Source organism: Brienomyrus brachyistius, chromosome 3, assembly GCF_023856365.1.
Source record: "Brienomyrus brachyistius isolate T26 chromosome 3, BBRACH_0.4, whole genome shotgun sequence".
NCBI classification, from domain to species: Eukaryota; Metazoa; Chordata; class Actinopteri; order Osteoglossiformes; family Mormyridae; genus Brienomyrus; species Brienomyrus brachyistius.
In genome coordinates this window covers 24,792,919-24,854,442 of record NC_064535.1, presented here as the reverse complement: position 1 = coordinate 24,854,442, position 61,524 = coordinate 24,792,919, and the positions used below count along the sequence as shown (strand labels likewise).

Genomic DNA, 61,524 nt, shown 5'->3' with positions numbered 1-61,524 from the left:
GATATTCTGTACAGCTGAAAGTGGATCTTGGGGTACAAGCAAAGGATTAGCCGTTAACCCCAGCTGCTACAGGGGAATTGGATTAAGAGCTATGATTCAGGACCCAACAGTGATATGACAGTGATCACTTCGCTGGGATTCAAACTGAATTGGGTACATGCAGACGCAGGTTCCGGAACCAATTGGTTGCATACTGTTACTTGGCTCTTAAAAGCGATTCAGTCGTCCTACCATTGCACTCTCGTGTCATCTGCAACTGTAGGATTTTAAGGAATGCGATGGTTTGTTAAACATTCTGCTTTCAGTGACCCCTGCTGTGATACTCATTAATTTTAATTTTGGCCGCCAATGAAAGCCACTGAACATTCTCTGTCAGCACTCCCAGAAGATGTGTGCGCTCAGTGGAATAGTTAATGCATTTTAATGGGGCCCGACTGAGAGAAAGTTCATTAATTCATCTTGTCCACTTATGTTGCAATTAATGATTTGGTTCAGTGAACCATACGGGTCCCCGGTGATTTATTTTTCTCTATTAATTTATACAGTGCTTACCTGCCCTTAAAATCTTTTATCTGCAGGAAGAAAGGCAAGTTATTGCAGGTGACACCGTAGTGAAAGGCACGTTACGGTTAGATCAGTATGCCATAATTCCGTGTTTATGATCCGTTCTACCCAGAGGATTCCAGAAACTATGATGCAAATCATTCTCTTTTATGCCTGAATGTAAGTGTTTTGAATGCCACTAAAAATCCAATTGAGAAACCAGATCCTGTTCCCGATGCTGGTTCTTTGCACAGGCGGGGGGCGCCGCTCAACTCTGCTGATGTAACACGAATAAGTACTTAAACTCAATTTTGCCACTGAAATAACCGCAAGCTTGGCTGCTTAAGCGCTACTGAAGAGGGATGGTCGCTCCGATGAGATATTTTTCTTCATACATGGAATAAAAGTATAAAAGGTTTTGTTCTGTTAGCCCTATTCCATTGAATGGGCTTGCTATAGATTTGTTTAGTAACCGTATTTGGTGTTATTTATTTATTTATTTATTATTTATTTACTCAATTCTAATTGACACGTCTAGTTCACAACCTTGAGCCAAATGGTACGAGTATACTGGGTAATTAATAGCGCTCCGACACATGTCCGACTCCTACGCTGGTTCTCCTTCACAGACAAGCCCGCTGTCCACTGTTCAAATGCCATTTACCTTAAATCACGCCCACCCTGTCACCTAATCATCCAATAATACTGGTGGGGACGGGAATCGCGATCTTGGACTCGGTAAATGGCTGCATGTGCGGATACCACTTTGACGGAGCGCCCGATCCGGAGCGAGTTGGCACGGAACGAAATGGAGGTATGGCACCTGATATCTCATATTAATAACAGCGGCGTCAAACGGAGACGTGCTCACGAAGTCTAAGAAGTGCTCGGCAATCAGCGGAAAGCTTACGAGCGGAGCCCTAGTGATCCGCGTCCAATTAGGGTATTTATGTGTGTACGGAGGCAGAGACGCGCGGCGCTGGAGGAGGTTTGCACCGATCCTTTAGATCTCCTGTAGAAAAACCAGCTCAATCTGACTTGATATTTGGTGACAGTATACAAGCGCTAAAAATACAAGGATGAGACCACCACATGAAATGTAATATCACAGCAGCGCTCGGGACAATTTTACGGTAAATTTATGCCTAGTCTAATTATATAGCAATTTAAAAAACAATTCTGACCAACGACTTTCTAAAGTAATCCCTCGGGCCAAATGTGCAGGGGTAATGTGAAACCTGGGTTCGGCTGTTTCCCCCCCTGTCAATGTTTATCCACGGTACGGGTGGCGAGAATGGGATGAATGAACTGACGCGTAATTTATTATTCATGTCAAAATGTTTTATGTGAACCATCTAAGATTCAGATTTGGCTTATCTGCTCGTGATGACTTATTTCAACACGCGAACCTATTGTGGTAGTATTTGTATATATTTATATACTGGATGTTTATTTCACCGAATGAATCAGAGTTGCACGTCCCCGGTCCGCAATTTTTACATATAGCACATGTATTTAAACGACTTTAAAACCTGACAAATACTATCATTGAAATGCTAAATGACAAATGCACTTTAGTATTCACTCGTCGTTTCCACTGTTTATTCCTAGTCGATTAACTGATGGCTTATTCATTAAAGCATTATTAGGGTAACATGGGTGTTTTATTCCGTTATGGACTGCACAACCTTGAAATACATGTAGTCGGCTATGCACAGTCTGCATCGAAGGACGTTTTCATATATTCGAATTATTTAATTCTTCCTTTAGTGACGAGCACATAAACGGATTATGGAGAATTCGGTTTCAGAATCATTAATTTTCTTGTAAATTAGGGAATCATTTACAGGTATTTGAAAGGCGCTCCATGTAGAAGCACTTGCTCACGCCTGTCAGTGGGGACAGGTTCACCGGCCCCGCGGCTGGGGGAATCGCAATGCGCTTGGGCGGCACAAGCGATTTCCCCGCTTGTGTGTATCCAGGCTGGATGCAGGTCAAACACACTTCATTAGGTGGCTGTAAATGACGCCGTGGGGGCAACGGCGCTTCGATGCACGGTGGTCCTTCTGAGTAAACTGTTGATTTGTAACAGGGAGTTTGATTTTTGGGTGGTGCAACGTAATAATTGAAATTATTTTGGATTTTTTTTTTGGGAGGGGGGGGCATGTCACCCCCGTAAAAAGGGCGCCTTTTTAAACAGTGATAGTTTTAATTGGTTTGTTTGATATAATTATATAATTAGTTGCATTATTCGTGTTGTGCATAAAACACTTTGATATTCACTATTAGCTCAGTTCTGTTCTCATTCAATCGTTCATTCATTCGTTCATTCATTCGTTCATTCATTCGTTTATCTTTATCTATCTATCTATCATCTGTCATTTCATTCATTCCTTTAGCTGCCTATTTGTAAGGAGAAATGTAGGCATCGAACCATGGCAAAGAAACTTGTGACAGATTTTTGGGACTACTGATCCAAAATAAATCACCGTCATGACGGTCACACCCCTTCTGGTGGGGACTGTGGTAGCAGCACACTGATCATGTCAGACCAGAGCTCTCCTTCCAAAGTCACAGACTGTGTGCTGTTCTGGTGGATCCCCAGATGTTCCCAAGCTAACTTGGAGGTATATTCTCTGCAGCATATCCTGGGATTACCTAGAACAACTCGCTTGGGGGCTGAGCAGGTGCCACCCATGTAAGATTCACAAACCGCCTTTCAATCCAAAGGATTACTTGCATCTGTAAGGCGTGAGCCTCATCTGGAGACCTGTGATCACCAGAGGCCTCCTCAGAGCCTGGTTTTTCATCAATTGACCTGATCCACCTGGGAAATCCTCTCTCTGTATTGCCAACAAGATCCTGAGATACTTTTACTCCATTGGTGAGGACAGATTCTCCCTCCTCAGCCAGAATCATACTCATTCCTGACACTTCACACTCAAATCATTCATGCGAGTGCTGGAGGTGCTGGTCGCATGAGAACGGAAGCAAAATCTCACCTGCATGACAGGGATGTCACCTCTAACATGTCACACCAGCCTTCTAGGCTGGGACCCCTTTATCATGTCCATGAAAAAAGCACAATCTGGAGTGAAGACAACACTCTAAATCAGTCCTACCCAATCCGGTCCTCAGGGACCCACAGTCATCCAAATTTTAGCTCCCCCCCCCTCCCCCGCTCACTGCCAGACAGCCCACATTTTTGCTACCAGGAGCTGGGAAGGAACAAAAACATGGATTGTGTGCGGGTCCCTGGGAACCGGATTGGGAAGTCGATCCACTGTTCCACAGCTAGACTGGAATCTAGAGAACTGTGATCCACCTATAATCGAAAAACACCCCCTCACCCCCCATTAAAAAAATAGGAACAACCACTAGTGTTTTCCAATCTAGAAGTGCTTAACCTTCCATGTACTCAAAAGACAAGTGCCAACCATGTTACCCCAGCAGAATCCAGTGCTTTCGACAACTATGGAGGAGTTTGCCTTACCGCTGTAGCCTTTCCATCATGGAGGACTCTGACCACCAAATCAGCATGAGATCCAGCAGAAGTTTTCAACATTGCCTGCTTGTAATGTAATTAGTCCACTGGACTAATGGGATTCCTCAAAGAGTACCCCCCCATAAAATATCCCCAAGGTTGGTGTGAAATATGAGAGTAAGTGTTACAGTATTAAATGATTAAACTTAATGGGTCGCGTCCTCTCAGCCCCCACCCTGCATTTGTGATCATTGAGGACATGGCTAAGCTTTACGGTACCTTTCAGTTCTTTACTGACAGGATAACCAGACTGTGACCACCTGGCACTGCAGTTTCTTTTAAATTTATCAATCTGAGCTGACAAGATGCCCTGTACGTGTTGCTTGGTGTAGGTATGGTCGGTGCAGTGCTTGCAGAAACGAACACCAGGTTGATCTTCGGGCAACGATGTAATTAAAACGATGTGACTAAAAACCACATTTTTTTAATTTCATAAAGATATAGTAATTGGTTCCCACAGAAAAGCATTGCATCAAGGGGGGAAACTGGTCCGACTACAACCATATGAGAGGTTCTGGGTGTGGCAGTAAGGCACTGCGTGGTTTGTGTTACAGGGCTCCGTGGAATCCCCTGCACTGGAGTTTGAGTATGGAGACGCAGACAGTTTCATGACTGAGCTGGCAGGTAAAGGATTCCGGGTTAACATCCACACCACGTTATAACAATAGTTATGCCGTATGTATATGGCACATCTGCCTGGCAGCCTTTCAGTGAACACAGGTTTTTATACATCTTTGCAACTGTGTAATATATCAGAGCAATTTCTTAGCCTCTTGCTCTAAGATATAACATAAGGACTCTATGAAGTGTGCAATAATCGGTCAATAATCAAATTGCTTAGCCATGATGGCCCTTGCAACCCATTTTCTGATACTGTGGGTTGCTATGGTTTTCGACATGGTGAAAAGAAACGATTGGCAGGGTTGTAGTGCATGTTTGAAATTCAAGGTGGGTGGGATTACAGTGGACTGTCAATGGCAGACTTCATACGAGCTAACATTCGGTTCCCGCTGCGTTCAGATATATAATGACTGACAACATATTGTAGTCCCACCAACTATGGGTTGCGAAGCCTTGTCTGTTACATCTTTTGCCTCAGTTACGGGGGTAGTGTTCTGAAAGCAGTTGTCCAGAGGTTGAAAATATACCTTTCTTCCTATCCCTAGAGCTGTACAGTTACACAGAAGTTCCAGAATTCATCCTGAACAGAGACTGCTTTGAGGACTTCAGGACTGAAGGTACCACAAGCACTTTGTTATTCTCTGAAGGCTGTGACTCACCTTCTGACCCTTTTTGAACCTCCTCTGGTTTGCTTCCCCTCTTGTTCTGGGATAGTTTTGAAGACGACTTCAAAGCACTGTTACTGTCCCACCATGCTTGCGTCAGAAGGGGCTTCATTTCCTGCACAATGGCCCCTAACTTCTTGTAAATACATGGCTCCACAGCCACCAGGGCGAGAAAATGTGTCACGTGTCCTCCATCTGTGAGAAAAGCGAGCGCAGTCAGCACAGCCGAAGTGGTCTGTGTCTCTGAAAAAGGTGGATGACCGTCCCTCTGTCCACTAAACAAATTCCACAATTAAACTGAGAAAATGTGCTATTCTATGGGCTATTTTAAAAACAAGAGTCTACTAAGGGCGGAAAAAGGCCTATCCAAGAGAAATTACATTCCATACCTGTGTTTAATCAAAGAATGAAGACACTAAACTCAACTACTGCAGCCATTTGATGAAGTCAATTAAAATGAGTCAGTTAGATAAATGGTTTATCCACCCATTTATCCTGTGTAGGTCATAGGGATCTGGAGCTTATTCCAGAACTATAGGTGCATGGCAGTGAATAACCCATCATGGCCACATGCATTCACTCCTATAGGGAATTCGGCAGGTTTGATTCACCCTACCATGTTTTAGTTGGGACCACACAACAGGGATTCCAACTAGTCCCACTAGTGTGAGGCAACCGCGCAAATCACTGCACCACTGCACTAACCTAGAAAACTTATTTACCCACTGTTGAATATAAAACTGCTGCATTGCGTGGAACCTACAGGGGTTGGACAATAATACTGAACCACTGGTTGATATAGTGTTTGAGGTTTCACACCTATATATATATATATATATATATATATATATATATATATATATATATATATATATATATATATATATATATATATATATATATATAGAGGCAGTTTTCAATGATTGCACATTCCATCAATAAGAGCAGAGTGTGAAGGCTGAATTAGCAGAGCAATAGCAGAGCTGTATATAAAATATTGAAATCCACACAACATATTGGGAGACATATCAGAGATCAAAGAGGACAAATTGTTAGTGCTTGTCTCACTGGTGCATCTGTGACCAGGACAGCAAGTATTTGTGGAGTATTGAGAGCCATGGTATCCAGGGTAACGTCGGCATACCATCATGTAGGACACACCACATCCACAGGAATAACTGTGGATGCCAAGAGGAAGCTGTCTGAAAGGGACGTCCAGGTACCAACCATGATTGTAGACAAAATAAACATATAACCAAAGCTGCCCAACTGCAGAATTAAACTGGCACCCGACTCTCCAGTTTCCACCAAAACTCTTCACTGGCAGATCCACAGGGTCAATTGTCGTGGTCGGGCTGCTTTAGCGAAACCTTTGGTCACTCGTGCCAATGGCAAAAGTCGGTTTCAATGGTGCCAGCAGCGCAAATCTTGGGCTGTAAATAATGTGAAACGTATTGTTCTCTGATGAGTTCACCTTCCCTGTCTTTCCCACATCTGGGAGAGTTTCGGTGTGGAGAAGCTGCAAAGAGACTTACCACCCAGACCGCTGTGTACCCAGAGTGCAGCATGGGGGAGGATCAGTGACGGTTTGGGCTGCAATGTCATGGCATTCCCCAGGCCCACTACTTGCTCTAGATGGGCGCGTCACTGGCAAGGACTGCTGGACTATTGTGAAGGACCATGTTCACCCAGTGGTTCAAACATTGTACTATGAAAGTGGTGCCGTGTATCAGGATGATAATGCACCAATACACACAACAACCGTAGCAATACAATGATTTGATGAACATGAACGTGAACTGAAACGTCTCCCATGACCTGCACAGTCACCAGATCTGAATATTATTGAGCCACTTTGGGGTGTTTTAGAGGAGTGAGTCAGGAAACATTTTCCTTCACCAACATCACATAGTGACCTGGCTACTGCGAGAGGAATGGCTGAAAATCCCTCTGGTTACTGTGCATTCTATTTGTCATTCCTAAGATGAATTAATGCTGTATCTGCCTCAAAAGGAGATCCTACATCATACTAATAAATTATTGTGGTCAAAAATTTAGGTGTTTCAGTTTCATTGTCTAACCTCTGTACATAACCAATCACATAAATAACTTTATTAAAAGTTAATGCACAAAAGTCAAAAATACATGTAAAGAATAACAATGTAAATATTTTCCTGCTGTCAGTAACCAGACTCAAGCACTCTATCCTTGGCTGTGTCTTTAAAGACCTCGAATAAACATGGCCTTGGATCACGGTTGCCTGCCCTTGTCTGTCATGTCTGAGTTGATGTGTAAATCAAGAATTGTCATATGACTTAAATGCAGAGAGCCACCCCGTCCGCCCCATCCCTCCCCCGTTGGGATTCAGTGTCTGCTGCCTGCTTGATGGTGTTGAGGCAGATCTGTACTTTGCAGGTGACCCAGCCAGGTCTGTTGTGACAGAGGAATACATCCAGAAAATCACTCAGTGGTCACTGTTGTGGTTTGACAGGCAGTGGGTCCTGCTTACAGCTCCATGACCGTGGGTTTCAATCTAACCACAGCTGTATCTGAGGAGACATTGTTTACTCTGTGTGTGTGTGTGTGTGTGTGTGTGTGTGTGTGTGTGTGTGTGTTTTTCAGGCCCCCACAAAGATCTGTGAATGCAATCAACTAACTAAAAATGCTAAAAGTCTCGCATTTCGCTTGGTTAATTATGAATAGGGTTAGGGCCAGGTAGAGTTTAAGGCTGTCATGTTAGGGTTAGGAGGTCAGAGATCATGAAGGCCTCATTTCCAGACTGCTGTGTAAGAGAAAGTGAACTTGAGGTCCCACATCTGTTCCCTTGAACGCTTGAGTGTTCCTACTTTTAAAAATGTTTTTCCACTAATGACTTTCAACAGCTCTGGGGAAATCCACCTTCTAGATTTCGGCTCCACGTCTTTAGCTCGGTCTGGCCTCACAGATTAGCACACAACACTGAGTGCCTGTAATGTCCAGTCCTGCTTTGGGCTGCAGTCCTTGGTCAGGGAGCTTTAATGAGTATTGCTGAGCTCAGGAAATCTTTCACACGTGAAGACGAGTTGGAGCGTCACAGTAGCACGGCGCTCTCATTCATATGACCCCTCTGTCTCCCCTCCCCCAAGTGAAGGAGAAGAGGTGGACTGAGCTGGGCATTGTCGAGCAGAGGGCCTATGTGATGCGACTGCTGGATGCCTTGGAGGTCACCAACAAAGACAGGAGGCTGAGAGTGACCCGTGCCATCCTTTACTTAGCCCAGGGTGAGTTTCTCGTGTGTGTGTGTGTGTGTGTGTGTGTGTGTGTGTGTGTGTGTGTGTGTGTGCACGTGCACAAGCTTAAATCTCCCCCTTCTGATTCATCGTGAATCCCCTGCACCCCCCCCCCAGGTGTGTTCAGTGAGTGCAATACAGAAGCGGACATCCTGCACTGGTCCAGGCACAACATCTACCTCCTGCTAAGCATGGGCACTTTCACGGCGATGGTGGAATTGCTGAGCATGGAGATGGAGTGAGTTGCCATGTGGCCCCTACGTGAGCCCTGATCGTGCCCCCCCCCCCCCCCCCCCGTATGCTATTGCCACACTTCCTGATTGGTAATTTTGTCACTATCAACCTTCGCCCCCTCCAAACCCCCTCTTCTTATAAATATCATTATACTAAAAAATCTGTAGAGCTAAGCCGTCTTTTCACGCTGCTCACCCACAGAGGAGCCACATTAAAAACACGCTGGTATAATAGCTTTTCCAAATTCGATTTTTGGAGTCTGCTTGAAAATAGGCTCATTCATACGATATTGTAGTGCTGAGTCGAACATCTTCTGAATAACGCCGGTCGGTGTTGTAGGAGCAGCCTTGTGGCATCCCACAAAGCGCCACACTCACGAATGGCACGTTTACGTCATTTGAGACATTGTCCAAGCTTCAGTTTTCCACTGCAAGCTTCAGGAAGATGAACTCGGTCACTCGCAAGTTTTAACTCCATCCCGGCTGCTTTCTCATTCAGAGCTGAAGGAAGCCAAAGTCAGAGACTCTCCCCATGCCCGATGGTGTGACCTCCTGATAGCCTTTCAATCGCCTCCCCCCCCACCCCCCCCCCCCCCGTATGGAGGCACTGAGGTGGCAAGAAAGCAAGCAAGCAGCTGTGGAGTGGATCCTGTCCTATGCAAGAATATTTTTAGTGTGTGAGGCAGCAGACCAAGAAATATTTATAGTATCATTTTGAGTCAGGTTCTGGAGCAAGTTATGTCACGGCTTAGGAGAGGCAATATGGAAATCTATATCAACTCAACAGGACCATGGAATGGAAATGTATGGTCCAGTCGCATTGAGAGGCTGGTCACAACTTGGGGTTAAACCCCAAGCAGCACTGTGACCAGCCTCTCAATGCAACTGGACCAGACATTTCCATTCCATGGTCCTGTCGAGTTGATATAGATTTCCATATTGCCTCTCCTCATTTTCATCCTCTGCGTGCATTGGATAGCATCAAGGTTAAACAAATGGGTTTGAGACCGAAATATCGCCACTTCAAATCCCATATAGGTGTTTGTGCTGTGTCTTTGAACCTGGAAGAAATTATTCATGGTTTAGAAGCTTTGTAGAGAATTTTTGATTCTCTTGTGCTTTTGGTGGGTTCCTTACTATGTTTGTCCATCATCCTGCAGTAATAACCAGGCATGCAGTAATGCAGTGAGTAAGCCAGCCATCTCCCTGGTGGACAGCACCGAGCTCAGGTGAGACCCGAAACAGGATCTGATTGGCTGGGATCATGATGAGCATTCCCCGGTGACATCTTTCAAAATCGTTCCTGATGGCTGCAGGAACAGCTACCCTGGTTGCTTTCTGGAAATAATTATACACGAATCTGCTAGGATTTCTGCTCTTGATCATTTGCTTTTTGTTATGTAGTTTATTAGTGTGAAGTAGCACATCTTGTTTTTCGCCCACATGAGATGTATTTCCAGCAAACATATGTTAGCAAAGTCAACATCGTCCTCCAATCTTATATAATTACTGGAGAATATGTATTGTAGGAACTTTCATGTTCTGGGATGATGATCATAATAAACCGCTTAGGAACACTCCATCACATATTTTTACACTCTGTGAATATCATGACCATATTCTGAATGTGTGAAAGTAGGCTAGTCTTCCCTAACATGTCTAACACTAGGATAGCTTACAGCTGTACATTGCAGTGAACTGGATTTAAGTTCTGAGGTAGATAATAAATGATGTGATGTATTTTAAGTCCATTGCTGATGAACGCAACATGGACTTATCATCCTGTGGTTTCACCTTGTGACCTTTTAATTTAGAAACCCCGCATTATTTAATAGCTGCCTACTGCTGGTCTTGACGTGCTCCGGTTTTCCAGGGTCCTGCTGAACGTCATGTATCTGATGGTGGATACTGTGCGATCAGAGGCTGAAGACGACAAGCTGGAGTGGAAGATGGCCAGGGAGACCTTCAAGGTGGAGCTGGGTGAGAAACCGTCTACTTGAGACGGGGGGGGGCACGCTGCCTCTTCGCACTTGAACAACACAAGCTTCATTTTGCCTCTGTATATCACCGGAGAATAAACAGACAGATGTCTAATTGACACTTTAGCGGATATCACTCGGGGTTGTACTGGAGGGTGATGTGTGACTCACCGGTGATAGATTTCTTCAGTGGAAACCCCAGGATCTTTCAGAGTCGAATGAAGAGGCAGGTTCCTTAAGCTTAAGCAGTTTATTAAGACAGAATGAAGATGTTACAGAAACAGTCGGTTCAGTGTCTGTCTGCATCTGTCACTGCCCACCCCCCCCCCCCCCCCCCCCCCCGAGGGAAGCGGGCCTTTTTCTATGGTTCTTCTTACAGACTCTTGGAGCCAGGGGGGGTCAGATGGCCTTGGTAAGAGTGAGTTGTATGAGAGGCAAAGAACATGATGTGAGGAAGCAAGTAACAAGGACAGAAGGAAATATGAAAATGAAAATATAAAAGCCATAAATGAATGAACTAAATAAAAATAACTACAAATTAACTAGAGAAATCCCTCACTGGGATGGGTCAGGGGTTCCGGTCCTGGTAAAATGGTCATATGTCCATTGGGCCCTTGAGAAATGCCCTTAATAACCTCCTGCTCAAGGGGTGGTGGATAAATGGCTGGCCCTTGTGCTTGGACCCCAGGCTTTGTCCCCAACTGTGTGTGTGTGTGTGTGTGTGTGTGTGTGTGTGTGTGTATCAAAGGAGGGAAAAGAAGCATTCCAATGCGCTTGTATAAATAAAGCAATTTTCATTACCGTGTTATAGCAACTTTGCTTCAGTTAAAGAAACACAGAGCCTGTTCTTTCCATATTTGTTTAATTCGGGGTGTTAGGTGGGGGTGTAGAGACCCGGATGATGAAACCTGAGGCTGCATGTTAGATTATTTATTTCTTTCAGTGCCTCAAGCCCTGATCACCACCTCCCACCCGCTTGGCAGGTTCTTCGCTGCACAATGGCGAGCCCTTTGCGCTCATGCTCTTCGGCATGATGACAAAGTTCTGCAGCATGAACGCCCCTCACTTCCCCATGAAAAAGGTGCTTCTGCTTCTGTGGAAGACGGTGCTGGTCAGTCTCGCCGTGTTGTCCTGTTACATTTGTAGTGCTCATCATCAGTTACTCACTTAAGGGCTCTTGAGCCCTTGGGAAGTTTTTTTGACGTGACAGATGGGGTTCCGTCCCGTTCTGGAACATGTTAACCATCGCCAGTCTTCTTGATGAGAACTTGGGAGTGACATTATGAGGGGAGAAGGATGTAATGTGGGAATGATTAATGATGCTTAGCCACAGGGAAATTGTCAGTGTGCTCAGCGGGATTAAGATGCATTTTCTGGATTGAGTGTGCGCATGTGCTTCCAGTTCACCCTGGGAGGCTTTGACGACCTGCAGCAGATGAAGGAGCAAAGTCGTGAGCAGCTGGGCCTGCCCCCGCTCCCAGAGGACAGCATCAAGGTGGTGCGCAGCATGCGAGCGGCCTCGCCCCCCGCCTCCGCCATGGAGCTCCTCGAGCAACAGCAGCAACAGAAGAGGGGGCGCCGTAGTCGCAGGGTAACTTTTCTCTCCTCGCAGGAAATTCTCAGCAAGCAGCACCTGGTTATGCAACTCCAGATACCCAATCCGCAGGCATACCTTAAATAAAAAACCTGCAACATCGTCATAGCTGAGATGGTACTGGATGGATTGCTGCAGATTTGCTGCAGTTGTATCAGACAACCCTAGAACTCACACCTGACCACTGTTCAGACTATAGCTGGTAAGCGAAAGTCAACGTTTTTGAATGTGAGCACCGATATTCCACTCTGGTGACATGGGACTCTCCAGCACCAGGTTGCTGAGGCTTCCACTACAGTTCAGGCCAGTGTCTCTCAAACCGGTCCTTGGGAAGCCCCTGACAGTCCACGTTTTTGCCAGGATGGACAAAATGATGCTTTTTGAACCATTTGCTATATTTTTTTACCCCACTAGATGGTGCTATTGGTTTGCTTTGAGGCATGTTTTATGTCCTACAGTGAGCGCCATCTATTGGGGTCAAAAATACAGCGAATAGATCATGAAGCATCATTTTGTCCATCACTACAGACTGGTGGGCAACTGGGAGAGATCCAAAACGTGGACTGTCTGGGGGTTCTTGAGGCCCGGACTGAGAAACACTAGTCAAGACCATATCTTCAGAGGATCTCAACTTTGCTTTTGAACACCTCTTCCTTCTATTTCTACAGATGGCCTTTCTTGATAGCTTGGAGGGAGACATTCACTTTTCCAAGAAGCAGGTCTTTCACCACGCTCTCTTTTGTGCACTCGTTTTCTGGGCTGGTCCTTGCACCCTTTTGTGTCCATCTCTACCTACTCTTTCTCCTCCTGTTTCTGCTGTGCCTCCATGCAGGCTGCATTTTTTTAGTCATCCCTGCTGCTTCTAGTCTCTCTTGAGGTTTGGCAAGAATGGAATAGGCACCAGCTTTTATTATAAAAATGGCTGTTCCGCTGGAGGATGGGCCCCATGTCACCATTGCTCTTCCACCGTTAAGAAATCGCCATGGCACTTAATGCTACATGAATGCAACCCATGCCTAAGGCTTGTGTTATGGTTGTCTGTCACTTCTTTTATTTAGCTTGGTTTGCTTTGTTGTTTGGGATAAAAAAAATACCTAAATGTTAGCAGGAATTCATAGTGGTTGTTTTAGAAATAAAACATTTTTCCAAAATTTATTTGGAAAATAATCTCACAGTCCAGTTCTATAGCTAGTCATGAGGGTATCAAATTACTAATTTATGCTTCAGAATAATGAAGTATTGCATCAGAATTAAATTTCTTCTCTGAAAGAAAATGTGACACTCCCTGATCTTTCATAGTCGTTGTTGCACTGTGATGAACATGTGGGGGTAACAGTGAACGCCCAGTGTGGGAGTCCTGCTGTAGCCCCGTTTCCATGCAGACTCCCCAGTTTGCATTCAGTCACAGTTTCCAGGTGTTTGGAAACACTTCTATCCCATTCAAAACAAGACAATTTTAATAACATCCGTAGGTCTTTTTCAGCCTTTAGCTTTGTCAGATTCGATAGCACATGTGTCTTTCATCCAAAATGGACGACTACATAGCTGTAGCCATTGTCTGAGAGCTGCTTTGGGGATGTCTCTGTTTTCCCTTTAGCTTAGAAAACCAGACAAGCCACTGCCAGCTTTCATGTAAGGACTGTGTGTTTGCCTGCCTTTCAGCTCCTGGTGAAGCAGGACAGCCTCGACACATACGGAGAACGGGACCCCTTCAAGAATGACGAGGTGAGGGATGAAGATGATGACGGTGAGGACATGGACAGCACGATGGAGGCCGAAGTGGACCCACTGGACCGTGACACCATCATCCAGCCTCCACTGCCACCTCCACTCCTTCTCTCTACCCCTGCTGAGAGGCTCGGCCTTCCCAAGGGCCTCCCCTGGGCCCCCAAAGTCAGGTGGAGGCTATCCCTCACATATAGTTTCCGCAAGCAGACCGTTCCTGCTTCGGTGCTGTGTTTTGGGGTCTGCTGTTGCCGTGCATGAATCGCTTTCTCCCAAGGTCATAACTTCTAGCGCAGCAAATGAAGGGCAAATGTAGAAGGTAAAATCCCATTAGCTGTATGAGACAAGCTGAGTGTTATGTATGAGCGATGTAAAGGCTTGCCAGTGACCGGCCATATTTCCAAAATGCCATCATCAGTCAGTCACAGACATATTAAATGTGGACCCTCTCTAGCTGGTGTCCGCTGAATGTGCAGAAGTTACACCGGCTTGACAAGTTCTGTTTTTGTACAGAGAGAAAGACATTTTGCACTTCCTGGAGACAAGCAGGAACAAGTTCATTGGCTTCACTCTGGGAAAGTAGGTACTGCGTCTTTGTCAATGGTCAGTGTTGTGAACAGCAAGTCATCCTTCACTAGGTACAGGATTTGTGTTTATTACAGAATTAGCATAAGCAGCATCAGGCCAGAGAAATATTCCTGGAGAAGAAGGAACAAAAATGGAAAGATTGAGAACTGTGTGTTGATTAACTTTGACCTTGTCTGCAGTTGAATAATTACTGTTCAGTCTCCCTCTAAAATTACCCTGCAATTCTCCCACTGTCGTTGAAATCCCTCATGCTTGACAGTAAGTGAAGACCTGCAGTAAAAATGGACTGATTACAGACCTAACATCTAATGCAAAAAAGACTAGGTGTGTGGTGCTTTAAGTGAAGATTCATCAGCGTCTCCTTGGTGTAAGAACACTTTTAACACTGTTATGTCATTCACCAGTACATCATGTTAAACGGCGAAAAGTACAGAAAAAGTACGTTTTAATTGCTGCAAACTGCTAGAACTGTAAAATGTTATATCAGCGGGGTGAAGGAATAGAGATGGAGAAACATGGATGTGGTATTTAGCTTTACTGTGAGATCTGGGGTGTCGTTAGACCTATTTCTAACCCCCCCCCCCCCCCCCCACCCAAATAAATGTACACTAATTAGTTTAAATAATGTGGGCCATTTCCATCAGACCCTCCTAATAAAGACTTGAAGGCATAGCCCCCCCCCCCCCTTCATAAATCTCTAGTGATGCTCCTGTCTGAGAACCAAGCTTAAATTGGAGAAAGCATCGCCCAACAGTTCTACATTAAGCTCAGCAACTGTTATTACGCCATGTTGCCTACTTAGACCCACCACCCCCTTACTACACCTTAGTAACTTTGTATCAGATGCCTGTTCTTGACCATTGTTCTGCTTGGGGGATTGTCCTGCAGTGACACTGAAACCTTGGTTGGTCTGCCAAGACCCATCCACGAGAGCGTGAAGACTCTCAAGCAGGTAGGCTAACCCCTACCTCATCTTTCACCTGAATATTAAAAACCCATAACACTGATTGAGATCCATCAAACTAAAACTAAATGAAGCCCCAATATATTCTCAAATATATCAACCCGACTGCCTAATTAGGTCCATTCCAGTCTTGTGTTTCCTCTAAGATCCCCTTTGGTGATTATATCACATGGGCAACATGGTGGAGCAGTGGTTAGTGCTGTCGCCTCACATCTCTTTGATGAGGGTTTGAGCCTCTGCCCTGGGCCCACATGTGCCTGGAGTTTGCATTTTCTTCAGGTTTTATGTCTCCCCCCCCCCCCACAGTCAAAAAACATGCTAAGGTGAATTGCAGTTGACAAATTGTCCATAGGTATGAATGGTATATGGGTGTGTGTGTGTGTGTGTGTGTGTGTGTGTGTGTGTGCCCTGCGATGGGCTGTCGCCCCATCCTTAGTTATTCCCTGCCTTGTGCTCGTAGCTTCCAGTATAGGCTATGGACCCCCGCGACCATCAATAGGACAAGCGGGTATAGAAAATGGATGGATATTGTATTGCATCATGTGACACAAAGAGCATTATGGGGGAACCTGTCTGCCTGCTTTTCACAGCATAAGTACGTCTCCATAGCGGAGGTACAGATTAGAAAGGAGGAGGCACTTCAGCAGCGTCCAATGACCACGGTCAGTAATGAGCCCCGTCTGTCTCCCATTGGCCTGCCAGCTTCCACCCGTGACTCAGTCTGCTGTCTATTGGTCAGGGAATGGAGGAGGTGGACGAGTCACCTGTGGAGATCCTGTACCAGCGAATGTTGCCCAGCCTGCCCCAATATGTGGTGAGTACCTGGAACCGTCCTAGTCTCCAGCCACTCTGACTGTCTACAATCTGTTTTGACTTTGATTAGTTTGCCTTTTCTTCCTAGTTCAAACAATTGTCCTTGAGGTTCTGATAAGTTTGTAAGTAAGTCATGACTGTAGGGGAATATGCTTATTTAATGTATTTATACCCTCCCTCAGATAGGCCTGCTGAAGCTCTTGCTGGCTGTAGCCCCCACCTCCAGGACTAATGTGGACTCCATCAATGTCCTGGCGGATGTGCTACCTGAGGAAATCCCGTAAGGGCCTGGCCTCCCCTACCTGTCGCCTTCAGCTCAACCTCAGCTGTTATATATTGTTTAAATGTTAAATTTAATCATGTGCATGTCTGCACAGTACCTGTCCGTGTTCACAGTCATGTGCCACATGACGACGTTTCGGTCAGCGACGGATCACATTCACGATGGCGATCCCATAAGATTATAATGGAGCTGAAAAGTTCCTGTCGCCTAGCGACATTGTGATGTCATGGCACAATGCATTACTCGGGTGTTTGTGCTGATGCTGATGTAAACAAACCTACTGCACTGCCAGTTATACTTTTTATACAACATATACATAATACTTGTTGATAACTGTTACAGGTTTATGTATTTACTATAGTGTACTCTGTTGTTATTTAGGCTATAGTATATAGCCTAGGTGTGTAGTGGGCTATATCATCTAGGTTTGTGTAAATACACTCTATACACTCTGGGAAAAAGCCCAGCACCAACTCTGGCACCACATTGGTGGAAACGGGTCATGTGATGTTCTCACAGTGATGAAATCACTTAATGACGCATTTCTCAGAATGTATCTCCATCATTAAGTGACGCATGACTGTAACACAAGTAAAACTAGGTGGGAAATACAGAACAGAAAATAGTTATTTCCTCCTCTGTCTAGTACTTCTCATTTGTCAGTTTCACTTTGTGTATTTATCATATTTAAATACAATATTTCCCATTTAATATTAACTCCTTCACACTGACTTCATCTTGTTGCAAACCAGTTACAGCAGTGTTTCCCAGTCCGGCAATAGGGACCCGCAGACAGTGCAGGTTCTTGCTCCCCAATGGCAGGGAGCTCAGAGGGTGCAAAAAAAGAAGGACCGACCACGGGTCCCGGAGGACCTGATTGGGAAAGTTAGAAGATAGTTGCTGGTGACAGATGGGTTTCTGTATCAATCTGGTGGTCTCATCTGCCTCTCAGAATCACCGTCCTGCAGAGCATGAAGCTGGGTGTGGATGTGAACCGGCACAAGGAGATCATTGTCAAGGCTATCTCTGCTCTACTACTGCTGCTGCTGAAGCACTTCAAGCTGAACCACATCTACCAGGTCAGAGTGCCAGTCCCCCCCCCTCCAGGGTATGATAAGCAGAAGCAGGAACTGAGGACACAGGGGAGCCCTGAGTAATTCAGACCACAGCTAACTGAGCTAACCTATTGCCTCTGTCGAAACTGAAACAGTATTGCCCTCAAACAGAGTTTCCCCTTTCTGTGGAAGAGAGGAATCCCAGGACAGGGCTTTCACACAAACAGTGCTATGGCTGCAGCTATAATTAAGGTTTGGAAACATTAAAAATGTCCAGGGCTCCTGAGGTTCCCAAAACGTTATCCCAGTGCTGCAACTACTACTACAAATAAGACTAATTATATAAAAGGTAATGAAAGGGATGGAAAGGCAGCAGGTAACCCTGTTACTTTACACATCTAAGGTTACGGGTTCGAGGCTGGACAGCACGTTTGTAGTATGCACATAGAGTACTTTTATAAAATTATATTTTATATTAAAGCAATATTTTTTCAATTTTTGATTGCATTAAAAGGATGTTGAGGTAATGTTATCGTGCTGACATTGACGGAACCTTTGTTACGATGTAAAACGTGGAAATAACATTCGATTAATGTTACATTAAGAACATTCTGTGCCAAATTTCAGAAGACCGTCACATAACATTAGCTGAAGCTCTGTGAACGTTCCCTGTTAGCTGTGGTATTTGTATCAGCGTGACCTTGCTTAGCTGGGACTGAAATCACCGTAGAGTTAACAGTATTTATGTTATAGTATATCGCCCTCTATAGGTCGGCGAAGGGAAGACTGGAATAATACCACTAGACACCATTTTCCATTAGCAGAATCTCTTCGCTTTATATGCTGGGAGTTTGAGACTGTTTGTTTGGTTGCAATCCTGAAGGACATAAATCATTAACATGCGTTGAGGCTTCCTCTAAGTGCATTCTGAGAGGGTTAGTTCTTCTTAAGGACCTCTTGGTTTTCACTTATGGCTTTACTCAGCATGGGCCAGATGTCTCCTAGATGCACAAATCATCACGAGATGGCATTTCTAAACTTGGGCAAGCTTGTCTACATGAACTGAACATGTAAAGGAAAGGTTAACGTGAAATAAACATATAACAACAAATAACTTTACCTGCACCTTCATATTGCATTAATGGAACATTCAGCACAACTTCAAAATGCATTCATAAGCAGCATATAAGTATACCGTAACATCCTAACATACCTTAATATACACATTATCAACAAACATTATAATCATAGAATATATGCATCAATAATGCTTGTTATTATTGTGTATTAATGCTTTTAAAGTATATTAGGATGTTAAGGTTCGATGCTGCTTTTGAATGCTCCATGAATGCATTATGAATGTATTATGAAGGTGCACTGAATGTTCTACAAATGCATTATAAAAGCATTATGAGTATAGTTAATGTAAAGCATTACCGAAAATTCTATAGAATTCATGACATAGGATATGAATCCTTTCACTTACCACAGACTGAAGTTCTCTGTCCTTTGCTTCTCTCCATCTCATTTTTTTCTGTTCTTTCCACTCTCCATCCAGTTTGAGTATATTTCCCAACATCTAGTCTTCGCTAACTGCATACCGCTCATTCTCAAGTTCTTCAATCAGAACATCGCATCCTACATCAGTGCCAGAAACAGGTACGCGTGACTCCCCTTCTGGAATCAGGTGGACGGCAGTGACTGGCCTTATATGTTTGCATGTTTTCTTGTGTGCGTTTCCTGTAACTTTTGTCTCCACTGTCTGACTTAGGATCGGTGTGTTGGACTTCCCTCACTGCGTTCTCCATGAGATGCCGGAGCTCACGGTGGAGAGTCTGGTAAGTCCAGTGATCAGCTCCAATCAAACCTCACCATCACTGTAACTCCGTCCCTTTATGTCTCCTCAAATGCAAATGAATCAATTACAGCAAATATGGAAGGTTCCCCTGATGACCACAGTCAACTTACAGTAGAATTTTAGAAGAATTACTACAATAGTTTTAAAAAATTATCAGGAGACTACTAGAAAGTTTTGAGTTTTTGGCCAGTGTTGGGGAAGCTACTGACAAGTAGTCCATTACAGACAGAAGGTTCAGGTCCAGGAAGTACAAATCCAGACCAAGGTTTTGCTTCAACCAACTACTTGCGTACTCTGTGACTCTTTATGCCCAACTGCTTGGTTGAAGCAAAACCTTGGTCTAGATTTGTACTTTCTGGACCTGAACTTTCCACGTCTGTCTGTAATGATTTATTTTTATGAGTAACTTCCCCAATACTGTTTTATGTTTGCTTTCTCAAGAGTGAAACAGCAGTTCTTTTGGGAACTTTTTGAGTTAGTCCACCTATTTATGAGCCAAACCACGTGCTGTGTGTGATACCTGTACACAGGAGTCTGGGGATGGCACCCAGTTCTGCTGGAGGAACCTTTTTTCCTGCATAAACCTCCTGAGGATCCTCAATAAGGTCACCAAGTGGAAGCACTCTAGGACTATGGTGAGTTATAAACAGGGACATGTGTCACTTTATATTCTATGGGATAAAAAGTACATCACTCTTGATTTTGCAGCTCTGCTCTTTAATCTCATTATTGTCTTTCCTTGCAGATGTTAGTAGTTTTCAAGTCTGCTCCCATCCTCAAGAGGGCGCTCAAGGTCAAGCAAGCTATGATGCAGCTCTACATTCTCAAGCTGCTCAAGATCCAGACGAAGTATCTGGGCCGGCAATGGAGGAAGAGTAACATGAAGACCATGTCGGCCATTTACCAGAAAGTACGGCATAGGCTCAATGATGACTGGGCTTATGGCAATGGTAAGACTGTAAGCCCCTGCTTGTGTACAAATATTGAATAGCCTGCTTGGTATATAAAAGTACTAACATTTTGCCCTGTGTTCCCCAGACTATTTCATAAAACAGTAATCATCATCCTCCTGTTATTGAAAAACATTTTGTGTGTTTTATAATTTGACCAAGCCTCAGTGCAAAGTTGACACTCTTCATAAGTGCAGTACTCAAAGGTGCTAGTCTTCACCTCTTGCAGGTTGGTATAATGTCACATATTTACGATGTAAATGAGTGATCGTTCTTAAGGGAAGGAGGAGAAATCTGACTTAGGTGGTCTTATGCTGTCTCATCAGAATGCTGCCATCCTGGCCTCAACTTACCAAGTAACTCGGTAAAACTTTATTTAAAGCAGTTGTCATAATGCATAATAAGCATGGCTTAATGTGTTATGCCTTTTTATAAATAGTTACAGCCATATTTATAATATTGCCTTGCGATGGGCTGGCCCTCCTGGGGTTGTTCCTCCTGGGTTGTTCCCCGGCTCATGCCCATAACTTCCAGAATAGGCTCCGGACCCCCCGCGACCGAGAAGAATGAGCGGGTTGGAAAATGGATGGATGGACGGATGTTTATAATACTTTCTGAATGCATTATAATGCATTATATAATTAATATAATATATTAATTATAATATAAGTATAATATAATATATTAATTATAATATAAGTATAATATAATAATAATATAATATATATTAATATAATTATAGGTATCTATAATTAGACATGACTGCTTTAAGTGTTAGCAGTGGTTGTACAGCTTATGGTCTCCCACTCAGCAGCTAATTCTGTCTTCCCTCAGACATTGATGCCCGGCCCTGGGACTTCCAAGCAGAAGAGTGTGCGCTGCGGGAGAGCATCGAACTGTTCAACAGACGACGCTATGGCAAGAAGACCAGAGGAGAGTTTGTTCCCGTGGACAACTGCCTACAGAGTGTGCTGGGCCAGCGAGTGGAGCTGCCCGAGGACTTTCCCTATAGCTATGAGATGTGGCTGGAGAGAGAGGTGTTCTCCCAGTCCATCCAGTGGGAAGAGCTCCTGCAGGCTTAGTGAACTGGCAGTAGACCTAACAGCCTTTCGTGGTGGGATCAAGAGTGAGAAAATACACCAGCTCAATCAATTATTATGTCAGTCATTTGACTGATTTGAAATACATGACGCTAAGTAACATGAGATACATATAGTGATGCCGGAACACACTCTTTGTACACTTCGTAAAGCACAGTGTCCTGATAGCCCTTGTCAGTCACTTAAAATAAACATTATTCGAGATACAGAAGGTGAGGTTGCCCTTTGAGATGGGCCCTTTTGATGCCACGAGTGCATCATTTTCATCATGGGAAAGTGAAAAGCACTTTAAAGAATACAAACCATTTTTCTACTGCATCCCTTTCTATGTCACACTGAGTCTACCTGCCCTAGTTCTGCTGTCCTGGAGACAGAGTATAGCCTTCAACAGTAAAAATCAAAAAGCACAATAGGCTCATTTTGACCTGGGTTTCCAGTTTATTCATATTTGCCAGTTTCTGGAAATGCTATCTTGTTTAATGCCAAACCACTGACTTTGGGAGTAAAAAAAAAAAAAAAACAAATGTTGATAAACCGCTGTCATTTCAAGATGTGTTATGTGTGTTTAGCAATCAGGAAATATTCTGTGGTATGCATTTCTGTTGTAATGATATGTTACTTGGAAACTCTGCTCCTGTGAGATTTTTCTCCTCTTCAGCATAATGTGAAATCAGTAACGTAGTTCATAATGGAATATAAATTAAAGAGCTGCCTGCTTTAGAGACTTGCCTTCTATCGCTTCTAACGAAAAAGATCTTTGCCGTGTTTTACTGCATACATTTCATTTGTACAATTTAGGTAAATTCATGTACTTTAGCTATTGTTACAGTGAATGAGGAGACACTCTTACCACTGTGCTATGTGACTGTTAGTCATAACCTTATGTTATAGCTTGACTTGAACTTTAATAAAGTGGTAGGACTGGAAGCCACATGAAGCTCAAGCAAGGTACACAATATGGCAGCTAGTTAGCACAAAGACAAAGCAACTGACCAAATAAACAGGTTCAAGACTAGTTCTTAAGGTGGTATCATTCTGAAAGGGGTTTATCCTGAATTTTGTGTGAAATATTCTGCTATGGGATTAAATTAAGATTATGTCTTATATGTAGACGTTGCACATTGCTTATTACTAAGGTGAGCATACGTCATCTTTTTTGGCACCTAAAATGCCTGAAATGTCTGGCATTTAGCTTTGTGTCATGTTGACATTTGCTTCCTACAGTCAGAATACTTTCTATCATCATATTTGCATTGCTTTGATGTCTCTCTTTGCATCCCGCCTCTGGTGTCCTCTTTTTTGCAAAGCAAAACATGGTCACCCTAGCATTACATTTCATTCCAAACACATACAGCTGAGGGAAAGCAGTCTCTTGGAATTTGCAATTACTTTCCAAATCTATGCTCTGCAGACGTCTGAGATGTACATTAAGAAAAGATAACCATACCCCACATAGTACACACGTTACTGCAAATGGAGGAATAAATAGAGCATCAATCTTCAGCTCAGTTTAGGGTTGCAGATGGACAAATACTTATCTTAAGTAATAACTTCTTAATCTGGGCACTTAATGAAAGTGCTTAAACTTGTCACACCTCATTTGGTAAGAAAACACAGACTTTGTATAAAAATGCACTTAAGTTATAACAATTTTCATGCGCACAGGTTTAGGGAAATACAGTTATATGTGTCTAGGGATTTTCTCTTTTTTTACTTTTTTTTTACGTTTGTCTCGTGGGTTTAATACAAATCTTCCCTTCTCAATATGGCGTCGCGGTGACTCCGCCGCAGTGACGCACTGCGCGCGGTGGGACCGGGGGAATCGGCGTTTTGCTGGACTGGCGGCTCTTTGTCCTCCATTAGCTAAAGCTCGGATTCCAGCCCTACACTGCACGGCGCAGGCCCGAAGTAGCGCAGCCGCTCTGAGGTTAGTGCCCTACCCGCGCAATCTCCAGCTATTTCAGCCGCGGCGCAGCCGCACGAACAAACCCGGCAGCGGCGGGCTAGGGGAAAGATGGGGGGAAATGCCGACGCGTTATTGCTGTGGGGTTGTGTAAATTAATTGACCCCGTTTTGACGAAAGCCTCAAGTTAATCTCATAACTAAGCTCAGACGAAGCACAAATGTAGCCTGGGCGCTGCTACAGGCCGCAGTAGGCCTGGGTTTCTTACTATAAGACTCATGAGAGGCGGGCTAACGTTGGGGAACTGAAAATTACCCCCAAACGAAGAGTTGTGGGTTCGCTTTTAATATCTACACATTACACACTAGTAAAGTTAAGGGGACAATGTGTTCACTTTAAGGGTACGCCGCGTATTAGTTATCTTTGCGCCATGCTAGTGGAGGCGAAGTAGGAAAACGCGCCGTTTGTTAATGCTAAGCAGCTAGCATGACCCGCCAACAACATCAATCAACCGGAAAGTATGGGCGCACAGTACCGTGTAGCGAGGTGTGCTTTTATAAAAGTTGTCATCACTTTAGCATGCTTCTTCGTAGTTCAGCATGCAAACGTAGTGACAAGTTGGTTCCCAGTGTTGGATGATTAGATAAATATGCTGTCTTGGACTAAATTGTGTAATTCAAATAAAAAAAAATTTTTTCGGAACACCATATAATTACACGTTTTTCTTGTGAAATTTGATGTGTGTGTAGTTTTGTTGAGGGGAAATGGGGGGAGGTAGCGGTTGAAATTATACCTCAGTTGAATAGGAGTTGTCATTAATCTACGTTTCTCATCAGTGCAGCGTTGCGGTGACAAAACAGTCTTCATGTGAGCTGTGCGAATCAGTTAATTTATCCAAAACCCATCTAAAAACAACGGTGTCCAATAGTAAAATCTTATGCCAAGATTGTCGTGTGTCTAAATTAAAAAATAGTGGGTTGTTCTCACACATATCCGGCAATTCAAATGCTTGAAATAAAGATTGTTTAAACATTGTCGTAGTTAATGTGTAAGACTATTTCTCGAAAACGCTGCCATCACAATTCTTCACAATCAGTGAATGCAAATCTTTAGTACTTCACCAATCAAGTAGACTTTCTACTGCATATCTATTGACACCAACAGTTTTATGAGTGTATATATGCTGTGTATCACTACAGTAAGTTGAAAGGTGGGAAATCAGCGGGCTGTGTTTTGGCGGTTTTTTATATTGACGTTGTTTACACCATTTCTGCAGTTAAGTAGGTAAAGTTACAGTACAGTTCTTATGTATTGCATTAAAAATAATATATTATCATTTGTAGAAAGACAATAATTCAAAAATTTACTTGGTTTACCATTGTAATTCAATCCAATCCAGTTGCAATACTGGATGACTCGCTATCAAAGTCAACTCCCTTATTTAAAATACAATTTCTCTGTTGACCAACAGGACAGCTGGTCTATGTTTGCACTGATGGCTGTCTGTGTTTCTGCCTGCGTGTTAATGTCAGTGTGACACAGGCTGTGAGCACCATGGATGAGCACAGTGTGCACCAGGCAGACATTAGCACCATCGAGGCCCATGCCGTGACTGGCCAGGTACAGCAGGTGCATGTGGCCACCTACACAGAGCACAGCATGCTGAGTGCGGACGAGGACTCTCCCTCCTCGCCCGAGGACGACGCCTACGATGACTCTGACATCCTCAACTCCACGGGCACTGATGAAGTCACGGCACACCTGGCCGCTGCAGGTAAACTGACCCTGTGCCTGGTTTTGCGCTTCCAGTGGACCTGTGAGGGAATCCGCTCCTCTCCATTGTGCTGTCTTACCATTGTATGTCCACTAGATGGCGCAAAATGTTTTACTTAAATGGTCATGGTGTAGTATTTACTATACATAGGCAATGGATCTATACTTTGTAGGTATCTGTACTTTTTCTACATACAAGGTGGAGAGGGTACATACATGGGTGCATACAAAATATGGCAATATGCAGTGTATATTTTATTTAATTTTTAATACTCTACATCGTAGGGCCAGTCGGTATGGCGGCAGCAGCTGCAGTAGCAACAGGGAAGAAGAGGAAGCGTCCACATATCTTTGAGTCCAACCCATCCATCCGCAAAAGGCAGCAGACGCGACTGCTCAGGTGAGTAACCCATTCCCGCTTGAGGCTGTACTTCACCATGTATTGTAAGTGTGTATGTCACGCAGGATATTTTGGGAGCCATATTGCTTAACAGCAAACTATTGCTCTAGTCAAATTCATTTTAATGAAGGACAACATGAAGACAGCATTTTTAGTATTTTAGTATTTTAACCTATGGCTGTAAAATTCCATAAATATGATGGTGTCCTTTTCTGGAACACTGGGTAAAGTTAGGAAAAGTTGTGCCGGACGTCCAGCCGTGTGTCTACCTGATAGGTGTATCCCACTAAAGATCCAGGTGATAGAAGGCAATATAGTGGTACTTCGGAGCACGAACCTTATTTGTTCCAGAAGGCTAGTCGAGTTGCGAAATGGTTGAGTTCAAAGTCGAATTTCCCCATAAGAAATAATGTAAATTTATTTAATTTGTTCCACACCTTCAAATGATTACCTCTTTAAACTAATCTGCCTACCTATCTAATGTTAAAAAGCATCAGCAATCAATATGAAACTAATACGCAAATGAAAAAGCAGACAAACAAAAGCGATAAACTTGAAATAAATGACAATCCCTTAGTCTGAAACTAGAGCAGACTCGCGTGCGCCACCTTCAAATCTTGCTGTAGTTTAGGTTCTACAGTTGCTCACTACTTTCCTCTTTGGTTTGCTGCTATCTCTGCTCACTTTCTTAGGCAGCATGATTACTGTATCACTAATAGTGCTGTAAATGAAGTACAAAACAATTCACACCAAAAACAGGAACACAGCTGTCGATCTCGGTCGAGAGGTACCGTGAGACTGAGAGTGATTCATAGGCATCAGCATCCCAGTAGGTCCGTTTGCCTTTGTTTCAGCCCATCAGAGATGTGTCTCGATCCGAACAAGTTTTAGCAGATCTGTTTTGTTTTGTTGTATTCTGAGTTTTCGGTTGCGGCTAGATTTTTCTCGACCTACTCGTTCAAGGTTTGAATTTTGTTGTTGAACACTTCTCAACCCATACTCGTTTTAGCAGGAATGGTGAAGTTCCAAGATTTAAATTGTAATTAAAAAAAAATTACAAAGTTCAATATATGAGTTGGTCAGGTTATGTGTTCCAGTTGCAAGGTTCCACTGTATTTAAGACAACCTATGTAAAAAAATGATTTTCCATTGTTAACCACCAGATGGGGCCAAAGGCAAAGAATTAGTAATTTCTTAGTCAGTATTTTTACCTTCCGCAATCAGGACTGAAGCTTGTGAGGTAATAAGGAGTGGTTTGTCTGCACTTCTCTGCAGAAAACTGAGAGCCACCCTCGATGAGTACACGACCCGGGTGGGCCAGCAGGCCATCGTACTGTGCATCTCTCCCTCTAAACCCAACGCAGTGTTCAAGGTGTTTGGCGCTGCCCCACTGGAGAACGTGGTGAGTCTGCTACACCCCAAACTATGATGTCGTGCCTATCTGCAAGCTTTCCTTCCCTGTCATTCCACATGCAGCATGCTTACCACTGTCCCTTGCAGGTGAGGAAGTTCAAGGGCATGATCCTGGATGACCTAGAGAATGCACTGGCAGAGCACGCTCCCCCCGGCCCCGAGCTGAGCTCTGAACTCCCACCGCTCACCATCGATGGCATCCCCGTATCTGTTGACAAGATGACACAGGTACTGTATGCTCTGGCTGGAACGCTTCTCTTCATGTTGTCATGTCCTGCCAAACCTATCGCATGCAAGGGATTTTATTCTGAATCGTATTTTTTGTCGTGAAGGATTTTGTTTCCTGGTATCCCAATATGTCACTAGTGGTGCTTTTTCTACTGCTTTTGTCCATACGTGCTGCTATTTTAATAGTGCCACGTCTAATGCCATGGTATCAGGCTGCTGTGAGGGCATGATACTGACACACTCTTAAGGGTCACTCCGGCACCCCCAAAACAGCATCTGCTCTCAACCCCAGTGTGCGTGATTTTTTTTGTGTAGGATAAGTGGGTATAGAAAATGGATGGAAGGCAGGAGTACATACTTTGCCTATCCAGCATTTAATCAGTCCCTACTAACAGCTGTCAGTAGGCCTGATGGTCTGCCCTACACACCGGCTGTCGAAGTGGAAGGGGTTCTGGGGGTGGTGAAGCCCTTGGCCCTAGGGAGCACCAGTTGACACCCAGGTGTGCACGGGCCTGTAATTAGCTAGCCCTCCCAGCTCACCTGGCCCCAGTATCTCACTGATGATTGGCTCCCTGTGGACTAAAGCATAAGCCAGTCTCCCCTTCACCTATAATTACACCAGCTGTCAAGGACGAGAGCCCGATTCATGGGCATTCTGTGTAGGTGGAACCCAAGATTTTCCTGAAGATTCTTAGTGGCTCACTCACCCGTGAATATTGTGTGTGCTGTTGTGGCCATGGGGGGTGTCATGGAGTCAGATTGGAGACCCTACAGTGGTGGGACAGCTTGCACGAACCAGACTTAAGGCAGAAGCCGGCTCAGAGTCACTTGCTAGTCTCATTACACTAACAGACTTGGCCACAAGCAGATTGCAAACTCAGGCAATAAGCCATCTTGTTCTATCTTGAAAGATGGCCCAGGATAATAACATTCTTAGTGCTGTGTGTGAATTCAGTTTCTTGTGCCGTGTTAATTTAAAATTAAATGCAGAAAGTGTAAGACACATCCTAAACAGGTCACTCTGCTGTGCATGACTGACCAGTCCTATAGTGTGCTCCCTACTGCTGTCGATTAAATAATTGATGTTGGGGTTGGGTGGAAGCATATAAATATATGGTGTGTCATCAGGAGAAACTGATACGGGCATCTGAGTTCAGGTTTTAAAATGACGGGATATCGTTTGCCGATATCAGCTGACCGTAACCTCTGTGGCCGCAAAGATGGCTCCTGCTTTAGGGCTCCATGTAGCTTCGTTCCAGGTGCAAACTGGAATGTGCTGAGGCTTCCGGACAGAACTGAGCAGGTGGCTAGCCAGCATTTTGGAGATAGAACATTAGCCCCTGGAAAAGAGGACGGGGGTGGGTGCAAATCTGTGGGGATTAGCGGGGGAACCGTGAGGGTTTCGTTTTTTGTCCAACTCAGAGCCTGAAATGCTCAGAGGGCTGTGAAATGGTGGTAAATGTATCTGTCAGTTTGTTTGGAATCATCTTTCGGTAGCTTTGAGTGATGATGATGATGTAATCTTCCAAGAAAAGATCCCTCGCAAAGTTAACCTGTGCCTGCAGCACCGGGTCCTGAAACGGGAACTACGTGTGCCTGCCCATTCGTATTGACCGTAAAAATTCACCGTGTCCCATCATGCTTCGTGCTTGACGTAGCATCGGGTCAGGTTGACTCCTTACGGCTATGATTTGTCTGCCGCCGTGATGCAGGCCCAGCTGCGAGCCTTCATCCCCGAGATGCTGAAGTACTCGACGGGCCGTGGGAAGCCCGGCTGGGGCAAGGAGAGCTGCAAGCCTGTGTGGTGGCCAGATGACATCCCCTGGGCCAACGTCCGCAGTGACGTGCGCACCGAGGAGCAGAAACAGAGGGTGGGTCGGCAGTCGTGACCTCAGGCTACAGGGTTGGAGGCCTTGGGAGACATTGGTGGAATCCTAGGACAGGAGACTGACCAGCACTGTCCAGATAAACCCCCCCCCCCCCCCCCCGGTGATGACACACATGCTAACGAGGGCACTGGTAGGTGCAGGCTGATGCTCAGACAAAGCCGGTGCTCTCCCGAACAGGTGTCCTGGACGCAAGCATTGAGGACCATTGTGAAGAACTGCTACAAACAGCACGGCCGTGAAGATCTGCTCTACGCTTTCGAGGACCAACAGGCTCCCCAGACACATATGACCACGGCCACCGCTGCTGTCACCCACGGCATTGCCCATCTGGTACCTTCGCAGACCGTGGTGCAGACCATTAGCAACCCTGACGGCACTGTATCCCTTATACAAGTGAGTTTCTGTACGGCCTGTGTTGGGGAACAAGAGCTTTGCTACCTGTGGGACCCCCTAGAGCAATGACCAGGACTTGCTGTGCTAGGTTAAGAACGCTTAGGTTAGCATAGGCTATGAGCTGCTAAGCTAGGCTAGGATAGGCTAGCTTGTGAAACAATATAGTATGCTAACAGCTGTTTGGATTAAGTACTTTATGCTCATGCATTTTTTTTTTACCTTAGTCTGGACTAGGCTTGAATGGTCATGGGTTGAGGCTGGCCATGTTAGGATTGCAAACCCATGATGTTTCCTTAGATACCTAAACAGTCAGGCAATTTATCTATGATCTGTAGGCCCAGTAATGTTGCCTGTCTGACTGCTGTTGTTTGACTTTTGTATGTGTTAAGGTGACCAAAACGAATCATGACTAAACACGCGTTGGCCGGCTATAATTTTCTCTCTGCGCTCAGGTGGGAACCGGGGCGACTGTAGCCACGTTAGCCGATGCCTCGGAACTGCCTGCCACTGTGACTGTGGCCCAGGTCAACTACTCCACCGTGGCTGATGGAGAGGTGAGTGGGTCGGCCGGTGCTGCACTTCTGGCTACAACGCTAGAGGATCAAGTCTGGGAATGCAGACGGTCCCTGTGAACCAATGCAGGTGGAGCAGAACTGGGCTACGCTACAGGGGGGAGAGATGACCATCCAGACACCCCAGACGTCAGAGGCCACGCAGGCCGTGGCGTCACTGGCAGAGGCCGCTGTGGCCGCTACCCAGGACCTGCAGGCTGGAGCCACGGTCACCATGGCACTCAACAGGTTGGTAGGCCTGTGGGAATCAGGCTATGCTGGGATGACTGGCAGGGGAACTATTGAGGTAGGAAAATAGAAGTCCCCAGAGGTCCGTGGATCAGCTCGTTTCCTGCCTGTTGTGTTATACTCACGCTTCTCGCATTAGAGCAGTTTATGTAGCCAAAGAATTTAACAACAGAGAGATGTGGTTTATGAAGATGGATTTTCAGAATATTTTTCTTGGAAAACGCGAGTCGCATAGGCAGTGCAGGAAACGGTGATTTGGCTCTTTGGTAGAGCAACATGCATTATTTCCAGGTGATGTGGACCAGAGGCGCTTTGTGTGTTGCGGGTGCCAATGCTGTATCGCATTATTGGATACCAAGGCTGAATCATGATGGTTTGTGTGACAGTGGGCAAGGCAGCGGCAGTGTCAGCTTTTCTGGGCCGTTTCCATGACGTTCCTCCCCTGATCTCGGGGCTGGAGACTTGTGCCCACACTCAGCCCCCCCTTGGGGCTTGTTACCTGCGATCCCCGGGGCTCTGCGATGGCTGTTTATCACACAGAAGCACGATTTCCTGATTGGACATGCCTACCTTGTTTTCCGTGTGGCCCTCTCTAGTGGCAGTGCCGGCCAGCAGTACGCAGTGATTAAGGTCACTGCATTAGGACTCGGAATCCTGTAGTCTTAAATCCCACGGGATTCACTGCTGTAGGAAGTTGCCTAAAATTATCTCATTGGCTTGGGATGTATCCAGCTTTGTTGCTGGGCAAATTTGATATGCATGAGGTCATTTATGGATATGTAAAAGTTTTTTTTTTTTTTTTTTTGATGGTGTACTTGAGTGGGTTTAAATTAAATTTTTGGCTGCAGTCCAATAGGAGAGCAGCATTTCTGTAGAAGTACTGGCTTTTGTAAGGTGTACGTTCTTGTTCCAGCCTTTAATTTGGTTGTCATTAGGCCTGCAGTCTGGTCTTGGGAAGGGGGGGTGGTATTTTGGCCATTTGCCTGATGCTAACTCATCAGGGCAATGGGTGGGGGGGTATTATGGACAGGTGCTGAGACAGATTTCCTCGCCAGACTAGGGCAGAAAAGCAGCTTACAGTCGCCAAGCTGCCTCAGCGCTACGCATACTCTTCACCCCCCAACCCTCCGTTTGCTTTGCACTGCTCTCAGCACGGCCTAATGACCCCCTTTTTAGGAACTGTCCTCAAAATTCACAGGGTGGGGCAATTGGTATTAACCCTCTTACCAAACTAGAGCCCACCATCTAGCCTGCCATTACACACCTGCTTGACACACATAATCAAAGTACGCTGGTAAACAGTCTAGGGCACGAAGTACAATACATCCAGTTTCTGGATGACATTTTTTTTTTTTAAGTTTTGTGTCTCCGTTGTTGAAATGTTTCATATCCAAACTATTGGAAAGATGCTACTGATTTATTTGATTGTAAGAAATGTTTAAATGATCCTTTTATATATATAGTGAATGACTATGGTGGTGATTATGTTTTAGGGTCGATGTTACTGCTAATTAGATTTGGATTTAAGTTGTTCCAGGAGCCGGGCTGTGCGTAAGGGGAAGATCAGTTATGCTCAGCCTCTTCGGTAGTCTGCCTCTTGGGAGGGGTAATCTGAAGGGGGGCATCTCTCCTCACAGTCTGCCCTGTGTTCATCTGCCATTATCTGGGTTTCCAAACTGCTTTGCTGCTGATCCCCGGTTAGGCTCGGTTGTGGCTAGTACTCAGTATGATGCACATCTGACCAACTGAAGCCACATTCATAAAAACACAGCATCAGCCTGACATGCTTCACCTCGTCTGACAGCCCTTCAAATCTCTCATGTGTCAGATCCAAAGGGGAAAGTGAGCCTGAAGTTAATCAGCGAACCAGCAGGGGGCGCTGTCCCCGCGGGGCAAAGTAGTGCCTTTTGGTCATTGATTACTCGCCTGCAGCCTCCAAGGCCTGAGTAGCTGTCCCTGGCTCCTCACCCCATGTTGACAGCAGCTATCAGAGCAGACTTGAAGTACTCAGCATCCACTCTGCTCATGGGATTATTTTAATCCTAAGGCTGGCTGAGCAGGAGTGCAGAGCAGGCTGGAGATGAGATGCCCCCCCCCTAAATACATCAGGCTTGCTGGTGACCAAGGGCTTAAAAGTAAAAAGCCTAGGATTCTGTTAGCATGTCATCTATTGTCTTGCTTATGTTGCCAGGTACTGAATAAATATGCTTATGAATTCCAGTGTGTGTGGTTGCAGTGAAGCAGCAGCCCATGCTGTGGCGACACTTGCAGAGGCAACCCTGCAGGGCGGGGGGCAGATCGTGCTGGCGGGGGAGACGGCGGCTGCAATGGGAGCTTTGGCCGGGGTGCAGGATGCCAGTGGTACGTACCTAAGGCGCTAACTGGACCTCTAACCGCACCAAGGACACCTCGCTGTTGAAAAGTACAATTTGTATAGGTCTCAGTGCAAAGCCATTAGTCCAAACATCGATTTATTTCACTGTACCGGCGAACAGGACTCACATATTTGCAGGTACCGGATACAGTTAGCAATGAATGCAGCGGATGTCATGCTGATGACTATAATAATGATATTAATAATGGACATGTCAGTGCTGCTTAAAACAATGAAGCTCAGGTTAATCCTGGCCAGCTGGAGACCACCTCTCCCTCACTTCTCTTGGGGGTTGGACATTCTAATCCACGGAGCTCCTCTAGGACAGATGGTGCGCGTACATGTCCAGTAGATCTGTGTGATCCAGCCTAATCCATTAGAAGTGGATTCTAGCTGCACGCTTCCCCTTCTGTGAGCTTTTTGTGAGTCTGAGTCCACCCCTCCCCACCCCTCCACGCAGGAAGGTGACACAGGGCCCGAGTAAGTCAGGGCTTCCCCATTACCTGACCACTCCATTCTGCTTTCATTCCAGAAGTTTGTCTATTCCTGGATGTTCCTTTTAAGGAGCACAGAGCATTTTTCTCAACAGCAAGTGCCATCCTGTACGTTCTAGCCATGGCCTTTTTAGACAACATGAAGGTTACCCATGATTATTTTGGAGATAGATGCTCCTGTGATTTGTATCAGCGGACAGACAGATGCCACCTACTCTTCTGTCTCTCTGCAGGACTCGTCCAGATCCCCGTCAGCATGTACCAGACTGTGGTCACCAGCCTCGCGCAGGGTAACCGCCCCGTGCAGGTCGCCATGGCACCTGTCGCCACACGTATTGAAAACACAGTCACTCTGGACGGGCAGGCGGTGGAGGTCGTGACCTTGGAGCAATGACGCTGACTTCACTGGATTCCCTCGCGTTTCAAGGCAGGACGTGCCAATCTCCCCTGTGCTCTCCTTTAAGAGAACCATACTTGAGTCGGTTGGGTTTCCTTAGTCTTGTTGGATGTGACTGAGTAATGTACAGATGCATTTTGTGTAAATATAGTTAGTCATTTTTTCCACTTTTAAGCATTTTTTTTGGAAGTGCATGAGGCAGACTTGGGATTTCTCAGTTTGTACATTAACAGCTTACAACACAGACTTTTTTCTCCCCCCCATTCAATACCCAATAGTCTTCATACTTTTGGACACGTCTGTGACATTTCAGGCCTCATATTCGTCAGTAAAATGCCTCTAGCTGGTGCTATAATCACCGTGCCCTCTGCTTATAGGCGCTGTGTCATTCCTCAGGTAGATACACACCGCAAGATGGACTTCTGTTGCAGCCTCGATGTACATTGCTCAGTATAAAATTCCAGGTAAATAGGCCAAGATGTAGAAGGCAGGCAGATGCTTCAACTTGGAGTGTGTGGTGATGGTAGATTCCAAACCAAATGTACAAGTGCTTGAGGGTTAAGCCTTCGCTCCAGGTTTCTTGTCCCTTGAGGATCTTTGCCAGGACAGCTGTGGGTATTCCCCCCCCGCCCCATCCTACCCCCATGGGTCAAGAGGTCACATGCTGAGTGAGGGTCCTCTTTCAGAGAGATGCATGTGTTGTGTGTGTGGGAACCGACCCCCCTCCCCTAAGACCCCAGTGTACAGGAAACCGTTGAGTTTATTGGGCTTGTCCCAGGCAAACACTCCAGTATGTACTGACTGGTCCAAGGCTGTGGGTGCACTCACAGCGGTTCTGTTTGGAAGAGTAGTACGGACATTACTACTTTGGTTAAATGATTTTAGGACTTGCTTTCTCTTGTATTTACCACTTTATATGAAATTGTCACCATTTGTTAGTGCAGATATGTATTTCTCTCATGCCAGATCTTACCTCAAAGGTGTGTTTTTTGAATAATGTTAATTGTGAATAATAATGTAAGTTTAACATGTCTGGTCTATTCGGCCTTTTGAACTGAGCAGAATTTAGAGTAGGTTGGCTTTTTGATGCAAACCCACGTGAAGCATGCAGTTACCTACTAATCAGAGTGGACAGTTCTTCAATAAATCATTTAATGTTCACAAAAAAAATACTTTTTTATTCCCAGTGAGTTTAAACCTGATTTAAAAAATCCAATTAAAATTGGTTTTTGATGGCACTGCTAGACCTACTTCGCACTGGGAAAAATACATCTTGGGAGATGTTTCACTTCATCCAGTCGGAAGACCGCTTTAAATTAGACACCCAAACACACTTTGTCACCTGCTTGGTACAAGTTTAATTATAAACTCACATAAAAAAAATGCTAATGGAACGGCACTTCATGCTAATACAAGGGGGATATGTCAAAAAATGCAGCCCGGAGCTGTAGTCTCTCCAGCACCTCCTGGTTCTGGCCCGGCCCACAGCAGCCTCAGTTCCCTTGAGAGTTGACCAGGTGACGTCCTTATAAGATATGCAAAACAATTCAGCTTGCTCCTCTTGATCTGGAGAAGCGGTTGAGGTTCATCTGGATTGTCACAGTCTGCAAAGGAGAACCCAGAAAGTATGCAGAGATGTCTCATTTTGTCCAGTTGTATTAGTGACATACGTCTGTGTAGGTTCTCAGTCGTCCAGGATGTGATGATCTTAAGGGCTTGAATCGAAGGAAACTGGAGATGTTTCACCTCTCAGCCGAATGGTTCCTTCAGTTCGGAACCGAAGAAGCCTTTTGGAGGGGAGGTGAAACGTCTTCAAGAAATTTAAGAAGTCCAGTTGCCTTCGATTTAAGCCCTTAAGATGGAATTGTGACCTCCTCCTTTCAGTCATTACCAACAGCTGATGACCTAAAGGTGAGAATGGAGACAGATTTTGTTCTCTCTTCACCACCACAGATCTGCAGAACCTTGGCCAGTAAACAGATTTGCTCTTTTGCTATCATTCATGAGCAAGATCCTGAGATATTTCCTCACTAAGGAATGACTCATCTCAGCTGAAAGGAGAAATCCATATTTGAGAGCACACCAATGCCTCAGATTTTGCTAATACTAATCCCTGCCACTTCCCACTCAGCATCAAACTGTGTGTTAGATATCCTAGTTACATCAGGCCAGAGGTGTGGCAACAGGACATGCAAGGAAGGCAATTCCCTGGGCCCCTGAGTGGAGGGGGGCCCCCGAGGGAGGTTCATTTCCAAGTACATTGCATTGACAAATCTTTTATTTTTTTTATTTTATTTTTTTTATTTGTGTATTCTGTTTTCACAAAAGTGAAAATAAAGGACTTGCATTTATTAAATTCTGTTTTTTTTATATTATTAATTTACACTTACACTAAAATAATGGTGATAAATTTTGCCATATTGGGGGAAGGTTAGCGGAGGGGTCCTACGGAGCTTTTTCACGTAGGGCCCCCAGAGTCCATGGAATCTCCCCTGCCAGAAGCATAACCCCATCTGCAGATAGCAGGGATGTCACCACTAGCCCTCCAAAGCAGAAGCTCTTCCAGCAGAAGCTGTATCTTGACATGTCCATGAAAATCACAAACACGAGCTGAGGCAAGATGGACCTTCAAAACACTAAATAACTGCATTTTTATGCCAGCTCTGCCATGTCTTACCTCAATAAGACAGGGACTGTAAGGCACACTACCTCATATTCCTGCAGCGCCTCCCACTGTTTGTGCCATCAGGTAATGCTCTACTGCAGTGTTTCCCAATCTGGTCCTCGGGGACCTCCAGACCGTCCGCGTTTTGTGCAAGGTGATGAACCCGCTCCAGTGCGTTCGCCGCAGGTGATGAACTCACAAGAGGGTTCCACATGACCATTTCAGGTAAATGTGAAGCATAAGAAGGACACCCTCCATCAACATTGTCAACAGAGCATTTTGCAGAAGAACAAATTGTTGTTGAACCCATTTGGTGTGGCGGTTGAAAGTAAGCAGGTGCCAGAGTTATTGATTCAACACCAGTACACTTCAGCTCCCCTGGGGGGGGAGGGTCTCTTTTGCCTGGAGCCCTACACACATGGGGGCAAAGCTTTAATCTCCGCTAATAGTTTCTTATCACAAGGGCCTGTGTTCCCCCACCCCCTTCAGCCTGTCCGCAGTGGTACAAGGACAAATCCTAATCCCTTCCTTACCATTGACTTGGTTGTGCTACTACCAGCCAACAGAAAGGTGGGGGTCAGGGCCCCCAGCCAAGGGATATACCGACGAAATTCATGTCAAAATTACTGAACCGCCTGGGTCGATTCCTCTGACTACAGAAGACTTATGAGCATATTGGACAACATTTGACCAGGGTAATTTAACAAACAGTTCCATCATCTTCCATAGTTACTTACCTAATGCAGGGCTCTGATGAGTCCATCCCAGGAAATGCAGGGGACACCCTACATGTGCTGACAAGCAGTTCCCTTTAAAACAACAAAAATGTGACCTTGTTTAATAGACTTAGGTGCTAAATTTCCACTTAAGTCATTAAGGTTCAATACCCGTCTAAAGGGCACCCTTCATAGACATAGACCAGAATCTTTGTTAAATGTTCGGTCCCAAGCACCACCCCCCACCATTTCCGTCTAATGGTTCTTCCCTGTCCCCAGAAAACACATCCGATGGGTGAGACACTGTCTGCCCACGCCACTTGCAGTCAGCACCACTCTATACAGCTAATAATGAGGAACATAATCACATTTCGCTAATGTCTGCTGTGCATTAGCAGGTAGTCTGTCCGGCTCGCCGACACCCAAGTGCCTTTCAGGAAAGCCTGTGGGAGATGCGTGTCTGCTGGCCAGGGGCAGAGAGGGTATGCGAGACAGTGAAACTGGACTCCGAAGCTCCCCCCAACTCCAGTACCATCAGATACATAAATAAGGGGGGGGGGGGACAATGAACACAAGTTACTGAAAGGTACCAGAATCAACACTGGTACTCTTCAGGATAGTTCTTGAAATTGCCCTGAATTGGCTTAGCATATACGTACATAACATTCAATGCAATCGCTAGAAGTCATTCTGCGTTCAGTATTTTGGTATAGATTAGCTTCCATGATAGCCCACTGCCATAAGAGCCCAGAACTGTGGTACGAGAGTTTCTGAGCAGATTTCATAACGCTTTCAAAGTAGAACTGGGTCACCACAACCCAAGATCAGGCACCACCCTTGTTTATCACGGAGGACTGGTAGGACCACCTAGCAGTGAAATGGTACATTCCATGGGAAACACTTGTACCAGTGTGGTGCATTAATCCACAGGCTCCTTAGCCTGCTAGCCAGACAAATCTCACTTCTGGGCTGCTGGCGAAAACAAACGATTCATTCAGGCAAATAAAGATTCCGACAAGGTCATCCTTTTCCTGGAACTCAATGGTGGGTGTAAAACGACACTACACGGTCAGGTAATTGTGACACAGGTCTGGAGCGGCTCTTGCCAAAAATCTAAAAAAAGAAATAAGAGAGACACACCCATAGTGGAGTGGGGGGAAATTACCATTAACACCCTGCTTATATTAGCTATTTCATTAAATGTGCACTGATCTCACTTTCTAAACTTGTTTCGAAACAGTAGTACATGCCAACACGAGCAGCTGAGAACTCGGAAACAAAAAATAAAGACAGGCTTCACTCCCATTTTCAAAAGTGCTAAATTGTGAAACTGAACCATTAAAATAACGAACAAGAAAAGGTCGCACTTTGCGTACTTGCGTGATAACTTGGAAGCCAAATAAAATACATGCATAAAGAGCAGTGAAAGTTGTCTACCACCTACTACACCTAGCTACCGAACGTTTCTGTATGTCGCATGAGCCATGAAATAAGTACAACTTTGTCTCTGGATGCTCTGAGACTGAGGGCAACAGAGTGGCACTTCCTGTTTCAGCCTCTCTCTACTGCCTACAGTCACTCGCTTTCCATATAACCAGACGTGGAAGCAAACGGATGCTAGCCTCAAGTCTTCTTTCTGTTTCTGAGGTTCTGCAGGGAGAACCTCACAGGAATAAGTGATGTCTATGAGGCGCAAGGGACTGGGCTAAAGCTCTCAAGCAGTAGTTGGCAAGTCTAGAACCACCGGATCCATGTACCTCACCAGTGTGAGTTCTACCATTGCCAAACACCGCCTGAGTCTGCAATGCATTCAGGAATCTCTGTAAAATATCAAAATGGCAGGTCGTCACTGGGCCCCCGCACGACAAAGTGCACAAGCAGACACAGAAGGTTGAGGAGAATCATTATAAGATAGACGCAGATTAGTTTGAGGAACACTTTGAGAAGCAGAGTCAAATACAGAAAAACAAACAAGCAAAAAAAAATTCTACAACCTGAAATTAAATGTTTTTACAAGTCCAATTTGAAGATGACTCATTGTTAATTAATCTTTGGAAAGAAACCCATTGGTGAATTCAAAGAAATTCGTGTAGGAAACGAAAACCCTAGACAACCGCAAAAGATCTCATCCTGTTTCTTTGGCCTGCTTCTTGCAGGCTGGAGCAGAGAAATCTCCTGAGGGCCAGAAGAAGTGAAGACGGGAAGTATGGTGTCTTCTTCCGCAGTCACCTCATCATCAACATTCTTCTGGAGCCTTGCAATGATTCAATAGGACCATTTCCCAAAAGAGCTCCACACATCCATCAAATATCAGCCACCACATGGGAGTCTGCGGCTCAGGTTACAAGAGGCAAGGAATCAACGACAAAAAAAAAAAAGACCTCCGCAACAGCCAGAGGACAAAGAGATCGATTGGAACAATCCTCTATCATATGAAGCTCAATGTAGACTGGAAAAAAAAGAGATAAAGACAACGAAAGGAAAAGTGGCAGCTGCTTTACCAGCATGTGGGATAATGAAAACACATACTGACACACGAAACAAAATAGTCAGCCTACCTAATATAAAATCCTGAGGTACAGCATTTAAAAGAGATGGCAAAACAGCACGGATATAGAGCTTTTCACAACTTATGATTATGCAGAAAAGGGAAATAATGGAATAATACAAGTGAAGATGAAAGAAATTTCTCCCACGGAGGCGATCATTCAGATGGAGGTGCACTAGGTTCTTCGCCATGACTTAACAGAGATTACTGCATCATCTCAAAGCAATGCAAATGCATTCTGGATACCCCATTCGTAAGCTGCACGGCCCTTTTAGCCGAAATGCAGATATGACATGACCCAAGTTATAAATATTCGATGACATATCATGTGACTACTGAACACCTTATAGCAGAAAAAGGCCTCCATGTGACCGAAGGTGCTGCTGTGCGTCTGTCTTTTCCTATATTGGCACTACACATAATTGCTCAAAGGGTAAATACAGAAGCAAAAATGTGCTAGTGCCAAAATGGGCAAAGAAGGGTGAGGTAGGTCATCCGGAAGCTTAAGAGATTAATGGAATTTTAACCAGTGAGCGGCCCCCCTCCCCATTCTGTAGAAAAGAGGGCAATGAATTTGCCACCACAGATACAAAAAAAGCCGAAAAAAAAACAATTAAAATCAAACGGGCAGCACTGCGCGGTTCTTTCTCTGCTCCGTTTATGGCCCTATGGTAATTCACTGATGGTGCGCTTTCACAGTGAATTCTACCAGTGCCATACACAGAACAGGAGTCGTCGTCACCCCGGGGGCGCGAGCCGGGGCTCTGCGCAGGCAGACTGCGGAGGAGGGCGGCTCTGAGGAAGCACAGGAGTAGGGGGGCCTTAAAGGAGAAAGGAGCTCGTAATACTGAAGGGAGTAGACGGGCTCCGCAGGAGGACGGCTCTGGTGAGAGATGATTAAACGGCACGGAGCTGACGGCGAGGCGAGCAGACGTCATGATGCGGACGAGCCGGACGGCGTCGCCAACATGGGCCCGGCGAAGAAACGCAGGCAGCGGCCGGGTCTTTGAAGGGATGGGGAATTAAATAGGTAAAAAAAAAAAAATCAATGAAAGAAAATCTTTGAATTGTACAAGTAAAGCAAGTGTGGTCCTTTTGTGCCGATAACCCATCCAGTTGGCTTTGCTTTAATCACTGAGTCTGTCGTCTTGGACGGAATTTGAGTATATTTTGGAAAACCGGCAGTGGGACATACAAGGACATGTTGTTTAGCTTCAGATGGAAGGAAGGTCAGCCTGTCATTCCCCGAAAAAACTCCCATGCACCTTCCGACTCTTTGTCAGAAATTAAAGACACAGAATACTTTATCCTTAATTAAAAACTACAAGGGACATTTTTAAAAATGCTCATGCAGTCACAATATGAATGCCGAATGCAAGCAACAATGGCTCCAGCCATGCATGTAGCATCTTATCTGCAACTAGCACGTCCTGCACTGTGACTTAGAAAGACACTGTTCTGCAGGACTGATTGATCGTTTTGTGCATTCTCAGTTTTCCACTGACAAAACCGCATTTCAAATCACATGACTTCAACTGCAGTACGCCGCTGCAGCCATACTGTCCGCTGTCACTCAGGACACCACGCTGAGGCACAACACGTGTCCTGATTGGTATTTTGAGACCATACGGTGACTTTGCAAGTGACACTTCAAGCAGAATGTAAAAGATCACACAGCAACATCACCAGGTATGGGTTACAGTGGTACCTACATATCAACAATGATGTAAAGAAAGTGCTGAACATTCAAGAGGAAAGAACAATCAAAGAGTAATCAATTAACATGGTATTGAGTCCCCTATCCCATTTCTGGGGGGCCCTATTGGTCAATCTGCAAACTAACATCATAAAAACCTTTCAGCAGAGAGACCGGCAGCCTGACTCTCACACAAGTCTATGAGCCATTTCTGAACAGTTTTTAGTTAAAATCCACCCTGATTAGAATTGTTCTCGGCCTCCGGCTGAGACTCTTCCTCCGCCAGGATGCTCACACCGTCTTTGTCCATACAGCCGCTCCACGAACCTGCAGCCAGCTGTTAATCCTCAGGGCATTCCTCTGGCCTCAGCTTAGTAATTACAGGACAGCTGAAGGTGGGCCAGCCAGTCGGAAACAAGGCACCAGCCTGGAACATAAACTGTGATGTAATCACACAGAACCCATACAAGATGTCTCCGACTTCCAGCACGTCCATCTTTAATGCAACAGCCCTGAACCGTTTCCTTGTTCTGTCACTTAAACTTCCCACTTAAAACTGTTTTTCCCGTTTTCTTTTTTTCCCATTTATAAGATCCATCTCCTTTAAGACCTTGTATAATAATCCGGTTTTAGCCTGCTTCCGTTGTTGCTGCAGTAATGTTATTCTTTTTCACTTATATGTACATGGGGCAGAGATCAGTCAATGGCATAGGATACAATGACTATATACCGCTAGATCACCCACCCCCCCAAACCTGGCCCTGAACGCATTACCATCTGTCAGGACTATCGAGCAGCAGCATAGCCCGCCGTCCTGCCCAGACTGCTCCTTCCCATAAAGCCCCCCAGCGCCATACCGTGGAGCGAACTCAGATTGATTCCGGCTCCAAATGATGTTCTAAGTGATTTTTTAGACGCCCAAATGGCTCCCAAAGCAGGAGCCTTCTTGCCATTTCCTGGAGAAATCGATACGGCCTGAAAGTGCCGCTGCGTTTCAAACAAGAGCCCCTCCGCGGGTTATATCTCCGCATTTTCAGCGTACCGCCGCAAAACGGCAAGCGCTAACTCAGATCACACAACATGGGTTCTCATTGAAATGCCCGTGAATTATTATTTTTTACAGTTTTCCTTTTCTAAAAGTACTGTTAAGCATACTCCACTCTCCGACGATCGCCCTTGGCTTTGATTAGTGGGATAGTTTCACAAACCAAATAACCTGCATTTAGTCAATGCCTTAAATGCTGTTAAAAAGCGATGTGATAAATATTTAAAAAGACCTTTCGTTCATCAAATTGACTTTGCGTAATATTAGCTCATCTACCGCAAACTAGCCAGGATTCTGTCTCTTTTCCCTGCATGCAAACTACCAAAGTAGATTTAAGATGATAAACTGAATACATATTTAAATCATATTAAATAAAAATATTTAAATAGAACGATTCCATATAGAAAATGAATTAGGTTTTGTTCATCAGAAGCAGTAATCTTTTACAGACGAATGAATAACTTCAGTCGCTACAAATTAAACAACTGCCATTAAACGCACTTTAACACATATTTACAACATGATTAAGAGACATCAATAACATATAAACGACAGGCATAACAGTTCCCGTACCATTTTCTGACTGGCATTACGGACTACTGCAGTAAACGTGGGAAGGTGAGCACTTAGATATATCCACGCAAGAAGTCCGCTCTAGTCACCTATGTTCGAATATCTGTCAAAATGACGGGGAAAATCACACTTATTTGATTACGAAATTTTCCAACTTAGTTATATTCGGAATTAAGACCTACTTTAGAAGGACGACTTTCCGTTAAACCAGACACTATTTACGAGAAGAAGCATTTTGCGCATCGACTTCAAGGCACCTAATAATAATACGCACCAGATATAATCTTTAAATACTAGGACATACGCTACATTAAAATACCTCATAATATTCAACAAAGTTTCTTGTTAAAATATCCCTTATAATGCTAAACCATGTCAAATGAGAGATATATAGTATTTATATAGCAAGATTGTTCCGACTTGTTTAACTTAATACCATCTCTTTATTCAAAACAATTATACACGTTGAGGGCCATCAATTATCAATAATATGTTTCATCTTATTGGCTGTTCGATAGTATTTTTTTCCTGTCAAAACCGAACTAACGTATTACATAAACTGTACATTAAACTTTATCCCGGTAGTAGTTTCGAATAAGAGCAACTGTGAATAAACTGAAAAACCGCATAGCCTACACTGAACTTTTAAAATGATAAATTCGGAAATTCTACAGGAGAAGTTCAGCAACAAATATCCAAGCAAGATCCTTTGAAAATAAAACGCCCCTGCCCCCCTCCCCCGTAGTTTCTTCAGCACAAAAGACACTTTGTCTTGCATGTAAAAAGACATTTTTTGGAGAATTTTTCAGTAGAATCCCAAGTCAAACGGAGCCGTTTTGATTGTGTTTCGTCAAAAAAAATTAAAATAAAATAAACATCAGGGGATATGAAACGTGTAGAACGAACAGAAAAAGAAACCAACGTATTTTTTTCAGTCGAAAATACGCACCTTTATTTTTTACGAATTAAAAAGTCAGAAGCAACTCAACAACTACGGCAGCCCGTCTGGAATACTCTGGATAATAATGGAAACGTCAGAATTCCACTATATATCAGCGTATTTACGAACGTGCGCTGCTGCAATCAAAATTCACACCGGTCAACATTTGCACGCTCACGCCGTTGACAATTACATCATTTGTCCCATAATTTAAAAGCTTTACCTGCTCCAGGTGTTTTGAGACGTCAGCGTAAGTACTTTGATAACGAAAATGAATAAAACAGCAAATACATACAGTTCTCTATGCAGTCGAAGAGTATTTGCGCACTGTACTTAGTTTATAATTAGAGTATGTAGCACTGAGACCCTGTTTCACATGCTCCGTAGCTTTTAACGATTCTGACCTACACTATTCATAAAGACGCACAGGTAGAAAACCAACGAATTCTGTATGTGGGTGGTGCCTGCACACTCCGCTGCGCACGTACCCTGGGGACCGTAGATATTGCGCACAGCTTAATACATCTTGTTTGCGCCCAGTAAATTCGATTACATTAAGATCAACGAAGCAACTTCATCACAAAACTGGCTAATATCAACGAAACAAAAGAGATCCGGGCGGTTTGGTCGACTTCCTGGGTATCAAATAACAGTTTTGGCTGAACGATCCCCCTTTACCCCGCCCTCCCCCATTACCCAGTCTGTAAGTCTTTCTCCCTCCCTCTTCTTCGGCGCGTTTACCTGCTGCATGGTTCGATCTCCACCGCAGCGAGCCGTGCAGGTGCAGTTTCCGCCCGCTGTAGCTTGAAACCACTGCCCGTAGTCCCTCCCGACAAAAGGTCTTCCTCCTGCCCCAAAGCAGCTCTGTCTGTTTGGGCTGCACAGACGGGGATTTACCAGTGGAAAGATAGTTAGGTCGTAAGCATCTTACCCTAGTGGCGAAAGAATAATCGAGCCCTCCTCCCGTCTTTCACATTTCGCATTGTCACTGGCCCAGGTGCTTTTTAAGGTGGAGCTCGTCGTGCCTCTTCAGCGCACAAGCTCCAAACCCGATACTGACTCAGGGTAAGCAGACAGCTGGGAGCGGATGTGTTGCCTTTCGGATGAATTGATTTTGCGCATGTGTTGCCCCTCGGATGAATTAATTTTATCCCACCCATCACCTCTTATACTACGTAAAAGAAGAACATAATCCTGTCATTTATATATCAACATGCCAATCAAATGGATGCTCACTAATAAATAGAAAGCATTGTGTAATTTTCATGCGTGGAAAATATAAAGCAGGACTGTGATTTTAATGCACTGGTATAGTCTAGCAGTTATTCAAAATAATTTATCATCACACAGTATACGACGTTATTTATCATAGTAAACCTCGCGATTACGTCAATATTCTAAATGTTAGCCAAATGTTAGAGATGTTCCCCTTTTCCATAGAGTAGAAAATGCAGGTACAATTTAGAGGCCTTTCACTACAATACCAGTTTAGAGGCCTACCGGCTTTGAGATGCCGCTAAACTGGTATTGAGAAAAAGTGACAATATATGCGATTTTGATTAATATAATAACAATTCGCTTTGAAATGCCGAATTGTCTACTTCATTTCATAGCATACACAAGCCTTTTCCCCAACACAAAGCAATAATATACATGCCAGTTATGAGGGATTGCCATTTAAATACGGCCCTGCAGTGCGTGTGTAGGTATATATAGGCACACACACAACAGCTACACCTACCCATTAAATTATTTTATATTAAATGACATTCAAATTAACATTTACTCATTTCAAGCCAAACTAAATTAACGAAGAACCAATAAAGGAACGTAAGGCGCGAGGCTCACATTAAAAATATTTCACTTAAAATACAACTACTAAAAACCACAATGAATAATGATAATAATAATAACAACAACAATAACATTATTATGCTTATTATTATTATAGGCCTAACAATATTAATAACAACAACATTTATCGTAAAAGCTTTTGTAAAACTGACTTTGCGCTGAGCCTGCAGTTACCGAGCTCATTAAGGATACGCTGGGATCAAATGTCCGCATCCAGATGGCCATTAATGAGCAGGTTATCGTCTCTCACACAGCGACGCCAGACTTACGTTTGTCAGCACTTCCATAAAGCGAAAAACCTCGATACTCCGGGTTTTCATTTGTAATAATTACGCGCATCCCACCATTATTAGCAATAAACATTAGGCATACAGCAGTTTCATTTAAAACAAGGTCATGTAGCGCTCTTCACCCAAAGTAACCTTTACTTAAATGTTTGCTTCTTTTTTCTTATTGGGTGGTGTACAATTAATCCAGATTAAATAGCGATGAAATATTACTCAATTGCTGACGGGTAGAACACCAAAGAAAACCCCCCAACGAACGGCGAATAGTACTAAGCTATGTTACCTCACTGCGCAGCATAATTGAATATCAGCCTGCCGTAAGCAAATCATACAACCTGAGGATCCGAGTCGCTAAGGTCCGCCGGGACGCAACTCCCAAACAGCGCAGCGTTAAGTTAAGCACCATAGTCAATCGCCACATAGAAAGAAAAAAAAACTGATGTTGAGTCAGTAAATGTAGCTGTTACAAACCAGTGCAGCTTATGTTATAAGACCCAGGTCTAGCATAGTGCCCCTTATATGCTTCGGGAATCTACCCATAGTCCTCTCTGAGAGTTATTGGGGCCCATTTATCTGCTGCTGTTAATTAGGCAAACACCTCTGTGTAAAGCAAACCCAGGTCATTTCATGTGAAATCCATCCACGGTGGTTCCATTGTTTCATCGGTATATTTTAAAACTAGGGCAGTCAGCGTTTAACCTGAGTACACCCCCCGGCTTCTTGGAACTCGTCAACTGGGTATCTGCCCGATTACATTCTGGAAACGAATCCAATCTTGTAATCCAAGTCGCGAACAGGCTCTCAATGAGGTAAATGGAAGAAGCTGAATTATCCATATGAATATTTAAAATGTTCATTACGTCGCATCGCTCCTTCATGACGCCTCGCGTTAACCTTTCGCATGCATCAGAGAAGACTCTTGAGGTAGTCTGTATACCTTTGGCACACTGTCTAATTTCAGTTGTTGATTAGGATGAACATGGTAAAGGACTTAATTAGATATAACTTCTTCATAAAGCATCAATAAACATATTGTAGCGCAATCGTATGCTATAACTAAGGCAAAATTTGTATAGGCCTATATATATTTAATATTTTCCCCTCAATAGTTCTTTGTGTGTCGTCAATTTGGTTGTCTTCGCAGGAAACCACACAACCCACGTCATACACTGGATAAATTATTTTACAGTCTCCACCCATGGTGTGCCCGAGAAAATGAATGAAACAAGTGATACACACACTCGACGGCGCCACATGTCAAAAACGTCAGCCGTGTTCCTTTGTTACTAAACATATAATGCATTTGTTTAACGGACACGGCTTACATTTAAAAACCGACTTACCGTTATTACGTATTAGCTAGATGTTATTCTATTCATCTATTTATTGCAACCAAAATGCAAATAATTAGGCTACGATCGTACTATGCATGGGACGCGTGTCTCTATATAACCAGTGACAGTTAATTACAGTGTCGTGCAATTTCGTTGCTTGGCTTCCATTTTCCAGATTGTTCTAAAACAAAACGTAAAATTGTCCGTTTTATTCCAAAATGCACCATAAATAGCTCTGCTGTGGAAGTTGGCGTGGTGAGTTGGCAAATATAAACATTATTTGTTAGATGGATTTGGGCGCGTCATTATCAAGGTATTTCACACACTAACATTCGATATTAATTAACTGCAGCTACCGATGATTTATAAAGTAGAAAATCCATTGCGGCTAAAACAATTCTAAACGTTTAAAATTGTAAAAACAAAAATTACAAACATCTTATTCACGATATGTTCATTTTATTATATTAACGCATTATCTTGTATCAACGATTTTATTGACTGCATTATATATTTATGTAAAGTTTAGTGAACAGCGATATAATCATGGTTTGAAACTAAATATTTTTAAGAAACGAAAATTGCTCAAAATAAGAGGCAAGTAATATATAACATACATAAACCATATATAGGCGTACCATTAATTAATGCCACATTGGATGTTCTCTAGTTGACTATTTTATTATGTAAGGATTTAACATTCAATTGCTTGAAAATTTTCATGTTGCCCATTGATATTTGGTGATTAGGGTTGCACAGAGGTGCCATCTCAGAGGTGAATGTATAATCACTGAAAAATAAGAATGTTGATTAATTAAAAAACACCCTCCCTGCCGAATTGGCTTCTAGAAGCATCGCACAGAATCGGAGTATGAATTCTGTTGTCTGTTTTCTGGAAAAGCATTTTGAAAAGATATATAGTATTCTGGCTCAGTCTCAGAACCTTGATTTAAAAACGTTACAAACTTAAAATTTTTTTACTCGAATTCATAAATATCAAATTCTAAAACGTTTTCTTCTCAAAACATAATCGTTATCCTTTTCCAATTGTCTCGTTCTATAAAGCCTTCGATTCAGTTTTTCCACCGCACTTAAACATTCCAGTCTCTCTAAATATCGTAAAAGGCAGACCTATACATTATTAAGTAAAATAAACAAAACAAAGGTTTACGTACAAAGGACTGTATAATACACTTAAATGTAATAATCAGGGATGTATTTCCCGTAACTGATCGATCTTAGCGAGTAACGAACAACATAACGTAGGTCGTAGGTAAAAGACGAACGAGATTCGGGAGTCTTTCCCATAACCATAGTTATTCCAAAATTAACGAACAGGCTTTCAGTAGTAGCTTGTTGGCTCCTCCCCAACCTCCGCGTAAGAAAAGCACACATATACTGTCGATAAAAAGACCAACGACCCGGCGTATTTCAATGGTACACTATGTTATATGATTGTCACACCAAACGTATACGCAGATGTGGGAAAAAACAAACTAATTAGAAAATCATTATAAACAGACCAAAGTAACCAACGAATAAATTAACTTATTTGTTGAAAATATAAAATTGATTATGTTGCTTTAGGTCTAGTGCCGAGAACCCTTTTCGACAGGGTGCAGGTGGGATTCAAGAGGCTGCGAGTATGATGTCCGCCCGCAAACCAGGATTAAACAAGCGGCTGGGCTTCCTGGGCGGCGCTGTCTCAAATGCCAAATGCCATCTTGGTTTAGTTGTGCAGTTCTCTGCCATTGCTGGTCGTGAGGTGTGATTCGCCTTCCCAGTTCAAAGGATGTGACTGAACACATAGCAAGTTTGATTGGTTAGCTCATTACGTAGTCAACCAGGGATGTTTGGCATTTATGAATTGTGCCTCATTCCATTCATAAACTGGAATATGAATTGAATTGGCCGCACCCTGTAATATGTTTATTTAGAATGTCAGGGAGAAGAATTTAATTAATTTCAAATTCAAACGCAGAAATGTCATTGAATCTAGCAAACCATAAATGAGTATATAATAGATTTACTTTCTGGATGGTGGATGTATATATTGGCATGTATTAGTGAATGAAGTGTACTTTATATCTGCATCATTGTAAGGTGAAATTTGTGTGACTGTTTTAACCTGTTCTAACAATATGTGTTTAGCTTATGTAGGCCCCCAAAAAGTCCTTTTCCGATGAGAGGGTTGTGATATATACCCTATAGGGTTACTTGCATGACTGTATGAAGGGCTCTTCCACCATGGTGCACAAAATGACACTTAAATAATTTGTTCTCTATACCTGATACTTTAAATGCGGCACTCTTTCAGTCTGAATAACAGTTACATGACTTTTCAGGTATATATAGGTGCTTGAAATAACGTAAATTTTCGTGATCGCAGAGAGGGGGAGATTTAGTGTATGGCGTTTCTGTTAACCTGCTGTGTAATTCACATTGAAACATTGCGCTGTATTGTTACATCTATACTATGTATATATACATGTATGTGAAATCAATCCCATTTTAATTGTACCTCCGTATATTCAAATTCAAATTGCGATCCTGCACAGTGTCTTCAACCTATTTCGTTTTATTTAATTTTCAAGGTCATTCTCAAGTCATTTCTGAATGGTGCACAACCATTTTATGCACTGAAATTGCACACATATGTTACAAGAAGGAGCCCCTTTTGCGCTAATTTATAGTCTACGTTATTGTTTTATATTGAAATATTACATCATCTTCATTATTATATTGTCCAAAAAAAGAGCGCAAGTGTGTTCCTGTCATCTGTTTCGGGCGATAATGAATTTAGTTACTAAGGGATTCGAGAAACACTCGCTAATTAACGACTAATCTTTAGAGTTTTATAGATAACGAAGTACATAGCGTTACGAAGCTTTCGGGGAACGCGCTCCAGTATAGGCACCGGAGTATGCGTTTTTACAAACGAACCGCTTTTTCACCAAACTTACTTTCTACTTAATAAAACATTCGGTATGTTATTGTACCAAATGAGTATAAACTTCATACTTAATTATAACTGGCATAATTTTACAATTGTAAGCGTAAATAACTAGTTCATTGTAAAAGAATTAATACATTAAGGATATTAATTCTTCGTGTCACGATCGTCGATCGTTTTCATTTTTATTTTAAACAGTAGACGTAGCCTAATATTTTACAAATATTGACACAAATTGCTCAGTTTATTCCCGTCACTTTGATTACACAAACCCCCATATTCCAAATTAGGATATAGAATAGATCGCTGTCTGTGCTTTTTGAAATAAAAATGTATTTTGGCTAAGAACAGGCAGATGCCTTTAGCTGTGCGAGGAGACGGATTAGCGGTGCAAGCTGCTGATGGCCATTAACAGAGACCCTTACATACATCTTTGAAGCTACGCATTCATTAAATCAGCGCCTGTCTATCATATTCCAGAAATGTAACTACTGTCCTTCAACATTTTAATACATCAAGACGCAAAAATTACAAGTATATAGTATTATAGGCCTACTGGCAAAAATGCCGGGAGGATCGCCGCTGTTGGCGTTATCTGTTACTTCTAATGATGGTTTTTGAGGCTGATGGTTATACGGCCAAATTAAGAATGCAGGCTAGTTGTTTCTACGTTTTCATGTGTTGGTGATCAAATTGTATAATTTCTCATTTAGTCTTTTTCTGTTTGTGTTGATATTACAACACTAGTGAATTAACTATGTCTCTCCACGGTCATCGTGCATTATATGCGATCAAATTTTCATTGGATCAAAAGGCCACCCCCTCCCGATAAACCTCTTTAAAAGGGTCAGTGCTCTCAGCTGAATTCCCGTACATTTTATACTACACCCTGCGTCTCGGCCTTTTGTTTCGAGTTCATCCACCATCGCTGCCTCACTTACCGCTGCACTTGCAGAAACGAGGTGCGCTCCTGTAATCTCAGGGCAAAATAAAGTGGACATAATCTACTTTTACGTGAGCCGTCTGAGCCCAAAATTCAGATTTATAGACGAAATAATTACAACCCTACTACATCATACATCATACTAATAATTACAACCCTCCTGATTAAAATTCGTATTAGCTTGGCACTACCACTTTATTGAAAGACACAGAACATAGAACACATGTGGCTCATTTAGTATAATTTCAACAAGCCTGCACTCAGAATATGATGAATTTATTAGTATAATTTATAGACCAAAGTATTGAAGGAAAGCTTGATGAGTCGATTGCTTCACATGCACGGCGTTAACTTGGCTCCTCTCATCCAGGGAGTGTTCCAGCCTTGTACTGTACTGCCTGACAAACGGCCCAGACCCCCCCCCCCCCCCCCAGGATAAACGGCTGGAAAATGGATGGATTTTTCTTAGAGACTAATTTGAGAACATGTAATTAGACTTACTGTATATATAGAAAAAAAGATATTCCTGTTTGCAGTTGTTATTGTATAGGCACTGGAAATTAAGGCAACTGAAATAATAAGGATACTTTTATAATGCCCGTAGGGGAATTCTCCTCTCGCTTACCCCATCCTGCTATTAAAGAGAGAGCAAACTTGGGGATCACGGCGAGCGATCTGCCATCTAGGGCGCCCGCGGAGCTGGGGGTTAAGGGCCTTGCCAAGGGCACGGAGCCCCGCCGCGGTAGGTTCAGACAGTAGGGACATGCAGCAGACTTTCGTTTATTCTCGCAGTGAGGTGAATGAACAATGATTTAAAAACGCAAACGAAGAACCGGTCCAGCGAATAGTAAAGCCAATAAGAAAGTCTGATTATTAACATTTTACATTTTGTTAATATGCGTGTGGGAATCGGGTACTGTTAACAGTACATTTTCATTTTGCCCCTTAGCCCCGTAAATCGGTACGCTCTCAGGATCACAAACCCTACAACAGAGACACCTCTGGACCCTCAAACATAACCAGAAGGCTACTGTATGTGTTTCCCATGTCAATAACCAGAGCAACTCTCCCCCACCCCCCAGCCTCTCAAGCCTTTCCGACCTTCATCCGGTAAGCTTTTTTAATCAGCTGTCCATTTATTATTAAAAAGCACGGATCGGCCTGCTTTTGGTCACTCTGCGTACATGAAACCGAACTGGAAACCGGAGTCGATCAGTCACGCAGAAACAAGAACGAGCGGCTAGGGTGTCGCCCAGGACGGTACAGCAGCAGGCTGCGCAAGTCACTGGGTCATGGGCTTGGAGAGCCAGTCCCTCACCGGCGGGTGAAGGGGGATGGAAAAATGGGCTGTACCCGATGCCCAGGGAAACGCAGCGCTATTCTAACTGCTCCCTGAAATCGTTGTGTAGTTTGCAGACTGATATTCTGAGCGCGAGTGTCATCCCTCCTCTCCCCTATAATCATGGGACTTTACCACTTTTATCGTCTTCATTTTTCCAGTGTGTGTTATAGCAGCCAATTAAAAAGACACATTCTTCACTTGGCAGAGGGATGGTGCAGAAAATCTGAGTGCAGAAATAATTTGAGAACAATGTGCAAATTATTTCAGTCAGTTATGCCAGAAAGATGATACATATCGTGTCGTGGGGCTTTTCCATTTTTGGTGGCTGGAAGTCCCGCTATACCGGAAAGTTTTACTACCAAAAAATGCATATAACAGTAAAGTAAAATAGGCAGAACATAGAGTATTACTCAAAGCGAGATGCCAAAGAGATCTCGGGTCTGGAAATATATTGCATATCTTTTGTAATATGAAAGTAAATTTCAAAACACAACAAATACTAACCGTACAAGCATACAGGCATTTAATAAAAACAATACATTTAAATAACGTTATTAAATAAAAGTATTTTGTTATTTAAGTCTGGTTACTTCTGCGCAGCATTGTCTAGACATATTAACATTGACTGTATCAGAAAGCTGTTCCGAATGCACACATAGGTGCCCATTCAGGTAAATCACATTATGTGCTTGACACAATAGTCAATATCATCAGACAAACTAAAAGCTTGCAGTAGCACTGGAAGTCATTTTTATTGGATGTGTCACATGACCATTGGATTTGGCCTATCAGAGGAGCCACTTAAGATTTACATTACATCATGCAGACAGGAACCAGTGTGACCAGCGCATTGCGGATGAACTGGCTCTAAATATTTAATAGAAGATCTCAGGTTTCCTTAGCCTTGGAGCCCAGGCCTTCAGGAAGACTGGGCCCCACCCCAGATGCCAGGCCTAGGGCAATGGGGATGATGATCCTGAGTACTCCACGCCTCACGCATGCCCCCCATCTCCATCACTTATTTTTAGGGCCCTCACTCAGGAAAGTGCATAGTATTGGAGAACAAGCTAGCATAGAAAAAAACTGTTTATACAGCAGAGAATGACACAGCATAAAGATTATATACTGTAGATGACTATGCCAAACAATTGCGGAAAAAACATCCTCGGTGATTAAAACTGGGCAACATCTTAGTTCTCACACCCTAGGCCTATCTTCTCTCCGTCACAGCACTAAGAACAATATGCTTTATACTCAAGACGGTATCAGATTAAGTAGAAAAAAACAAGAGCCAGATCCGCACTACAAAATATTATAGTCACATTACCACGCGAGCCTACATAGGAGAAGTGGGTAAAGAAAATGGATGAATGGTGTCACACGATTCTATGGTTTAATGCAGCAGACGAATCATAGAAGGTAACGGCGGATGTTTTGCGCCCTCTTGGGGGGAAGTTGTAAAATGACGATTTATTAGATTAGAGCCAGTCGAAGCAGCCACCTTTTAAAGTTACACTTAATGACGCAGCATAAACTCTAATGTAAAAATACTCAAAATAAATAGAAATAAGCCAATATCTATTTGTACATGTATGAATTAAAATTACATGTTAGGCATGAAGCAAGTATTACATTACTACAGTTAGGTCAGGGACAGGTTTTGTGTTGTTCGACGATCACTGCTAGGCAGAAGCATTAACCTAACATATCATACACATAATGATATTTCTATTAACATAGTCTGATGTAGTAAAGTGATGTCATAAACCACGTGCGTGGTTTCCCCGATATATAGTGTACCGAATTAGATCTGTTGGTTGTACCTATGGAGAAAGCAGTTTTCTCCCATTTTGTCTGAATGAGGGTCAAAGTTTTCACCTTCTCCGAGAATCTGAGGAATCAGGTTATCAGAGAAGTCTAAGAGGTTTGCGAGAAAGGGAATTAAAAAAATATATATCCACAATGAAACTATTCGAGTTGTACTGTACTTATATTTTGCTGCCATCTAGTGGTACATATTTAATACAACTGCGACGAATAGTGGTTCTCAGGCCTCTGAACTAAGTCCCTATTTTTTGACACATTTAAACGTAATAATCAAAATCGCGATTACTTAGGTCAGTTGTGCAAAAGACAAACAAAACTGCAAAATGGCTTCAGTGGGTCCAGAATAATTAACCTACAAAATGTAAACTCATTGTCCACTCCTGTAAATATGAACAACTAACATGAAATAATTGAATTACCACTTTTATCTAATATCCTTTTGATATTAATAATTTAATGATATTAATAACCTTGGCAAGACCCTTAACCCCCAGCTAATATTAATAACTATTAATATCAATGGGAATAATTGACACTAACAAACCACATGAGATCCATATACATTGCTCTTTTTATTAAAAAAAAAAAGTTTTTACAGTTTATTTATACACAACTATTTCAAAGGTCTTAATCATATTTGAGGGCATTTGTCACCTTTGACCATGTCCCATACGTCACAATTCAAAGTAAAGTGAATAAAAAAAAAAAGAAAATGCAAGAAAAACCTAAGAAAGGGTTCTGTGGTCATTACCTCAGCGATTCCCAATCCGGTCCTCGGGGACCTGCAGACCACATTTTTGCTCCCTCCCTGCTCCCAGCAAAAACGTGGACTGTCTGTCCCCAAAGACCAAACTGGGACACAACGTGTTACAGATGAACAATTCCAAGGCTTGATGAGAGTCGAGCGAGTCGCCGTGACTGCTGGCTGTCCGTGCTGTGGACGCCCCCCCAGACCCATAACAGATCTGCACCGAGACGGGCGGGCAGATCGGTAAGGGTGCAGAGGGCCGCACCTAGGGAATCTCAGCGATCCGGCACCCCCGACGGACGACTGCTCTCTCGCGCCAAGATAAACAGAAACAGGCTGGCACAGTCAAGAGGGCGGACTGTGCACTGATGGGTATGGTGCTGGTTTGGGGATTGGGGTCTTGGAACCACAGTGGTGAACATGCAAGGCCACCGTTCCTGTTCCATCCACCACACTGACTCGGGTTTAAGTACAGCTGGGGAGGGACACCTGACAGCCAATGGTCTGAACTCATTTTAGGAGGAAGAAAAAAAAATAATCCTGCAACAGACATAATCAGATAATTTTATTTATTTAATAAATTTACATGGGAAGCATATTTAAGGTTCTTTCAGAGTCTTGGATATTTTTTCTCATTTAAGACCTTAAATTTAGGACTAAAAAAAACAAACAAATATATACTCTTTTTTTTTTAAGGGGGGGAGCTAGCGTTCAGTTGCTAATGGCCTACACAGATTGTCATGTAACAATGTTGCCATGCACTGCTCAAAAAGTTTACTACAGAAACGACGACATGGTCCTAAAAAAGTGTGTTTTTGTGTCCCTCGTTCTGAGGGACAGGAGCCAGGACAGAGAATTCTTAAACTGTGTAACATTCCAGAGATGTTCCTTCAAATTATGAACCATGTTTTCCTGTTTCTTACTTAAGAACTGTAATACAATGCTGCAAAAAATATTTATAAAACCACACAAAATGGGAAGGGGGATGGAAGAATTCAAATTTACTCTTATGGTACGTGAAGGAACTGCAGAACCTGGACTGGAACAATGCGTTTTGGTATAAAAAGCCACTCTTTTCACTGAAAAATAAAGATGGACAACCCAGAGCTCAAAGCAGTCTGCTACTGATAGGCATGTTGAACAAGCCATGAATGACCAGTCAGTTCAGCACACTTAGTTTCCCAGGCTGCAGGCCAGAACCAGTAGCTTAACTGGGCATACATCAACTGGCTGACCCAATTTGGATGTTTGGATTCTAGTCAAGACCAAATTGGACCATCTAATTCCCATTATTGTTCAAGCCCATTGGAGTCTTAGAGAGGGAAACAGATGGGGGATTTAAAATAAAAAAAATCTAAATAAAAAAAGTTCATCTTTTATTCCATTGTGGCATAGATTGCATTCTACTGGTTTAACATATAATTTCTTCATATAAGCAGAGACACACCTGGGCAGCTCTCCTTCCATGGTGTAATGTCATGTTTTGTCTAAACCAAATCCCCATATGGTATCAAACACTGACCTGTACATGTTTCCAAAACTTGCATAAAGGGAAAAGAAAGGATGTTAACATCTTTGGGTATCTTTTTTTTAAACCACAGAATAGAATTAATAAACAAAAATTACTTATATTTTCCTTGACAGGACATTAGTTCAAACAAGCCAAACAAGTAATAAATCCAGACATTTTTAAATTTGAATTCACCACCCAGCAAACTAACTATCCCTACGTAAGTCAAACACCTATTATAGTTTAGCACAAGCGATAGGCAAGTTGATTAAAGTGTAACACAGTAACAAAGACCTGAAAATTCCCCTGCGTTTACCACCATCTAGTGAGTAGCCAAGTAATTCACTACGCTTTACATACGTTACTCTAGCCTTCGAACAGAAGATATTCAAGCTGGACTTTATCTTTTTATAGTATACTAGCTCAAAGCCCTACACAACTTCACTTCTGTATCATGCCACAAAGTACAAAAGGATGTTCAGAGACGGGGGGGGGTGAGAGGGAGGAGGGAGAGAGAGAGAGAGAGAGAGAGAGAGAGAGAGAGAGGGAGGGAGAGAGAGAGACGCACAGGTTTTCCAAAAACTGAGAAGATGAAGTTCGGGAGCGGGAGGCGGACACTTGGGAAGACGAGATTCCACTCGCTCTGACGGAGGAAAAGTAGAAAAGTCTCTGTGCTTAACAGACACCATTAGACCCTGTCCGTCTGCCTAAATGCGGCTCCGTCTTCAAAACCAGCAGAGGATGTTTCCGGCTACGTGGTCTGACAGGCGCATTTGGCTGTGCAGTCACACTCGGAGGTCCTGGCCGGGGCAGGTACAGCACACGCAGAGACGGGACAGTCATACCTCGTTCATTTACACCTCCCCCTAGCAATACACTCAAGAAAGCCCACCTATAGGTAGAAACAAAATCTTTTAAATCTTGGAGGGGGGGGGGGGGGGGGGCTCGACAGTCAGCAGATTAACATACCAGCCAAATGGTTTCAGAAATCATTCTCCCTTGGAGTGGACAACGGCCGCTTCTTAAATGTTTGCTTTCTTTCGGTACGGCTCAAAGGATCCAAATGTGAAAAGAATTATGGCATCTTAAAATCTGATCCGAGGGCAGAAAAAAAAAAAACCCACTTGAAATTGTTCTTGAAGCCGCATTTCCCATTTTTATGATTCCTATTCCAACAACTTCTGAAAGCAACGAAATCCCATCCAGAACGGCCTTTTACAGCAGAGTTGTGCTAAGTGCAAAGACATAGCAAGCGGTGAACCTGTTAGACAGTGTTTAACGGATGTATCCAATCTGAACCAAAAAAAACGACACAAAAACGTCTCAAGGGGGGAGATTAAACGGAAGGGAGCTTCACATCCCATTCCTGATGCGACAACCATCCGCGACATCCTAAATTTATGTCCCCCCCTCCTCCCCCCCCCCCCCCCCCGGGTTTTCGGCGCATCGGTCGCGGAGAGGTGGAGCACACTCAAGCATTACCCGCAGCCTCGCCGCGAGAGGTTTCCCGTCGTGTCCTACAGTGTTCGGCTGCACGTGAGCGAAGTAGACTGGAGGGCAGCGCGGCGCATGCAGTCAGGCTACGAGGCTAATGCAGCGGAATGTGGGAACGCTAATGCGCCTCGGGCGGACAGATGACCGGGAAAATGAGGAACACATACAGGGTGAGATACACACCAACGCTATATCCATAAAAATCCTTGTTTTAGTAATAAAAAAAAATTGCCTTGTTTAAATATGAATATCATAGTCTGCTTCTCAGGGTTAGGGAACCATATAGTCTGTTGTTTAAGGGAGCCGCAATGTACTACAACTCCATATCCTGGGCCTCATCCTCCGAAAAATCTGACATGGAGCTCTCTGACGAAGAGTCCCCGGCACCCTCCTCCTGCTCCTTCAGCGCCTCCTCCGTTGCATATTTCTGGATGTATTCTGCGGAGGAAAAAAAAAGGGAAGGCAGTTATTTACACAGTGCCCCACTGCTATACAGTGAGGTAAACAGCAACATCCCACATAAGGTTTCTCTTATCTAGGGGATGGAACTGCAGGGTGCAGCAAGGAATAGTACCGGGTCCCATAGGGAAGAGGGTGGTAAAGAAATGATGAGAATAAACGAAGACAAACGAAGGCTAACCTTTGATTTTCTGTTTGTACTCCTCTGGTCGGTGGAGATACATGGCAGCAGCATCCCCATTCAGGGGGTCGATGGGGTTGGGGTACGCCAACAGCTGAGGCAGGAACGACTCAAAGATATTGGTTAGATCTGCAATGAAAATATATTTCTTACTAGTACCAATAGAATGATAAATTTCTACCTTCAGAAAAGGGACTCCATCTACGTTGTTAAACTTGTTCAGTAGGCCTCTGATTGTTCTACGTACATCTTGCTAAGTCACATGAATTATATCGGTGCAGTACTGTAAGTTTCAGCTGGTTGTCACTGTTGTGCGAAAGTGCTACTTCGAACGCCTAGAAAATTCTCATAACTGCAGCAGTTCCTACTTTCGGTTTTTGCAAGCTGATTGAACGAAATGGATGAAATGGCTTATAAAAGTGACTGGTGCCAACCGGTGTTTCCCCATCTGCACGGCTCCAGTAAATCAATCAAAATCACAGAATTTTCTATGAATCCAACAATTAGTTAATTAGGAAGTGATTAGTGGGAATTAAACAAAACCAGTAACAAGCAAAAAGGTTAATAAAATACAGTACAATGCACTTTCAACAGCACTTAGCTATACATTCATACTGACTAATCAAAAGGATGGATATATTTTTCTGGTTTGGTTTTTGATATAGCAAGAAGTTCGGATGGATGGACGGATGGATGGATGGATGGAGTCTCGGGTTGGTGCACTGGCACATGAGAAGACGGCACAGCCAGCTACATGCTGCTAACCATTTGTTAAAGGGACTTCGTTCAGAGACATAGGGACACTTCACAACCTTGACTGTGCCAGGAATTACCTCATTAGCAGTACGAGAAATAAGAGGATTAAGGTGCTCTGCTGAGGGCAGAACTCTATACCCCAGACTACACCGCAGCAGACACCCAGCAGCGGGTCCAAACAGGCCCAAGAAAAGCTTGAAAAGCCCCAAGCCCCAGCCGAACACAAAAATGTCCCAGTGGGACTTCTCTCACCGTACAGGGCCGTCCACGTCTGGTTAATGACATCTAGACACACGGTTCCTGACCTTGAAGGCAGAGAGGCAACAGCATGGATGTTAATCCCTACAGGGCACATCTCTCCTCTTAAGGCTCACCTCCGGCAGGACACTCATCATGACACAAATGAGTCAATGCTGGGTCCCCCGCCCTCTCTAGGGGGGGGGGGACCTCCGGAGGTCGGTCTCAGCTTGCAAGCGTGTCATGTGACAAACATAAGCACCATTCACGCTTGGTGCAGCATTTCATACCCCGTGACTGAATGTTTACAACTTTCACTGCCCAGAAGGAAAGCGTCAGGGAGATTGCCCTACGCTATTCAGACAGATGTTTCTGCTCTCGGCTGGACAGAAAGGAGAGAGAGGAACATCGACTGTTAACTGTTTCAAAATGTGGGCATAATTCATGGTCTGCAGAAAGAAAAATATACTGCAGCCACCCTGGCAGAAAACGGATTCAAAGACTCCGAATCAAGCTGCGAGTCAGACACAGGACAGCTTTATTATGTACATAATTCATTGTTGAAATGATATCTTCACTTACGCTTCATCGATGTTGGGATGAAAAATTTTATTCATGAATCCTGGAAGGGAAAAAGAAACAAAACTGTCACACTTTTAACGTGACGACTTTCTGGGTATTTTCATTCAACTTCCTTAGAAACAAACATAAAGGAGTTATAATTTAGATCCTATACTTTTGAATGTGGCTTCCACCCCCAAAGTTGACCAGTCTAAACAAGCGCATTTAGCCAGTCTACATACTTAGGCTTTCAGGTTCTGAATCTGTCTGCTATCGAATCCATTCATATGAAAAAGCCACGAGATTAACTGAATATTTTACCATGATCATTAATAACGTATCAAAGCCTCGGGGCTGATGACTTCTATGCCTCGTCAGAGGTCGTCCCCACAAAACAGAATGCAAGACAAACCCATTGCAGAGATAAGTGTGCTTGACAGGAAACAGGCGAAGTTTAATTGACCTGGGATGCAGCATCCTTCAGGTTCAACCGTTATATTAAAATCCAAAAATGAGGAAATATCTGTGTTCCTGGGATGAAGCGAGAAACAAAACAAATCTCTGGCATTTTTTGTTTATAGTGACAGTGATGTGGGGAAATCCATGGCTATACCTATAGATGGAGATTTGAAGGGGTATTTGTCCGGTAGGTCTACTCGCACTTTCCACACTCCGCCTTCATATGGCGCTATAGAGACAAAAAAAAGAGAAAAAAAAGAAAAGAATACAGAATCCAACCATGAGACATACACACCGGGGGGGAGGGGTAACCGTGGAGAGTAAATAGTGTTACAAACAAATACGAATAATTTCCAAGACTTGAGGCGATATTGGTACATGTAGAATCCTCTTATCCACAACATATCTAAATCTTGCCCATTTTGCACATCTATGAACTTGAACAGACTGTTTTTCTTTGTATCTAACTGTTTTGGTCACCTTCCAGAAAGGGATCAGGGACTCATCGTCGGATATTCACTGGCTGGTGGGCCAGCAGCGTCCCTTCA

At 43.7% G+C, this 61,524-nt stretch overlaps 3 protein-coding genes and 1 long non-coding RNA gene across 8 annotated transcripts in view; 2 read left to right on the top strand and 2 right to left on the bottom strand.

Annotated features, from left to right (window-relative positions):
- The first annotated feature begins 1,080 nt into the window (after positions 1-1,080).
- strip2 (striatin interacting protein 2) lies at positions 1,081-22,799 on the top strand. 2 transcript variants are annotated; one of them, XM_049009446.1, is made up of 22 exons: positions 1,081-1,357; positions 4,642-4,711; positions 5,254-5,325; positions 8,499-8,633; positions 8,760-8,880; positions 10,036-10,104; positions 10,749-10,855; positions 11,838-11,965; positions 12,257-12,445; positions 13,117-13,167; positions 14,111-14,346; positions 14,687-14,752; positions 15,650-15,713; positions 16,316-16,387; positions 16,465-16,539; positions 16,721-16,818; positions 17,774-17,900; positions 19,435-19,535; positions 19,648-19,714; positions 20,265-20,369; positions 20,480-20,684; positions 21,519-22,799. In XM_049009446.1, the coding sequence occupies exons 1-22, from the start codon at positions 1,286-1,288 to the stop codon at positions 21,764-21,766; spliced, it is 2,478 nt and encodes an 825-aa protein (XP_048865403.1). In that variant the 5' UTR covers positions 1,081-1,285; the 3' UTR covers positions 21,767-22,799. The 2 variants fall into 2 exon arrangements, with proteins under 2 accessions (XP_048865403.1, XP_048865404.1); XM_049009447.1 differs by lacking the exon at positions 13,117-13,167 and having other exon boundaries at positions 1,086-1,357.
- Positions 22,800-23,555: 756 nt separating this feature from the next.
- LOC125739082 (nuclear respiratory factor 1-like) lies at positions 23,556-34,879 on the top strand. Of its 4 annotated transcripts, XM_049008823.1 has the most exons (12): positions 23,556-23,711; positions 25,220-25,461; positions 25,746-25,860; positions 27,136-27,262; positions 27,361-27,501; positions 29,214-29,372; positions 29,568-29,783; positions 30,236-30,337; positions 30,426-30,583; positions 32,805-32,944; positions 33,685-33,878; positions 34,245-34,879. In XM_049008823.1, exons 2-11 carry the CDS (start codon positions 25,242-25,244, stop codon positions 33,843-33,845), a joined length of 1,539 nt encoding a protein of 512 aa, XP_048864780.1. In that variant the 5' UTR covers positions 23,556-23,711; positions 25,220-25,241; the 3' UTR covers positions 33,846-33,878; positions 34,245-34,879. The 4 variants fall into 4 exon arrangements, with proteins under 4 accessions (XP_048864780.1, XP_048864781.1, XP_048864779.1 ...); XM_049008824.1 differs by having other exon boundaries at positions 23,557-23,711; positions 32,820-32,944; positions 33,685-34,879; XM_049008822.1 differs by having other exon boundaries at positions 23,558-23,711; positions 33,685-34,879.
- Positions 34,880-35,269: 390 nt separating this feature from the next.
- Positions 35,270-45,177, bottom strand: LOC125739084 (uncharacterized). The gene is made up of 3 exons (XR_007397046.1): positions 44,773-45,177; positions 37,251-37,322; positions 35,270-35,452 (listed from the first exon to the last, which is right to left on the bottom strand). It is a non-coding gene; the product is annotated as an uncharacterized LOC125739084 (long non-coding RNA).
- Positions 45,178-55,119: 9,942 nt separating this feature from the next.
- Positions 55,120-61,524, bottom strand: part of LOC125738412 (ubiquitin-conjugating enzyme E2 H) — an 18,567-nt gene continuing 12,162 nt past the window's right edge. Inside the window, exons 3-7 of the mRNA XM_049007315.1 lie at positions 61,131-61,205; positions 60,539-60,578; positions 59,972-60,024; positions 58,964-59,092; positions 55,120-58,761 (exon numbers count right to left, since the gene is read on the bottom strand). Coding sequence (XP_048863272.1) covers positions 58,637-58,761; positions 58,964-59,092; positions 59,972-60,024; positions 60,539-60,578; positions 61,131-61,205 — 422 coding nt within the window. The 3' untranslated portion in view covers positions 55,120-58,636. The remainder of the gene's footprint in view (positions 58,762-58,963; positions 59,093-59,971; positions 60,025-60,538; positions 60,579-61,130; positions 61,206-61,524) is intronic.

Excerpts from the sequence above, each read along its gene's own strand:
- strip2 (XM_049009446.1), top strand. The coding sequence starts at position 1,286 with ATGGCTGCATGTGCGGATACCACTTTGACGGAGCGCCCGATCCGGAGC. Across the intron at positions 8,634-8,759 it reads CATCCTTTACTTAGCCCAGG|GTGTGTTCAGTGAGTGCAAT; the intron begins GTGAGTTTCTCG and ends CCCCCCCCCCAG. Across the intron at positions 14,347-14,686 it reads CCCTGGGCCCCCAAAGTCAG|AGAGAAAGACATTTTGCACT; the intron begins GTGGAGGCTATC and ends GTTTTTGTACAG.
- LOC125739082 (XM_049008825.1), top strand. The coding sequence starts at position 24,208 with ATGGGCGCACAGTACCGTGTAGCGAG. Across the intron at positions 29,373-29,567 it reads CCGAGGAGCAGAAACAGAGG|GTGTCCTGGACGCAAGCATT; the intron begins GTGGGTCGGCAG and ends TCTCCCGAACAG. Across the intron at positions 30,338-30,425 it reads CCACCGTGGCTGATGGAGAG|GTGGAGCAGAACTGGGCTAC; the intron begins GTGAGTGGGTCG and ends GAACCAATGCAG.